Raw genomic sequence first — 67977 nt, 5'->3', positions numbered from 1 at the left:
CTCAGCACGGCCCCTTTAAGGCAGATCCGCTCCCCCTGCACAGCCCTGGGCAGCACATGGAACCAATTAGCCCGGGCTGGGCTCACATGGGTCCGTGAAGGGGCTCAGGTTTCAGCATCAGCCGCTCAGGCCCAGCGCTGCCGCGCAGAGAGGCAGCTACCTCTGGGGTGGGGCGCAGGGTGGTTATACAGGGACCCCGCCCCCAGCGCGGAGATGCAGCTACCTCTGATGTGGGGTGCAGGGGCTGGTTATACAGGGATCCTTCCTCTGGGGTGGGACGCAGGGTGGTTATCCAGGGACCCTACCCCCAGAGAAGAGATGCATCTACCTCTGATGTGGGGCATGGGGGGCTAGTTATACAGGGATCCTTCCTCTGGCGCTGAGATGCAGCCACCTCTGGGGTGGGGCACAGGTGCTGGTTATACAGGGACCCTGCCCCCAGCGCTGAGATGCAGCCACCTCTGGGGTGGGGCGTGGGGGCTGGTTATACAGGGACCCTGCCCCTAGCGCAGAGATGCAGCTACCTCTGGGGTGGGGCACAGGGGTTGGTTATACAGGGACCCTGCCCCTAGCGTGGAGATGCAGCTACCTCTGGGGAGGAGCATGGGGTTGGTTATATAGGGACCCCTTGCCTGGTGCTGAGATGCAGCCACCTCTGGGGTGGGGCACAGGGTGGTTATACAGGGATCCCAGCTGGCAGACTCAGCTACACAGCTGGGCAGGATGGTGCTGGCACCGGGGTGGGCTGGTGCCAGGAGTGGAGCGGGTCAGCTGGGCCCAGCCTCGGAGGGGGGGGGGGGGCAGTGAATCAGAAACCTGTGATTGCTCCTGGCTGAGGCACTGGAGTGGGTTTTCTCAGATGCCTGCATCCAGCTCTGTTCTAAGCCACGGGGGTCCCCAGTGACCACGTGACCTACCCGGCTCTGACTCCCGCTGGCCCCCCACAGCAAGTGCCCCAAAAGAGGGGGGGGCCATGGCCAGGGGGCACCCGCCTACCAGGAGCTCCAGGCGCGGCAACCCCTGGCAAGGCCGGTCCTGTCCCACCGTCGGCGCGCTGGGCCCTGGGCTGCTGCTGAGAGCAGTGACCCCTCCGGGGTGCCCATCCCCAGGGCATCCAGGCCTCGGATGCCACCCTCAGAGCCGGCCCTGTGGCAAAGACATGGACGGGCTGCCCTGAAACCCAGCCTGTGGGCAGAGGCCAGGTCACCCCAGCCAGCCCCCAGCCTGGGGAAAGGCCCTGTGTCCCACAGTGGAGATGGGGTCAGAGGCCGGGTGAGGGGTTGGAATGGGTGGGGCAGGACCTCCAGATGGGCAACGCTGCAGCCCCACAGATTTTGGATCTCCTGCCCCATCTTTGCCCCAGGGAGGAGCTGCAGGAGCAAAGGAACTGAACCAAGCCCCCACCCCCATCCCAGCCGGAATCCCCCCACCCCCAAGCTCCCCAGCCCCATGCTCTGAGCTCCGCCCCCAGCCACAGGCCCCGCCCGGGCCCCCTTAGGGACTTTTCCTACTTCCGCCTGGGCCTGGCATGAAAGCAACGATTGTCCAACCTTCCCCTGCTCCCTGCGCCTCACTCGCACAACGGAGCCATTCAGCCTCAGGAGTCCCCCAGCCCCCTCCCCCCCAAACGGGGTCCAGCTAGTGCACAGGGACCGGGGGGCCGTGGGAAGAGCTGCACCTTAGGAGACGGGCCCCCCAAAATGAGGGCGTCTGTGTGAATCCTCCCATTACGGCTCCACAGACCTGGGGGTGGGAGACAGGGGCAGCAGGGAGTTAAATGGACTTGCAGGTTGTGGGGCAGATTCTTAAATAGGGGGAAGGTTGGGGGACCCTTTCCACTCTCTCCACATGGCCTAGAGCCCCCTCAGAAGGCAGGACCTAAGCCAACCCTCCCGATGCTGTTCCTGGCCCTAGCGCCGAGACTGGGGGGAGCAGAGAGGCTGCAAAGGGGAAAAAAACAGCCGCATGCTTCAGGGCTTCAGCAGCTGTAGGGGTCAGGAAGGACCCACTGTTCATGCAGGGGCAGGGTCCTCTGTGGTGTGAAGTGCTGGGTCCAGGGATCCAAACTGGGGTGGCAAGGAACAGGGGGAGCTGGGCCCATGGGGCTGGGCTGGGTGGTGGGGGCAGAGTGGATACTGGGGGGCTGGTCCAACAGGGGGATACTGGGGGAGCTGGTCTGGGGGGATGGGGTGTGCCAGGAGGGATCCCACTATTCCCATGGCCCCTGGAACAGGCTCATCCCTCTGCCCAGAGCAGCCCCATCCCAGACCCTCCCCCCAAACTCAGCCAGCCCCAGCTGTGGCAGCCACCCCCCGTCCAGACAGAACTGGGCCAAGCAGCCCCCACAGCCCAGGGCAGTGACTGGGGTGGGAGGGGGGAATCACGCTGGGGGCTCCTCGAGCTCCAGTGAGGGGAGACAGAGATTGGCTAATGTGGGTCGGACCCCTCCCCCGATCCTCCCTGCAGGCCAGGAGCCCCCACCCTTCTGTCCCATCCCTCCTCCCCTGCCCACAGCCCTACGATCCCCCACTTGCAAGCCAAACCCCCCTTCCATGGTCCAGCCCCCCCCCCCGCAGGCTGAGTCCCCCCTCAACCAGCTCAAGTTCGTCTCCCAGCACGACGGGGCCCGGCTACCCGCAGCCCCTCCCTGCCCAGCGCTGAGGCCGGGGGTCGGGGTGGGGTGGGGTGGGGGTGAGGCCTGCCCGCTGGGCACAGAAATTCCTTCCGCTTTTGCTGGTTTTGAGCCACAGTCAAGCATGTCCGGGGGGCGGGGGGCGTCTCCTGCCCCATTGACCTGTCCGACACTGCACCCTGCTTGGCCCCCCCCAGCTCCTTGGCTACCCCACAAGGGGCCCTATGCAGAAGCTGAAAGCAGCAGCTGTTGGGCCCAGGTGGCCGCCCCCGAGGTGCTTCAGCTCTGGCTTGGGAGCCCGGGACACCTGGGTTCCATGCCTGCCTCTGATCCCCTGGCTGAGTCCCTTCCCCCTCTCTGTGCCTCAGTTTCCCCCATGTCTAGTTAGACTGTGAGGTCTCCAGGTCCGGCTCTGCCTTGCAGGACGTGTCCCAGCACCCAGCACAATGTGGGGACTCGGGGCCCTGATCTCAGCTGCGGTCTGGGCAGTGCCCGGCACGATGGGGGCCCTGAATTTGGGGGGACACACAGTGGGGGGGTCCCCGATCGCAGCCACGTCTGCCCGAGGGCTTTCCCCAAGCAGCTCCTAGCGTCCCCCAGGACGTGGCCACGGAAGAGTTAAACGCTAATCGCCCCTAATCGGCTAGTCCCGGTTCTGATCCTTCCCTTCTGACATCACACTTCTCAGCTGCAACTTGGCAGTGTCCCCACAGCCGCCGCGCCCAGCCTGCCTGCCGGGCCGGGGCCCTCGCCGGTCACCGGGGCCCGGCCACCCCCGAAACGCCTCCCGAGACAGACCTTCGCCTCCTGAATTTAGCACTGGCTCCGCCCTCTAAATTCCAGCCCCATAACGGGCCCCGGAGCTGGGATTCTCCCTCACTTCCTGTTCCAAACGGCTGCCGCGGTGCGCACCAGAGGCAGCTGCATTCTTGCATGTGAGGATGCAGGAAACAGGCTCTTGTGATTTATGGGCCCGATTCTGCAACTGCTTTTGCTCATGCAGAACTGGGATTTTAGCCCGGGACCTCTAGGCTCTGCCCCTCTGAGTCTCCAGCACCCGGCCTGCCTGGGCCCCAAACTCAGCCGCGGGGCGCTACTCCAACATACGCCGTAAACCTCCCGTGTTAGAACCTCCCGTGGGTGTGGGAGCAAATATCCCACTGCTTAACCAGGGGCATTTCCACCCGAGTGGGGCATCCAGGCGAGATCTGGCCTCCAGCGACTGCAGGAGAAATGAGGTAACATTGCCAGATATTTAGTACCCAGAGACCCGGGCAAGGTTGTGACCCCCCGTCGGGCCGGGCACTGTCCAGACCCCGGGCGAGATCGGGGTCCCGTGGCGCCGGGCGCTGCCCAGACCCCGAGCGAGATCAGCTCCCTTGTGCTGGGTGCTGCCCAGACTCACAATCAGACCCAGTCCCTGCCTCTGCGATCTCCCAATCAAGGAGTCACGCCCCCCACGTTACCCCCGGAGAGGCAAAGTGAGCAGCCCAGGGCCACTCAGCAAGTTGCTGGCAGAGCTGGGGGGTTTGACACGAATCTCCCAGCCTGGCCCATGTGCCAGAAGCACGACCCCACCTGCCCTCTCTCCCCTGGCCCCACGGGCCGCCCCCTGCCCCCTCGCCCGGCACCCTCACCTCGTGCCCAGATGTGCATGAAGAAGCCAAGATGCCCATCCCAGGGCAGCTGGCCAAAGCCTCTATTGTGGGGGGCCAGGCCGGGCCGAGGGACTTGACTCTGGCAGGGGCCATCTAAGAACCAGACGGGGGTGGGGGCCCCGGAACCCCGACTGGGAATCGAACTGCAGGCCGGGGGAAGTCCCCATCCCCATCCCCATCCCCCTCCGATCTCAGTCCCCAGAACTGGGCCGCTCCCGTGTTCCCCGTCCCCAGGGCCCGGGAAGCCGCTCAGTGAGCCCCCGTCCGGCCCAGCCGCTAGCCACCCTCCGCCCGCGAGTGGAAAGCGAGGGGTAAAGCCGCTGGAGTCTGATGACAAACATCTGGAGCTGGGAGAATGACCAGAGCTCCCCTCCCCCCCGGCTCAGCCCGGCAGCAGAACTGGGCCCTTTACAAATATATCCGCTGGCTTCCGCCCGGAGCCCTCCCCGCCCCGCGGCTCCCCCTGGCCGGGCTGCTGCAACGGGACTCCAGCAAAATCCGCTTCCAGCCTTTTCCAGAGCCGCTCGGCCGGGAGTCGGGGCTCCTGAGGCCGCCTTCGGCCCCTCGGATGGACCCCGGCCAGCCCCATCGCCGCCCTGGGTGCAGTTAGATTTCCCGACCGTCCGGGCCCCGAGGGGCCGGGAATTGGGCTGGAAAGTCGCCCCGCGAAGCAGGGCGGGGGCTCGTCGCTCACTTACCGTGGGAGAAACCCCGTCCCCGTCCTCCTCCCCGCGGGGGACTCGCCGCCCCGGCCGGACCTGGCGAAGGGAGGAGAAAGGCGTCGGCTTAACGAGACCCAGCGGGTCGGGGGCGTCGGGTAGGGAGACCAGACAGCAAATGTGACAAATCCGGACCGGGGTGAGGGGAATCGGAGCCTGTACAAGACAAAGCCCCACAAAACGGGACTGTCCCTGTGAAATCGGGGGAGGGCGTCGGGACGGCGGCACCCGCGGGTCCCAGTCTGGGCTGGGCGGGTCCCAGGGGCAGAGGAAGAAGCGGGTGAAGTGACCTGAGCGAAAGTCCCTGGAGACGGGACGGACGGACCCTGCTCTCCGCAGGCCCCAAAGGAGACGCGGTTCCCCGCCTTGACCCTCGACGCCGCGCTGGCGAACAGCCCCCCAGGGTGGCACCGAACCAGCCGAGCTGCTTGGGGGGAACGGGCGGGTTGCCCGGGTCTCAGGCCTGCCCAGGGCCCAGCTGTGCCCCCCGGGGGCCCGGCGGCAGGGGGCTCGGGGGGGATTTCGCAGGGGCTGGTACCTTTCCCTCCGCTGTCAGTTTCCAGGGCTCCCCGGCACAGACTCCAGAGCTCTGGAGTGACCAGCCAGCCCAGCTCCGGGGGCTGCCTTGGTCCCGCCTCCCCCCGCCCGGGACACACCCCTCCCAGCTAAAAGGGGCAGCGCCCGAGTGAGCAGGGCCCGATCCGGCCTTCGAGGAGCAGAACCAGCTCCCGGCTGCAGCCCGCCGGGGAGCCACAGAACCAGGAGCCCAGAGCGGCTGGGGATGGGCCTCGGGTCCGGCTGCCCCCGCGCTCCAGGCAACGGGGATTTGGGCAAAGGGGGTGCGCTGGGCTGGGCCCATCAGGGTAATGGGCACGTCTTGATGGGGGTGGGGGAGCTAGGCAGCGCCCAGGACGACAGGGCCCTGATCTCGGCGGGGTTTGGGCAAAGTCCTAGCCCGACGGGGCCCCGATCTCGGCTGGGATCTGGGCAGCGCCCGGCCCGACGGGGCCCTGATCTCAGCGGCGCCCCGTCCCCACGCCAGGCGCTGCACAGACCCAGAACACAACGGCAGCCCCTGCCCCTTGCGCTGCCCCACTCCTGGGCTCCCCCGGGCCAGCGGGCAGCTGGGATCGAGCCTGGCAGGAGTTAATTGGCAGCGGCTGGTGACCGGCTCCAGGGGCCTGGTTCTAATTTAGCTGCTTTTCTAGCTGTTGGTGCATTTTTGCTTGGAGCTGAAAAGTTGCACGAGGAGTTTGTGGCTAGTGATAATAATGTGGGTTAGAGCTACATGGGTGGAGCCCGGCTGAGATCAGGGCCCCGTCAGGCCGGGTGCTGCCCAGACCCCGACCCAGATCAGGGCCCCGCCGGGCCGGGTGCTGCCCAGACCCCGACCCAGATCAGGGCCCCGCCGGGCCCGGTGCTGCCCAGACCCCAAATCAGAGACGTTCCATTCCACACGCAGCTCTCAGTCTGCCCGAAGGAGGCTCGCTGCTCAGCCAGTCGGGGTGCGGGCAAGACCTGGTCGGGGCCCCCCGTGAACCAGTGGCAGAAGTGGGGGCAGGACCCAGGCGTCCTGATCCATCGGCACAGCACCCCTCCCCCCCGAGCTGCTCTGCCTCCTGCAGGCTGGGGTTCGGCTGCACCAAACCGCTGGGCGCTGCTGCCAAACACAGGCCCCGATCCCGCAGCCTGGACTCCACCAGGTAGCCCAGGGCAGCGGCAGATCCTGGACGGGTCGGGCCCTCGGGCTGCACTGGGGCTCCCGAGCAGGGTGCAGGGAGAGTTGGGTTCTGCACCTGCCTCGGCCCCGACTCACGGGGGGCAAATTACAGAGTCCGGCCAGGCCGCCTGGAGCTGGGTAGGGGTCTGGGCAGCGCCTGGCACGATGGGGCCCCGATCTCGGCTGGGGTCTGGGCAGCGCCCGGCTCGATGGGGCCCCGATCTCGGCTGGGGTCTGGGCAGCGCCCGGCCCGAGGGGGCCCCGATCTCGGCTGGGGTCTGGGCAGCGCCCGGCCCGAGGGGGCCCCGATCTCGGCCGGTGTGGGCAGCGCCTGGCACGATGCCCGGAGCTGGGTAGGGGTCTGGGCAGCGCCTGGCACAGTGGGGGCCTCGATCTAGGTTGTAGTTCCAGCTGCTCCCGTCCACCCCCCCCAGGGTAGCCAGCAAACCCAGCTGTGCCGATTCCTCACCCCACTCGGCAGGATTTTGGCCGAGGCCCGGGGTAGGCAGCGTCGTGCCCTGTGAACAGCAGCCCAGCTGGCCGCAGCTTTGCCCAGCCCCCGGGAGAAGGCGCCCAGCCCTGCCGAGGGGGCTCGGCCCAGCGGGGGCAGAGAGGGGCTGGCAAGGGACATCTATGCCCGGGCCTCGCGAGCCCCATGGAGCCTGGGCTGCAGCCAGATGCATTTGGCACCGTCCCGTGCTGGCTTCGTTTCACTCGGCTGCGCCCGGCCGCTCCTGCCGGGGGCCCATCGCACCCCTGGGCTGGGCCGGCCCGGCCCCAGCAGCTCTAGGGCTGGACAATCCCCCCCTGCCCCCCGGGGAACAGGCCCAGCCAGACCCAGTGACTTGCCTAGGGGCCTGGGGCTGAGCTGGGAATTGATCCCGAAGTTCCAGCCTCCATATCAGGGCCCCTCGTCCCCATCCCCACACCTGGCAGGGGCCGGGCCCCAGGCCTGCTGGGGCGACTCGCCGATACCTGCACGTTGCGCCCTCCCCGCTGCCTTGCCGAACCGCAGCCACACAGCCCAGGACACCTGGGTTCTTTTCCCAGCTCCAACCGTAGGGAAGTCCCACCCGCTGCCTCAGTTTCCCCTCCCACCCTGCATCGAGCTAGACTGGGAGCTCTTTGGGGTCTGGATGCCCTTGCACCCTGTGTCTGGGCAGCGCCCAGCGCGACAGGGCCTGGATCTTGGGCAGGGCCTGAGCAGCCCCTGGCACAAAGCGGGGGGCGGGGGGCAGCAGATCTCAGCGCTACCATAATACACCTGATAGTAACTAATTCACATCCAGCCCAGCCCCATACCCTGCTGAGGCCCTTCACTGCCCCCCACACCCATCAGCAACTCCTGCCCCGGTGCCCGTGCATGAGCCGGGCCCCCTCCCCTGCACCAGCCGTTGGGTCTATCAGGGCTGGGCGCTATCACCCAGCACATGCTGGCACGGGCCTGGCCAGATTAGATGCCACAAGCGGGCGGGGTCGGTGCTCCAGGGAAAGGGAGTGAGTGTGCGGTGAGGCCTGGCTCTGCCATAGGCTGGGGCCTCAGTTTCCCCTCCAAAGCCTTGGTGAGCGTCAGCTCTTCAGGCAGGGACTGTCTGCCCAGCGCTTGGCCCGAGGGGGGCCCCATGCTCCTGGGGGGCTGCACAGGGGCTGGCAGGTGGGGGGGTCTGCCCAGCCCCCTTCTGCCCCCCAGGGCCCTGCTGTCACTCGGCCCCACAAACCAGACTCGGCTCCCGGGAATTCAAACAATCCAAAGGTTTTTGGTTTTATTGTTAAATCACTTTATAAATAAACCCCTGGCCAGCGCCTCTCCCCAGCCGGCCAGACACGGGGGGACGGGCCTGGGCTGGGGAGGATGCTGAGGGGAGACCACGCACCCCTGTTCTGGCCCGGAACAAGGCAGGAGACAAATTCAATTGGGTGCATGGGGGGGGGTTCCAGTTTGGGGTTAACGCTGGTGGCTCAGACAGTGAAGAGGGTGGGGGTGGGGGTAACAGACGGGGGGCAGCTGTGATTGGAGGGGGACAGGGAAGGCCTGGGCTCCCCCCCCGGGCCGTGGCGCAGTTGAAGGAGGCAGCAGGGCCCCACGACGGCCACTCTTGGGCCCCCCAGGGTACATCTGGCTGCTGCTGGGGGGTGTGGGGGGCTGGCACTGACACTGCAGGCCTGGGGAATCCCCTGCCTGCCCCACATGTGGAGGCCTGGAGTGGGAGCTAGTGGAGGGGCCCATGGCTGGCACTCCCCCCCCAAATCTCTGTACCCCTTTGCTAGGGGCACTGCCCGCCCCGCTGCCAATACACCAGCCCCCCTCAACTCACTTCAAACAGCCTACCCATGTTCCCCCCACTTTAACCAGCTCAGCCCCCCAGCCCTGCTCCTTCCACCCCTGGGTTAATGAACGTCCCAGACCTCCCTTCCGCCAGGGCGGTCAAGGGAAGAGATTGCAGAGCCGGGGGAAGGGGGGCTCCTCCGGGTGAGAAAAGAAACATACAGAGCGGAGTGGTCTCCCCCCAGGGGCAGGGTTTGAGAGTGGGCCTGGACCCCGGGGGAGGCTGGTTGGACCGGCTCCACGTGGGGGGCTCAGCAAGGCACTCTGGAGGCTGGGAGGGACGTCTTGCCCCCCGGCCCGGGCTGGAAGAGCGGACGCAGCTGACCCCGGGTCCTCAGGGATCCCGCTGGCTCCTCCTAGCACCTTGAGCTTGTGGAAACTTGACCCGTTCAGAGAGTTTCAAGGGGGACGGGACCCTCCAATTAATCCAATGGGTGAAATTAACAAGTGGCAAATCCGCCCCCTACCCAGTGGGTGTGGGACCCCGGAAACTGCCGGCTGTGGAGAGACCCCAGGGAACAAGCCAGTCCTGGATTCCCAGCTCAGGAAAGGGAGTGGGGTGGAGTGGTGAGAGCCAGGACTCCTGGGTCCCATTCCTCATTCTGCCACAGGATTCCGTGTGTGACCCTGGGCAAGTCCCGGCTCTTCTCTGCCTCAGTTTCTCCTCTGGTCCTGTGTGTATTGTGGCTGGGAATGACCTGGCCTGGCGCTGGGGGGCTCACCGGTGGGTGGAGCGCGGGACGAGGGGGGCATAGAGCTGGGGGATCCGGCGGCTCAGCAGGGGGTGCAGCGACTCCCGGAGGCGCAGGTAGTTGCGTTCCAGCTCCCGGTGATACTCGCGCTGGTCCGGCCCGATCAGCGACTTGTTCTTACGCAGGGCGTCTTCGCACCTGGAACCGGGGGGCGGCTCATGACCACGGCCAACAGGGTTCCCAGAATGCACTGCTTCTCCCCCCTGCTGAGTGCAGGCTCAGTGCCAGGGAAGGACAATGGCAGGGGAGAGGGATCTGGGGGCGCTCAGAGCCCAAAGGAGGGACCCCAGTTGGGGGAGAGGGAATCCCTTCTCCCTTTAGGGAAGCCCCTGCCCCAAGCAGGGTTGGGGCAGGGAGGGGCCAGGACCCAGCCGCCACCTCCTGGGGGTGAGGCCGGCCCTGGAGAAGGGATGTGAGGGGCTGGGCAGGGGGGGGAGATGGTGGGTGCCGGGGGGGGCAGAGGGGGAGACAGGGGTGCCAAGGTGGGGAGGGGGAGCTGGTACCGTTTGGTGAAGTCCCTGAAGCAGAGACGCAGCTTGTTGTGGTGCCGGTAGAGCCGGGGGTCGTCTGGGATCTCGGCCAGGAACACCTGGGCCACCTCCAGCGGGCCCTGGGCAACGGGCAGTGGGTCAGCGCCCTGCCCCTTCCGCCACAGCTCTGCCAGTGCCCCTCCCTCCTGACCCCCAGCCCCTGCTACCCCAGCCCTCCCCCCAGGTCTGCTGGTGCCCCTCACTCCTGACCCGCAGCCCCCGCTACCCCTGCCCTCCCACCCAGCTCTGCCAGTGCCCCTCCCTCCCAACCCGCATGATTCAAGTCCTGGCACAAGGGTCAAAGCTGCCCTAAGGCAGGCCCAGCGGGGCAGGGAAGGATCTGTGCCCCCTCCCAGGCCGCGGCTGGTGCTTGACCCCCGAACTCCCCTGCCCTGCCTGGGGCGCCGCCCGACCTGGTTGACGGTGGTGCCCACGCAGCCCTGCAGCACCATCTGCAGCATCTTGGCGTCAGCTGGGTCCTGGTGGGTGGCGAAGGCCAATTCCTGCATCTTCTTCTGCATGTCCTCGATGGCCACCTCGATAGGGGTCAGGATGATCTAGGGGCACCGTGGAGGAGGTGTTAGCTCAGCCTCCCCAGATCCCTGCAGCATCCTGCCCCCTGCTGAGCCCCCACTTCACGCCCCCTAGCCTGGCACCCACTGCCAAGTGCCCCTCCTCCACCCCACAGCACCCCTGGCAAGCCCCCAGCTCACGCCTCATAGCCCGGCACCCACTGCCGAGCGTCCCTCCCCTACCCCACGATGCCCCTGGCAAGCCCCCACCTCACACCCCATAGCCCGGCACCCACTGCCGAGCGCCCCTCCCCTACCCCATGGTGCCCCTGGCAAGCCCCCACCTCACACCCCATAGCCTGGCACTTACTGCCGAGCGTCGCTCCCCTACCCCACGATGCCCTTGGCAAGCTCCCACCTCACGCCCCATAGCCCGGCAGCCACTGCCAAGCGTCCCTCCCGTACCCCACGGTGACCCTGGCAAGCCCCCACCTCACACCCCATAGCCTGGCACCTACTGCCAAGTGCCCCTCCCCTACCCCACGGTGCCCTTGGCAAGCTCCCACCTCACGCCCCATAGCCCGGCACCCACTGCCGAGTGCCCCTCCCCTACCCCACGGTGCCCTTGGCAAGCTCCCACCTCACGCCCCATAGTCCGGCACCCACTGCCAAGCGCCCCTCCCCTACTCTACGGTGCCCCCAGCGAGCCCTCCACCCCGCGACGCCCCCCAGCGGCCGGCCAGTGGCACCTCCTCCTTGTGAACGACGGGCAGGCGGGTTCTGATGTAGGGGAAGGCGTGCGAGGTAGTGAGCAGAGTCTTGCGCTTGTGCTGCTCGTGCAGCTCCCCGTGCGCCCGCCCGTCCCGCGTGAAGGGTGTGCAGAAGAGGAAGGTGCGCAGGCTGTAGTTCTTCTCAAAGTAGGTGACTCGCTCCTTCAGCTCGTAGGTGTCAAAGAACGGCTCCACATAGGTCAGCTGGATGTAGGCCTGGGACGGGGGGGAGGCCGTGTGGGGGGGCATGGCCGGGGATCTGCCCCCCAGCCCCAGGGAGCCCCATACCAGGAGCACCCAGCCCACACCGCCCTCCTCACGGCCCCAGAGCTGGGTGACACTGGGAGAGTCCTTGTCCTGCTCCGTGCCTCGGTTTCCCCTCCTGCCTCATGTCAGGGCCTGTCTTGCTGTGTCCAGGCAGCACCCAGCACGACAGGGACCCCCAATCTCAGCTGGAGTCCACGCAGCACCCAGGGACCCTGATCTTGGCAGCATCCGGTGCAGCGGGGGAGGGAGGGGGCCCGATCTCGGCCGGGGTCTCCAGGCACTGCTGTGTACCCGAATGGGCCCAGGCAATTTACCTTGTTGGGGTCCAGCTTGCCCTTGTCCACAGGGTTCGAGTCTTTGATGATCTCGACCAGGTCGTCCCCGAAGCGCTCGGCGTAGAACTCCTGTGTAGGGGGAGAGACCCCCCTTCTGTGGGGCCGGACCTGGAACCGGCCACTTTCCAGCCAAGGAGCCTCCGGCCGGTACCTCCAGAACAGCCCGGGGTGCCCCAGCCCACAGCCTCCCTGGCTGGCAGCAGAGGGACCACGGAGGCCCAGTGTGTGTCGAGGGCCCCCCAGGGCCCCATCCCATTGTCCTGGGGCAGAGCTGCCCAAGCTGCAGCCAGGATTCGCCTCGGGGCCCAGAGACCACAGTGATGGGCAGAGGGGGCAGGGGTGCCTGGGATCAGGGTTCCGTGAGGGGGGGCACTGAGAGAGCTGCCAAAATCCAGCAGGATTCCCATCCACGTACCCACCCCGATGTGGGGAGCCGGGGGGGTAGTGCGAGGGGCAGAACCAGCCCACGGGGCACCCTGCGCCCACCCCGACAGGGCTCCAGCCAAGAGGGAGAACAGGGGCCATTTCCAACCGAGTCACAGCCCCCAGGTCCCCCAGTCCTGGGCTCCCCGCTTCCTGCCAGGGCCCCTTGCTCCCAACCCGCAGCCCCCAGCTCCCCCTGCCCGCGCCTCACCTCCAGCCGGTGGGAGATCTCGGCCAGCTTGGTGATCGACGGTTCTTTATACACAAACTCCTGCTCATCCAGGTCCCCGAACTTGCTGCCGTAAAACCCGACCCGGAAATACGTCCCGAACATGCGCTGAGGCCTGGGGCAGAGCGGGGGCGGTGAGCCTGGGCGGGCAGAGGCCAAGAGCCGGGGGCCACAAGCACCTCATGGGCTCGGCTCTCCCTTAAGTGCAGCCACCTCTGGGGTGCAGCACGACAGCTGGATACAGCAACAGCTAGGGAGCAGGAGCGAGTGCCCCCTACTGAGCCCCCCACTCCTGCCCACAGCTTGGAGGACACGGCCCAGGGACCCCCCCCCAAATCAGTGGGATGCCCCAGGGGGGTGACTTACCGCAGCATCGAGGCGGGGGAGCAGCAGCGGGCAGGACCGGCGGCCGGGGAGAGAAGACGAGAGGCAGCAGGTTAGCAGGGGGCAGTGAGCGTCTCCTGGCGTGGCGCTGGGGGGGGGGCCAGGGCCTGGCGGGGGTGTCCCGGGACAGATCGCCACCCCCCTTGCAACCATGCAGCCCCCCCTGAGGCACTGCCTCCCTCAGCCACCTCCACTTTGACCCCCCGTTCAGAGGTGAAAGGTCACCAGGGTCACAGCTGGGGGTCGCTCTGGGCACACTGGGGCAGAGGGGCTGAGGGGGCTGCACCCCCACCCCCTTTGGGGATTTCCTGCCCTGGTTCAGGCTCTTCCCAGACAGGGCTACCCGGTCCCCCAGCACAGAAGTGGGTGCTAAGCCGGGACCAGCCGAACCTGGTAACTCATCACGCCCAGGATGACTGCACTAACCACTAGGCCCTGTCCCCCTCCCCGAGCCAGGGAGAGAACCCAGGAGTCCTGGTTCCCAGCCTCTGCCGCTCGAACCACTAGACCCCACTCCCCTCCCAGAGCTGGGGAGAGAACCCAGGACTCCTGGCTTCCAGCCCCCCGGTTCTAACCCACCAGCCCCCATTCCCCTCCTCGAGCCGGGGAGAGAACCCAGGAGTCCTGGCTCCCAGCCCCCTGCTCTAACGCACCAGCCCCCACTCCCCTCCCAGAGCCGGGGAGAGAACCCAGGAGTCCTGGCTCCCAGCCCCCTACCCCATGTTCTAACCACTAGACCCCACTTCCCAAGCTGGACAGGGTTAGAAACAGACCCTTTTGCCAGGCAGCCTGGACCATGCAGGGGGTGGGGGTCAGGAGCTGTGAGGGTGCTGCACACACTGGCTTAGGGCGGGCGGGGGCGCGCACACACACGTGTCCTACCTCCCAGCCAGCACTCTGACAGGACGGGCGCAGGGTGGGGGGAGAGAGCAGGAGAGAGAGCACATCAATTGCCATTGGGACCCCCCTGCCCCCTCGCCCCACAGCGCAAGATCCGGGCCGTACCCGCATCACACCCCGACCCCCCCTGGATGCTGCAGATGGGGCTCGGGGGTAAGGCCTGACCCCCTGGAAAACACTGACCCCCAACCCCCCCAGAGAACCAGGGCATCTCCGAGGCAGCTCCCCACTGCAGCCAGCTAGGCACCCCGCTTTCTGCCTTCAGTGGGAGGCTGGGGTCCACTCCCTGCAACGCACATCTCTGCCTGAAGGGGGCGCTGTCACCAAGGGACCATGCCCACACTCTGCCTTAGGGGAGCAGCCAAAGGGCCCCCCTCAGGCTAACAGAAATCGCTCCATGGTGCAGAGGGGGAAACTGAGCCATAGACAGGGAGGGATCTGCCCAGGGACGCAGGCAGACAGTGGCAGAGGCAGGGAGAGAACCCAGGAGTCCTGACTCCCCGCCCCCCTGCTCTAACCACTAGACCCCACTCCCTTCCCAGACCCAAGGAGAGAACCCAAGAGTCCTGGCTCCCAGCCTCCCTGCTCTACGCACACTCCCCCCCCTCCACGAGCCAGGGAAAGAACCCAGGAGTCCTGGCTCCCAGCCCCCCTGCTCTAAGCACCCCCCCCACGAGCCAGGGAGAGAACCCAGGAGTCCCGGCTCTGGGTCCTGCGCCCACCTGGCTGCTGATCTTGCTGAAGGCATCCTGCAGCTTGCCGTGCAGAGCCGCCAGCTTCTTGAACTCCCGGTTGGCCTCGTGGATGGGGATGAGGATCTTGTACACTTGGTTCACTGCCTCGTACAGCCCACCCTGGGAGGGGGTCAGACAGGGGTCGCAGCCCCCTAGGCACATGAGCAAAGGGGGCAGGGACCGTAGAGGCCAGGGTCTGCCCCTGCCCGGCTCCCCCAGGCCCAGACACCCCCTGCCAAGCCCCGCACAGCCCCCTCCCCATTCCAGGGCCCCGCCAGGCAGGCTCCCTCCCTCGGCCAGCGGCGGCAGTAGGGCCGTTCCCTGGGCACTCACCATGGTGAAGAAGGCAGCCGCCTGCTCCAGCAGGCCCACCAGCCCCAGCTCGGTGAAGAACTTCCCGGAGCAGATCCCCTCCTCGTCTGGGGACAGCACGTCATCCGAGACGGCCGACTCCTCCAGCACGTTGGACGAGATAACCTGCCGGAGATGGGCAGTGAGAGGGGCTGGGGGGCCGAGAACCCACCCGGGCGGGTGGGTCAGCACGCAGGCCTGTCTGGGGGTGGGGCAGGGAGGGGGCTCTAGTGGGAGGGCTGAGAGCCAGGACTCCTGGGTTCCCTCCCCAGCTCTGGGAGGTGAGTGGGGTCTGGTGGTGGGAGCTGGGAGCCAGGACTCCTGGATTCTCTCCCCAGCTCAGGTTGGGGAGCGGGGTCTGGTGGTCAGAGCAGGGGGCTGGGAGCCAGGACTCCTGGGTTCTCTCCCGCTCCCCCGGGCAGGGGTGGTGTTGCTGGCCAGTGCCCGGGGGCACTGGGGCTCACCTGGAAGGAGACACAGCCCACGGGCAGGTGGCGGGAGTCCTCCAGCATGCTCAGGTACTCAGCCACCAGCGCAGCCGCGTGCACCATGCACTGCGCCGCCTCGGCGTGATTCCCCTGCGACGAGTGCTTGGCTGCCATGTTCTGCAGCCACGTCAGCCGCAAGTCTGGGGAGTTCTGGTAGCCCTTGGCGATCCTGGGAGAGAGATGGACTGGGAGCCAGGATGCCTGGGTTCTCTCCCTGGTCTGGGGATGTGGGGGCTGGGAGCCAGGACGCCTGGGTTCTCCCCCTGGTCTGCGGATGAGTGGGGTTGGGAGCCAGGATGCCTGGGTTCTCTCCCTGGTCTGGGGATGTGGGGGCTGGGAGCCAGGACGCCTGGGTTCTCCCCCTGGTCTGCGGATGAGTGGGGTTGGGAGCCAGGATGCCTGGGTTCTCTCCCTGGTCTGGGGATGTGGGGGCTGGGAGCCAGGACGCCTGGGTTCTCCCCCTGGTCTGCGGATGAGTGGGGTTGGGAGCCAGGATGCCTGGGTTCTCTCTGTGGAGGGGGGTGGGCAGCAGGTGAGGGCAGGACCATGAACTTGGCTGGGGGGCGGAGAGAGCTTGTGGGAGGAGACTGGCGGAGGATGGGGGCGTGGCCAGGCAGGGGGCATGGCCGGGGCGCTCACCTGTACATCAGGTCTATCAGCATCTCCGGATCCTCCTGATGCTCCTTCATCTTGACGGTGTCGGTGAGGATCATGTGCAGGTTGAAGACGAGGTCCTGCACCTGGGGAGGCAGTGGGCTCAGACTCCCCCCTCCCCGCCCATCACCCCACACTCTGGGGGCGTGGCTGGGCCAGGGCCTCTGGCTGCCACGGGGGGCTGAGAGTCGGGGAGCCCTTGGCCGGGCCAGCCCCAGGCTGTAGAGTGGATCCTGTCGCCCCACAGCTACCTTGGGGACAGGCCCCACCCGGTACCCACTCAGTTACAGGAATGGGCCCTCGGAGGGGGAAGCCTGTCAATCAGGGCAGGTCCCCCCCACCTGCTCAGAGAAGCTGCTGTCCCGCAGCCCGGCGTCCTCCTCGGCGTAGGTCAGGATGGTTTTCAGCGAGCGCCGGAGATGCTCCTCGTTGAAGTTGGATGAAGTCCCGACGAGTGAGGACAGAGACATGGTCACCTGCATCTTCACACGGGCAAAGTTCTGTGGGAGGACGGGGTGGGGGAGGCTGAGCCGAGGAACCTGCAGCGCTCCCTGCTGCTTGGGCACAGTGCACCAGGCTCCTGGCACGGGGGTGAGGGCAGGGGATGCCCAGACAGCCCCTGGGATCCCGCTGGCTGGCTGTGCCCAAGTTCCCTGGCAGCCTGGCCCATGGAGCAGGGGGGATCCCCGGAGTCTCCAACAAACCGCCCCCCTCTTCCACCTGCAAAGGAGCCGGCGGCATGGCCCAGCCAGCCCACCTGACTGCTGATCTCCACCCCAAAGACAGCCGCACGGCTGCCGGGGGAGGGGGGGGGGCTGCACTCACGTGGCCAATCTCGAAGTTCTGGCGCATGAGCAGATAGAGGGAGGCGCTGGCATGGGCGCGGATGGCAGCCACCCGACTGCTGCAGTGCCCCAGGAGCCGCAGACACAGGTCGCCACAGAGCTCCGTGTCCTCCTCGAACAGCATCTCTGGGAACTGTGCCGCGAGGAGAGGGGTTAGAGCCCCCTGGACACCTAGGTTCTCGCCCAGCGCTGGCAGGAAGAAGGGTCCGGTGGCTGGAGCAAGGGGTGCTGGGAGCCAGGACGCCTGGGTTCTCGCCTGGCGCTGGCAGGGAGCAAGGTCCAGTGGCTGGAATGTGGGGGAGGGGCGCTGGGAACCAGGACGCCTGGGTTCTCACCCAGCGCTGGCCTGGAGTGGGGTCCAGTGGGCAGGGGGTTGGGTTTCCATCCTGGCTCCCCCATTCCCTCTGGATGGAGTGACACGAACCCGGGTGCGACTCTCCCAGAGCCAGCCCAGCCCAGCTGCCTGTGGGATGGGGCCAGGTGAACCCCTCCCCCCTCTGATCTCCCTTCTCCCCAGCAGCCCCGTCACCCGCCAACCACCCCCCAGCTCCCGGCAGGCCCCCTGGATCTATTCCGGGGAGCCACGGGGGGGCCCCACTCACCTTGCTCACCAGTGCCCTCTGGGAGGCGAAGCAGTGCTGCAGGAAGAGGGCGCTGGGCGTGCAGGCCATGCTATGCAGCAGCACCCGCAGCACCCCGTCCAGCATGCTCTCCTTGGCCTCCGCCAGCAGCACCGTCTGCGGGGACACCCGTCGTGAGGGCGGAGCTCGGGGGGGGCAGGGAGGGCAGAGCTCGCTGGGGGAGGGCTTGTGAGGGTGCAGCTCGACTGGAGGAGGGCAGAGCTTTCTGGGGGAGGGGCCATGGGGTGGAGCTCCCAGGGGGCGGGGCTTTCTGGGGGAGGGGCCATGAGGGTGGTGCTTCTGGGGGTGGAGCTTTTGATGCGTGGGGGTGGAGCTCGGCGGGGGGAGGGGAAGAAGTGGGAGGGCGGAGCTTTGGGGGATGGGAGGGCCTCCCCCTGGCTGGGAGGGGGGAGGGCCGAGCTTTCTGGGGAGGGGCTGTGAGGGTGGAGCTCGCCGCAGGGCAGAGCTTGGGGGGTATTGCCGGAGGGGCCGGGAGGGTGAAGTCTCCTGGGGAAACCAGTGCCTGATGTTCACAGGCAGGGCCGGCTTTAGCCATTTCGCCGCCCCAAGCACGGCAGCATGCTGCGGGGGGCGCTCTGCTGCTCGCCGGTCCCGTGGCTCCGGTGGACCTCCCGCAGCGCGGATGCTCCACCGGAGCCACAGGAACAGCGGGGAGGTCCACCGGAGCCACCTGCCACCCTCCCGACAACCGGCAGAGCGGCCCCCGCAGCATGCCGCCCAAGCACGCGCTTGACGCGCTGTGGCCTGGAGCCGGCCCTGTTCACGGGGGGCAGGGGCTGGGAGCCAGAACTCCTGGGTTCCATCCCCAGCTCTGGGTGGGGGCAGGACAGGTAAGTGGCAGCTGCTGGGGGGCGCTGGGAGGGAAGGGGGTAACTCCACATTGCCCCCACCTGGACAATGATCTCCAGCGTGTCCAGCACCACCAGGTTGGCCTCGGTCGCCAGGTTTCCCTCCACCAGCACCTCCTGCTCCACCTCCTCCCGGCTCCTGGGGGCAGAGCGGGGCATCAGCATCCACCCCTCCACCTCCCAGCCTGGCACTCCCCATGACTAGCCCCCCACAGTGCCCTGGGCTCCCTGGAGTCGCTTCAATCCTGGTCCCTGCTCGGTGCCCCCAGCACCCACCCACCCCATGGCCTCCCAGCATCCATCCCCCACCTCGACACCGCGCCAGCAGCCCCCAGCCTACAGCCACCCAGGGCCAGCACCCCACAGTGCCCCGGGCTCCCTGGCATCGCTTCCATCCTGGTCGCTGCCTGGCCCTCCCCAGCCCGGGGCCCCCCAGCACCCCCCACCGCCCAGCCACCAGCACGGCACCCCCCAGCATCCTCCCTCCCCTCCACCCCCCTCAGCGGCCAGCTGCCACCCCTGTGCCCCCAGAACCCACCCTCCCCTCCCAGCCCAGGGCCCCGGCGCCGCAGCACACGCACTTGTCCACCTTGTCGGAGTTCGGGCGCCAGTGGGTGAGGTTCTTCCTCCAGCGGACACTCTCCTGGCCCCCCAGGGGGCTGCGCTCTGCGGGAATGGGTGTGTCAGGAGCTGCATGGCAGGGGTGGGGTAGAGGCACGGTGGGGCGCAGGGGCAGGCTGGGGGAGTCTGGCAGGGGCAGGGCTGATGGGGGCAGGGGGGGCATGGCCATGGCTCACCCCTGCTGCGCCGCACCATCTCCTGGCGCGCGCCGACAGTGCCCAGAATCGCCTCCTCCAGCCGCGCCTTCATGTCCAGCGACCTCTTGAAGGCCAGGCTGCTGATGTGCTCGAAGGCCTTCCTGCCCTGCGGGGTGGGGTCAGGTTAAGCACTAGGAATCGGACCCCTGGGGAATCCCTCCAGCCCACTGGGTCCCCCCGGAGACCCCGCCCCCACCCACTGGATCCCTGCCTCCAGATCCCCCAAGCCCGCTGGGCAGGGCCGGCTTTAGGAAGTGCGGGGCCCAATTCGAATATTTTTGGTGGGGCCCCGGCAGGAATGATCAAAAAAAAAAAAAGTTAAAAAAAAGCCTTTCAATTCTTAGCAACCAGTTCCCTCTAAAAAGTTCTGATTTAAGGGCTGTGCCACAGTGTGTATTTCTTGTTCCAGTAGGGTTACCATACGTCCGTATTTTCCACCTGGATGGCGATTTAAGAACCAAATAGCCTGACATGCCCAGTAAAATATGGCTGTATGTTAACCCTACCTAAAAAGTTCTTTTTTTAAAAAGATGGGCCCGAACTAGAACTGAGCTCCGTTTCACATGTGTGGGTCCCCGCCACTCCCTGGGGGTGTGCACATGTGTGGGTCCCAGCTGCTCCCTGCCCCCCTCATTGAAGCAGGTGTGCAGGGTTAGTGCCCTGCAGGACACCAGTGGACGTGGGGTTGGCTGGAGGTAGGGGCTGGCTGCAGGCAGGGGGTGATGCAGTAGGGACTGTCTGTGTGGGGGAGGGGAGAGCAGGGGGTGGCTTTAGGTGAGGGACAGGATCTAAGCCTGTCACCTGAGCCAGGTGGGGGGTAGGGGGTCAGCACCTTTGCCTGGGAAGCTGGACAAAGGAAGGGGCTGGCTGGAGGGAGTTGGGTGAGTTCAGTTTCGGTTTTGGGCTGGGTGGTTGGAATTCAGGGAATCCCAAGCTGGGGACTAAGCTTCCTGAACCCCCAGCAGGACTTGACTGAGGGATCCTTGTTGTGCCTCCAAGCTCTGCTGTATCCTTCATTCCTGCTGTCCAATAAACCTTCTGTTTTACTGGCTGGCTGAGAGTCACTGTGAGTCCCAGGAAGAGGGGTGCAGGGCTGGACTCCCCCACACTCCGTGACACCGAGAAGGGGTGTGGGGCAGGCTGGAGACAGGGGTGTGTGGGGTGGGCTGGCTGGCTTCAGGCAGGGCCACAGGGGGATGCAGCAGGGGTTGGCAGGGCTGGAGACAAAGAAGGAGTGCAGGACTGGCTGGCTTCAGGCGGGGGTGCAGCAGGGGTTGGCTGGAGACAGGGCAGGGGGGACGAGGCTGGTGTGGGCAGGGCAGTGGGTGCAGCAGGGGCTGGCTGGAGACAGGGCAGGGGGTGCAGCAGGGGCTGGAGGCAGGGCAGGGGGTGCGGGGCTGGCTGGAGACAGGGGCTGGCTGCGGGCAGGGGCTGGTGTGGGCCGGGCAGGGTGTGCAGGGCTGGCTGGAGACGGGCTGATGCCCGCCGTCCGTGGTGGCAATTCGGTACGCTGCTTGGGGGCAAAACCACCCGCACTGCCGCCCCTTGCAGATTGGCGCCCCAAGCACCTGCTTGGAATGCTGGTGCCTGGAGCCAGCCCTGGCTGGTGCGGGGCTGGAGGCAGGGCAGGGGGTGCGGGGAGCCCCTGCTGGGAGCCCCAGATCCTTTAAATTGCCCTCTGGGGAAGCCGGGCCACCCTGGTACAGCACACCAGCTCTTGCTGGTACACCGTACTGGGGCTTGGATGCGGGGTCCGCTTAGGGGGGGGCCCAGTTCAGGGGAATTGGCTGAATTGGCCTAAAGCCGGCCCTGCCGCTGGGTCCCCCCCGAGATCTGCCCCCCTGCCTGCTGGATCCCTGCCCCCAGATCCCCTGCTGGCCCACTGGGTTCCCCCCCAAGATCCACCCCCTGCCTGCAGGATCCCTGCCCCCGGATCTCCCCAGCCCGCTGGGTCCCCCCAGATCTGCCCCCCACCTGCTGGATCCCTGCCCCCAGATCCCCCTGGCCGCTGGGTCCCCCCAGCCCCCCCACCTTGTACTCGAAGCAGGCCACGCAGAGGTAGAGCAGGTCGAGGAGGCGGCCGAGGTGCAGGGGGGGCAGCTCCGCACACCAGCTGTGCAGTGCCCCCGCGTCCCCGTTCTTCAGCACCCACAGCAGGCAGGCCAGCAGGGTGCGGCTCGCCTCCGCCGACAGAGTGCCGCTCGGGCGGGGGGGCTGTGGAGAGAGACGGGGGTCAGGGCCCATCCCCCGCCCGGGCATGGGGGGGGAGGGGCTGTGGGGAGAGACGGTGGTCAGCGCCCATCCCCCGCCTGGCTGGGAGGAGAGACAGGGTCGGCTGGGGGGAGAGATGGGGTCAGCGCCCATCCCCCACCCGGCTTGCGGGGAGCTCAGGACCGTACCCCATGGGGCGCCCTCCAGCAGCTGCCCTGGTTTCACTCACAGTCGGGGCTGGGACCTGCGGGGGGCCCAGGATCAATCCTGGGGGCAGGCCCCCCGCCCGGCTGCTCACTGGGGACAGGCCCTGCAAGGCCAAACGAGCCTGCAGATACCACCCACCTCCAGGGGGTGTAGTTCTTGAAGGGGCTCCCGGCTCTGGGTGGGGGCTGGGAGCCATTCTCTCCCTGGCTCTGGGAGGGAGAGGGGATCCCGGGAAGGGAGCTGTCCATCTCGAGATCGGGGTCCTCCTCCCCCTGCCCCCACCCCCCCACGGCTACTCACGGCTGCCGGCGGCGGGAAGGGGCTGGCCCGGTGGGCGTGGGGCAGGGGGGAGCCGGCGATGGCCATGGCCACCGACTGGCTGATGGTGCTGCTGTCGCTGTCTCCTTCGTCCCCCAGCACGGTGACCAGGCGCCCACGCGGACTGTGGTTCTCTGTGAGGGGAGAGCACAGAGCTGGGGGGCATCGGGCACCAGCCAGCCCGGGGGCTCCCAAGACAGAGGAAAGGGGACAGGCTCAGGAGCTCGGACGCCTGGGTCCTCTCCCTAGCCTTGGGAGCGGGGGGGCTGGGAGCCAGAACTCCTGGGTTCACTCCCCGGCTCTGGGAGGGGGGTGGGGTCCAGTGGTTAGAGCCGGGGGGAGCTGAGAGTCAGGACTCCTGGGTTCTCTCCCCGGCTCTGGGAGGGGGGTGGAGTCTAGTGGTTAGAGCTGGGGGTGGGGCTGGGAGTCAGGCCTCCTGGGTTCCCCGGCTCTGGGAGGGGGGTGGGGTCTAGTGGTTAGAGCCGGGAGGGTGGGCTGAGAGTCAGGACTCCTGGGTTGGGACGGGGGTGGAGTCTAGTGGTTAGAGCTGGGGGGGCTGGGAGTCAGGACTCCTGGGTTCTCTCCCTGGCTCTGGGAGGGGGTGGAGTCTAGTGGTTAGAGCCAAGGGGGGCTGAGAGTCAGGACTCCTGGGTTCTATCCCCGGCTCTGGGAGGGGGCTGGAGTCTAGTGGTTAGAGCTGGGGGGGCAGTGCTCACCGGTGAAGTCGTAGAGCTGTGGCAGGGCATCCAGGACGATGCTGAGCAGGGGCAGGTAGAGCTGGGCCACGTGGGCGCGGACGGGGGGGGTGGCGTAGCGGGTGTCGGCGTCGTGGCTGCACAGCAGGTTGTGCAGGGCGCTGATGACCTTCTTGTGCAGGAAGAAAACGCTGGCAGCGGGGAGAGGGGACCTGGGAATGAGACTTCCCCACTCTAACCACTGCACCCCACTCCCCTCCCAGATCCAGGATAGAACCCAGGAGTCCTGGCTCCCCCCTCCCTCTAACCACTGCATCCCACTCCCCTCCCAGATCCAGGATAGAACCCAGGAGTCCTGGCTCCCAGCCCCACCCTGCTCTAACCCACCAACCCCCACTCCTCTCCCAGAGTCGGGATAGAACCCAGGAGTCCGGGTTTCCAGCCCCCCCCTGCTCTAACCACTGCACCCCACTCCCCTCCCAGAGCCGGGATAGAACCCAGAAGTCCTGGCCCCATCCCCGGGAAGCTGTCGCTAGCTCTGGGCTGGACCCCGGGGCGACCCCGCTCACCCTTCGGCGTCCGGCTCCAGGATGAGCGCCAGCTCCGTGAGCACCAGCCCCACCAGGAAGTGCTGCCGGCGGTAGGGCACGGACAGCTCGAACATGCCGGCCACCCGCTGGTCCTGTGCTGGGCTGGAGAAGGCCGAGCCCTGGGGGAGCCGGCGGGAGTGAGCCGAGAGCATGGGGTGGGGGGGAGCCATGGGGGCACAGGAACAGGAACTGCCTGGCCAGCAGCTACAGCTGCCCCACGCCTGGGGTCCCACCCAGCAGTCCCGCCCACCGGCCAGGGGCTCTCCCTGCAGCTGTGATGGCAGGGTCAGGGCTGCCAGCGTTCAGTGTGGGACCTCCCCAGACTGGCACCTCCTGGGCGCCCCAGGGCCCAGCCCCACCCCGAGACAGAGCCCCCCGGGCCCAGGACACAAGACCGATTTTCCTCCGCTCCGGAGGGTGGCGGGACTGGTACCTGGGAGGTGGCGGAGGACACGGAGGGCGAGGGGGAGGCGGGCGGCGAGAGGCTGTGCCAGGGCAGGTTCAGGCTGACGTAGTGTTCATGGCTGCAGACGATACGCAGGAAATCCACGCGCAGCGCCACCAGGGCGGGGGGGTTCTGGGCGCTTGGCAGTCGGTTACCAATCTGGGGGCGCACAGCCTGTGATGGGGGGCTGGGATCCCAGGGACAGCCCAGCGGCTGACAGCTTCCCCGATTAAATCCCCAGCCCAGCTGTCCCCCTCCAATTGCCACTTCCGCCTTCGGCGCGTGTCCCCACCAGCGTCCCCCTCCGACCACCCCCGCCCACCTGCCCATTACCCCCTCCTGCTTCTCCCCCCCGTCCCAGCTGTCCTACCGACCACCCCTTTCACCACCTCCCTAAGCCCGCTGTCCTCATCTCGATTGCCCCTCCCCCGCACCACCCTGATCCCCTTTCCCCCCGCCCAGGTCTTATTCGGCATGACCGCTCCCCCTCCTCACCTGCCCCCCATCACCCCCTTTCCCACCTGTCCCCCGGTCCAGCTGTCCCTCCGACCACCCCCCTCCCACTTGTCCCCCATCACCCCCTTTCCTGCCTGGCTCCCCCCCGGTTCAGCTGTCCCTCCGACCACTCCCTTTCCCACCTGCCCCCAGTCCAGCTGTCCTCCCCGATTGCCCTCTCCCACGCCTGCCCCCCATCACAGCTTTTCCCGCCTGTCGCCCCCACCCAGCTGTCCCTCTGACCACCCCCTTTCCCACCTGCCCCCCACAACCACCCCCTTTCCTGCCCAGCCCCCCCACCCAGCTGTACACGCTGCGATGCCCCATGCCCACGCCCTCCCCAGCTCTGGGAGGTCACTGGCTGGCCTCCCGTAGCCCAGGGGCACATCCCCCCACCCCGGTTCCAAGGCTGCAGCTCCAAGTGGAGAATTGCCCACCCCAGGGGGCTCCCAGCCACAGGACGTCCCGCAGGAAGCTGCCCCCGCCAACCTGCTTGTAGTAGAGGCGGATGAGGCTGAAGACGAAGCCGCGGTCCATCAGGGAGAGCAGGTCGTTGAGGAAGAAGGCCAGGCTGCTGTTGAGGCGCTCCACCAGCTCCACATCCTGCCGGGACAAGGCCGGGGGGTGGGGGTTAATGTCCCCCAGGGACACGGGGCTCCAAGCAGCACAGGAGCAACGGGTGGGGTGAGAGAGCAGGCTGGGATGGGGCGAGCAAGGGCAGGTGGAGGGAGGGACAGCGAGGGGATGTGGATGGATAACAGGGGACTGGCTGGGGGGGGGGCGCGTAGGGGATGGATGGAAAACGGGGGATGGACAGGCTGGGGATGGAGGGAGGGACACACTGGGGGGTTACAGGGGGCTGGCTGGATACCTGGATGGACAGATGAGCAGGGGATAGATGAGGGCGGGTGGGGGGGAGGTAGCTAAGGGGGCAGGGCAGTGGGGCAGGGGCAGGTGAGGGGAGGGGACACCGACCTTCTGGTAGCGGCTGGCGATCTCGATGCTGACGGCGCCTACCAGGGCGGCGATGTCGTCCACGAAGCGGCTGGGGAAGCGCAGCCGGCGCGGCGCCTCCAGCTTCTCGGCCTGGTGCAGGTGCAGCGCCATGCTCTTCCCCTGCGGGCGAGAGCCGCCAGCGCTGGGCACGGGCTGCGGGGACCCCCAGGGGAGGGCAGCCAGGGACACTGACCCCTGGACTGCCCCAAGGGGCAGACGGAGCAGGGGGGCAGGACAGTGCTATGTGGGGGGGCTCGGGGATGCTGCGCCTGGGGGCGGCGCACACTGGGCCAGCGGTCCCCTCGCTTGGACCTTCTCCAAGAGGTGGTGCTGGGGGACTGCCAGGCCAAGGCCGATTGGGGGTGGGGTGGGGGCAGCTCCGATGCTAGGGGGGGCTGCCAGGCCAAGGCTGATGGGAGTAGGGGGTGGAGACTGGACACTAGGGGGCTGCCAGGCCAAGGCTGATACGGGGGCTGGGGGGGGAGCCCAGACACTAGGGGGCTGCCAGGCCAAGGCCGATGCAGGGGGGGAGCCTGGACACTAGTGGGGCTGCCAGGCCAAGGCTGAAGCAGGGGCCCTGTCCCCCCACCCCGGCACTCACCAGCAGCCGGAAGAAGAACCAGGCCTGGCGTATCACGGCCTCACGCACGGTGCTGGTGCTCACCACCCACTGCAGGGCCAGCTCCTCGTGCAGCAACTGGGAGGAGACAGTCAGGTGGTTACTGGGGGGCGGGGGGGGCACGGCCGGCAGCACCAAGGGGGTAACACCAGGGAGTAGGGGGAGCTCGTCTTCCCGCCCCCCGCACTGCTCCTAGGCCTGGCCCCAGCAGGAATTTACCCCTCTGCCTGCGGTGCTCAGCCGGCCCCCATCACCCTTCCTGCTCTGCAATCCACATGGCTCCCCCACCGCCCCGCGGCAGGCCAGGCTCTGACCCCTTGGCACAGGCGGGAAATCGAGGCCCAGGGAGATTGAGCTACGTCGGTCCAGCCCCGGTGCCACAAACTGGGCCTGGCTCCAGCAGTTCTCCCGGCCTGGGAACAGTTCCCCGCTACCCACTGACGCCTGCCCAGGCGGGTCAAGCACCGAAATGCTCTGGAGAGGCGCCCAGGGTGGAGGCGTTAGTGGCTTCGGCCAGGACAGACCCTGGGTTATAGCACGCAGCCAGCCTCCAGCGCCCCCCGGCCCCCCATAACACACTGGGCCCCTCTGTTACCTCATGGCTATCCCTGGGCGCCAGGCCTGCCCTTGGCTAGTGGGACCCCCCTGCCAGCCTGAGCCTGCGAACCCGGAGGAGAAAGTGGCCCAGCGGAGCACTCCCTGGGCACGCCAGTGAGGGAGGCGGCTCACACAGACACGGCGAAGGAGGGGTCGATGGTGACAGGGCACAAGGCAGAAGATGGATGGAGAGTAACAGGCAGGAGATTTTAGCTGGCGGGTGATAGATGGACCCTGTCCGAAAGGAACCTCCCCTCCCGACCTGGATTCTCTCTCTGTCCGGCCAGGGAGACCCAGGGCTCAGAGCGATTTTGGAGCTCAGGGATTCTGGATAATGCATCGGGCGCGAGCGGGATCAGAGCCCGGTACCAATTCAACGCTTTACAGACACTGGGATTCTCCAGGGCAGGGCTCCAAGCACGTGCTTGGCATTCATTAATGAGGCCTCATGTCACCCCAGTGAGGCTAAGGCAAGCGTTATCAGTGGGGAAACTGAGGCATGGAAAAGGGACATGATGTACCCAGACCAGGCAGGACATCAGTGGCAGGGCTGGGGGCAGGGGACCGGACTCTGGGCTCCCAGGGCTCCAGCTCTAGCTATTACATCACTTCCCACTCCTAGAGCCGGAGATGGAACCCAGGAGTCCGGGCTCACAACCCCCACTGCTCTGACCACTAGACCCCACTCCCCTGCCAGCACTGGGGACAGAACCCAGGAGTCCGGGACCCCAGCCCAGGAGTCCAGGCCCTCATGTCTGTTCCATGGATGGATGCAGGGATGTTGTGGGGGGAGGGGGGAGTGTCTATCCCAGGAGCCCGAGGATCAGCTGTAGCTGGGCAAGAATCATTTACCCACCCTCCGCCCTCCAGACTTTTGCTCAGCCGCCCCCCCGCCCCCTCTACCTTCTTGGCGGTCGGCCTGGTGGGGGCGGCGGGCGCGGAGGTGCGCTCCAGGAAGGAGGAGAGGCGGTTAGAGCTTCGCTCGCAGGCCTGTGGGACGCGGCGGGCGGTGATGATGGAGCAGAGGAGTGAATGGAATGAGAGGATGGAGCAGAGGAGAGATGTGATGGACGAACACCCCCCCACCAGTGCCCCATGGGGGTCTGTGCCGGCTCTACCCGCCCACCCTGGGTGGAGGTGCAGAGTGACCGTGGAGAGGCACCGCAGTCCTCGCTCCTCACCCCTAGGGGTCAGCGCTGCACGGGGAGACCCAGCTGGGCAGTTACCGGGGCAGGTGGGGCGGGCACAGCCGGCAAGCGAAGTGGAGAAGGGGAAGGGGCACCTGTTTGAGGTCGGCGCTGGAGCTGGGCGGGTTCCGGCGGAGCACGGCCTTGGGCCCACCGGGGGCGTAGGCCGAGTTCACCCAGGAGTGCGAGCGGTCGATCCCCTGCACCGCGGCCGCCGGGAGAGAAGAGAGCAGCGAGAACCGTCACCGGGGGAGGGTGGATTCAGAGCCAAGAGCAGGACACCCCCCCCCAGCCCCTCTCTGCCCAGCCAGCCCCCTGCCCATGGCGGGATTTCAGACGGGAACCGGCAGGAAACGCCCCACTCAGAGCAACCCACCACCAGAGCCCCCAGCCCAAAAGCACCAAGGTGGCAGAGGATGGGGGAGCTGTGCCCGATTGGCGGGGTGCAGGGAGCCCAGGAGGCTGATTCCACCCCCGGGGGTGCAGAGTGGCAGAGCAGGGAAGGAGGTGGGGGCACTGGGTGCCTTACTTTGCTGCCCAGGATCTTCTGGACCTCGTCGTCGGGGGAGCCGGGCACGGTGGCCAGGTCGGGGTTGCTGTTGCTGATGCTCTTGGAGCGCGACAGGTTGAGGCTGGCGGGGCGGCCGGTGGCGCGGGACAGGGTGGCACATTGGATGGCAGCCCCCTGGGGTGGCATCCCGGCCTCTGGAACAAACACCCGGGGGGAGTCAAGGGGGTGGGAAGGCATTTTAACCCCCTTGGAGAGCCCAGGAGTCCAGGCTCCCAGCCCCCTGCTCTAACCACCAGCTCCCACTCCCCTCCCAGGGCCGGGGATAGACCCAGGAGTCCTGCCTCCCAGCCTGGTTCCTCTCTCCAACTCTGCTCCCCTTCCCGAGGATCCCCCCGAGGAAACACTCCCAGAAGACCCCTCCTGGGATCAGACCCCACCATCCCCTCTGGGAGCGGCCCTCCTCCTCCCACCTGCCCCTCCCCAGACGCAGCCCCTACCTCCACCACACCCCTGGGAACTGGCCCCCAGCAGCCGCCCCCGCCCCCCCTAGGACACACAGCTCCATGGAAGTTAAGGGCCCCCCTGTCCCCACCCCCTGCGCACCGTTCCCCGCTGGTGGTGTCTCGGCAGGCAGGCGGAAGGCGAAGTGGACGCAGGCGGCCAGCAGCGGGTTGTGGCCGTGCTGGCCCTGGCTGGCCTCCAGGCCCCGGTGGATCTGGTTCACCATGATGGCCATGGCCTCAAAGGCGGCACGGCCCAGGTTGACTGAGGGAAGACGTGAAGGGGGCAGGGGTGAGCCAGGGTTGGGGGGAGGGCTGGGCCGGGCCGCAGGACTCCTGGGTTCCTCTCCCTGGGGCATGGGTGCAGGTCCCCATCAGTCCTGACCCAGTGGGGGGAGCCCAGCACTAGCACCTGGGACTTCTTGGCTCTGCCTCTGGCCTGCTGGCTGAGCACATGCAAGCCATCGCCTCTCCTGGTGCCTCAGTTTCCCCATTGGGACAGCAGGGCCAATGCTCCCCTGGGGCTTTGGCCGATTGCGGGGGCTCTGACACGCCGGCGTCATGCGTCCCGGTCACAAACGGGAAATAAACTGCAAAACTCCCCCTCTGATTGGCTGTCTTCCCCTCTGCCCTGCCCCTTGAGAAGAACAGCCAATCAGAGCAGCTGCAAAATTCTCTCCCCCCCTCGATCACAGGGCGAGGTCCTCACCAGGTAGGGGGGCACCAGGCACCCCCCCGATCACAGGGCGAGGTCCCTGTGGGGTGGAGGTGGGGCAATCACCCCCCCCCGATCACGAGGTGAGGGTGGGGGCAGTCACCCCCTAATCACAGGGCGAGGTCCCCGAGGGGTGGGGAGCGCCAGGCACCCCCTGATTACAGGGCGAGGTCCCTGTGGGGTGGGGAGGGTGCCTGGCGTCGATCACAAGGAGAGGTCCCCGCGCGGTGGGGGGGCGCCAGGCACACCCCCCTGCTCACAGGGCGAGGTAGGGGGGCCAGGCACCCCCCCTGCTCACAGGTCGAGGTACCCGCAAGGTGGAGGGCACCAGGTGCTGCTCACAGGGTGAGGTGGGGGCGCCGGGCACCCCCCCAATCACAGGGCAAGGTCCCCGCGAGGTGGAGGGCACCAGGCGCTGCTCACAGGATGAGGTGGGGGCGCTGGGCACTCACCGATCTGGCCGCCGATGACGGGCGGGCGGGCGATGAGCAGCAGCAGCTTGTCCAGGACCCGGTGGCAGTGGGCAAGCAGTGGCCCCAGCCCAGCCCCCCGTAGCCCGGCCACGCTGGCCCGCAGCTCCCCCTCCACGCTGCCCTCGGTCAGCACGGCGTCCCGCAGCCGCACCGGGAAGTGCCCCTCCTCCAGCACGTGGCCCAGCGTGAAGAACTTATCCAGGGCAGGGTCCTGCCGGGGGACAGGGGCAGGTGGCACTGGGGGGCTCCAGCCCCAGCTCCCGCCTCCTGGGACCGCCGGGCACTGGCTGGCGCCGCTCTGGCCTCTTGCACTAGTATCCGTCCCGCAGTGCAGAGGAGGCCAACGAAATGAACCCAGGAGTCCTGGCCCCCCAACACCAGGCTCTAGCTCCCCACGGGCGGGTGGGTAGTAGCGCGGGCACGGAGGGATCAGACCCGTCAGCCCCAGAGACGCTGGGTGCGTTGGCAGAGGGGAGCCGTGCCTGGCAGCCCAGGAGGGCCGCAAGCGGGCATGGCGTGATTGCCAAGGGCTGGGGTGCCAGGTCTGGAGCCAATCCCAGCCCCAGAGACAGGCTGTGCCTGAGTCCGGGGGGCAGGGCCCAGATCCTCGGCCAGGTCCATGGCCCCCCCGCAGCCTGGCAAAGCGCCCCCCATGCAGTAACTAGACACAGTGCCTCCCATCCATACAGAGCACCCCCAGCCTCCCTACCCCCCACCCCCTGACCTGCCCCCTGGGTTCCAGCACCCCCCATCTCCCCACCCAGCTCCAGCCCCCCAGGACATCGGCCCCAGCCCCGCCCTCACCTGCGTGTGCACTGAGGACACGGCCAGCAGCTCCACGTGAAACACCCCTTTGTGGTTATCAACCCACTTCATGCCGGGGAGCTGCACCTGCCGGCGGGGAGGGAGAGCCGTGGGCCCCAGCCCCTGACCACTCCCGACCCGGCCCCCACTCCTTCCCCCTACCCCCAGGTCCCAGCTACCACCCTATCTCCACGGGCAGAGGGCAGGGATGCCAGGCAGGGGTGCAGCGGCGCATCCTCTCTGCCCCTGAGCGCTCCTGGCCTGGCCCCCACTCCTTCCCCTTACCTCCAGGTCTCAGCTACCACCCCATCCCCACGGGCAGAGGGCATGGATGCCAGGCAGGAGTGCAGCGGCGCTCCCTCCCGGAATCTGACCACTCCTGTGACTCAGTTTCCCTGCCAGCTGCAGGGTGGGTGGTGCCCAAAGGCAGAACATTCCCCGCTCCCCCCCAATGTAGCTCCCATCTCAAGGGGGCTGGCTCCCCAGTCCCAGCCTCACAGGGGCAGGTCCAGACTGGGTCTGCCGGCCTGGATGCCCACCTCCCAGACCCCAGCCCGAGCCAGCCGGTGCCCCTAGGGCCAGAGGCTGGAGCACTGGGCCCAGGGCTGACCCAGACCTGCTGCACCTACTTACGTCGGGGGTGAGCACGGAGTAGCTGGGTGGGGGCTTCTCCACCGACACAGGCAGGCAGAGGGGCCCTGTCCGCAGGCGGCCGTGCTGCAACAGCGGGACCCACTGGCAGGAGAGAGCAGGGATGAGACCAGGGGACCCCAGGGCTGGAGAGGTTCCTGGGGGACAGGGACACGGGGTGGGGGAAGTGCCAGGAGGCCTGGGGGCCCCAGGGCTGGAGAGATGCCCGGGGGGCTGAGGAGGTTCCCGGGGGACAGGGACATGGGCTGGGGGCCCCAGGGCTGGGGAGGCTCCTGGGGGGCTGGGGAGGCTCCCGGGGGCAGGGATTGGGGCAGGGGGCCCCGGGCTGAGGAGGCGCCCGGGGGCAGGATCAGGGGCGGGGGGCAGCGAGGGGCCTCCCCAGGCGGGCTGACCGTGTAGCCGACGGGCGTCTCCAGCGGCGCGTTCTGCTTCGGCTGGCAGCTGATGTGGGAGAAGGTGAAGAGCAGGTGGTGATTGTCCGTCAGGGTGGGCGGGAGCTGCAGCTTGAACTCCTCGTAGAACTCGGGGCACCTGGGGGGGCCAGCAGGCAGTGAGCCCCCCGCGGCGTCCCCCGATCTCCACGCTCAGGCACTGAAATCCCCCCAGTCTCCAGGCTGGGGGGCTGCCCTGGGCCCCGACCCACGTCCTGGGGAGACCCACGGCAGAGACCAGCCCAGCCCAGTGCTCCCCTCCACCCAGACACCCCAAGACAGATTACCGTATTAACTGGAATAGCCCCCCCATCCAGCTTAGCATCCCACACCCAGACATCCCAAGGTGGGTTACCATATTAACTGGAATAGCCCCCCATCCTGCTTAGCACCCCCTTCACCTAGACACCCCCGGATGGGTTACCATATTACCTGAAATAGCCCCCCCACCAATGCCTCAAGAGCTCGGTGGGCAGTGCTCACCTGTTGTGATACACCACGGCCGTGTAAGCCTCTTTCGTAAACTCGCTGCAGCTCGACTTGCCGAATATCACCTGGTGAAAGAAACATTACATGGGGCAAGGGGGGGCAGACAGGCAGGTCAGCCACAGACTGACACAGCTGCAAGAGATGGGAGAGGGATAGTGCTGCCTCGGGGGTTCAGGCATCAGGCCTAACCTCCCTGGGATCCTGGAGAGTTTAACCTTGGGCCGGAAATTTCGGGTGCCCCTGTGTAGCATCGCTGAGCTGGCCCCCCCCCACCTGATCTTGGGGCTGATGGAAAGTGCCTCAAAGGGCCCTGAGGTTGCAGGCAACGCGTCCCCCCCAGCGTTTTTGGGGTCTTAGGTCGGGCAGCCCAGAGGGGGCAAAAGTCTCTAGCCAGACCCCTGAAATCCCGAGATCAGTTTGAAAATCCCCAAATGGGCTGGAGGCTGCAGCATAGTGAAGCCCCAAGAAGAGCCGGAGCCTGTTGGTGCCATGGACCCAGCACCCTCCTGCCTCGGGATGGTGCTTTGATATAGGGCCAGGGACCCGCGGACTCTTTCTCGGCCAGACTCTGCTTCCGGGCCACAAGCAGGGAGGGGCGGTGCCAGCTCTCAGCTCCATCTCCGCTTCACCCCATGATCCGTGGCCCTTTCTCGGCTCCATTTCCACTGCCTCCGAACTGGGCTGGGGGCACGTGTGTCAGGCTGAGGCCAGTCGCATCCCTCAGGGGCGGGTGGTTCCTCCAGCAGCGCAAGGAGCTGGGTGCCCTGCCGGCTGTCGTGCCGGGGAGCTCGGGGCTGGGGCTGGAACTCACTGGCAGGGCCTGGCTGGGGTCCTCGCCCGCCATGAACCGCACTTTCACGGCGATGTTGCGCACGGAGCCCTGGCGGCTGCTGAAGTTCAGGCTCTGGGGGTAGACGTAGAGCAGGTTCCTGGGGGGTGGGAGAGAGACACGCAGGGGGTCAACGGGGGCCTGGCAATGTCCATTCACACAGCTGCGGGCTGGGATGGGGTCCCGTCTCCCAGAGGCCTGTGGGGGAGAGCAGCAGCCCCATTGCAGGAAGGGAAACTGAGGCACCAAGAGGGGAAGAGCCTTGGTGCCAAGACAGAGGAGAGAACCAGGTATCCTAGCTCCTAGATGGTGCTGTCCCCCCACCCCCGGCTGTGCAGTGGTGCCTCCTGACCCCCATTCCCTGCCTGCCCCCCGCCCACACATGGCTGCCCGCTGGTGACCCTGATCGCATTAATCACGAGGCCGCTCTGGGGCGGGCATGCAGCTGGACAGGCAAAGAGCCAATGGACAGCAGGGGCCCAGGAGTGCGAGGGAGGGGGATGAAAAGGCAGAGGGGGGGATTTGCTTTGAGACCCCCCCCCAGCTCAGGTGCCCTTCTCTGGTACCCTGCACTGGACTGGACTGCCCCAGATCCTGTCTCAGCTGGAACCCCAGTCTGGGAGGGCAGTGGGGTCTAGCGGTTGGAGGGAGGGGGCTGGGAGTCAAGACTCCTGGGTTCTCTCCCCACCTCTGGGAGGGGAGCAGGGTGTAGTGGTTAGAGCAGGGGGGCTGGGGGCCAGGACTCCTGAGTTCTAGCCTAGCTTTGGGAGGGAAGCAGGGTCTAGTGGTTAGAGCGCGGGGGTCCTGGGAGCCAGGACTCCTGGGTTCTCGCCCCAGCTCTGGGAGGGGAGCAGGGTCTAGCAGTTAGAGCCGGGGGGGGCTGGGAGCCGAGTCTAGTGGTTAGATGGGCAGGGTTGGGAGCCGGGACTCCTGGGTTTTCTCCCTCGCTCTGGGAATGGAGCGGGGTCTAGCTGTGTGTGTCAGGAGCTCTATGGTTGCCTGCTGAGGATCTGCCCCCCGCCCCAGCTGGAGGAAGCTCTGAGGAGCACAAGCCAACTCCATTATTAACCCTTCGCTGCAGCCTCTCTGACGCAATCCCCTTTCGCAACTGCCCTGACCCAGCCAGGGGCTCCATGCCCCGGAGCAGCCGTCAGGACAGGGCGCTGGACCTGCGCCAGCTGCCAAAGTCTGCTGGCACCAGAGCCCCAGGGGCGGGGAGGAGAGTCTCACCAGACACCCAATGCCCTGCCCCACACCTCCCGCCGTCCCCAGGCCTGTATAAGGCCATCTCCCGCCCTCCGGTGCCGGAGCGATGCTGAGCCTGCTGCTGCTGCTTCTGCCCCTGTTGCCCCCTGGTGCGGCCCTGCCCACCGTGCCCCCCCCAGGGATGGCCCCGCAGGAGGAGGTGGACATCCTGGTCTATGGGGTGCTGCAGTTTAGCCAGGCGCTGCATGAGACCTACAGTGCCACAGGGCAGCGGCTGGAGCAGGCCGGGCACCGGCTCAGAAGCTGCCAGCACCTGCTATGGGCCCTGCACCGCCAGGCACAGCAAGCCCGGCAAGCCATGGACGAGATGCGGGAGGCAGTGGAGGGGCTCAAGGTACCTGCCTGGGGGAAGCGGGCGGTTGGGAGCCAGGATTCCTGGCTCTGGCACTTCTTCAGCTTGAAACCTCGAGGTTCACATCTCTGCCTCGGTTTCCCTAGCTGTATGGCAGGGGGTGATGGTTTAGAGTCTGCAAAGCCTGCAGGAGGCCAGGTGGGGAGGAGGATGAGCCCGCTGGATCCTGGTTCTGGGGCTAAGAGGATTTGGGGGTTTCTTCCCGACTGGGGCCAGGTGCCTACTAACCCCCAAGTCTCCAGGTCTCCCAGTTCATCTGACCAACTGAGGGTGCCCGGAGCCCCGAGGGCAGGATTACCAGCCCCAGATGGGAAAACTGAGGCACAGGGCAGGATGCTTTTGCTGCTCTCCCCTCCCTCCGCCAGACCAAGGAGACAGCACTGCAGCTGCAGACCCACAGCACGGCCCAGGCCTTCCAGACAATGCTAGCGGGGCGCCTCCTGCTGGCGGAGCGGTTGAAGGAGCTGGAGGAGACGCTGGCTGGCCTGGTGGGGAGGGGCCCCCAGCATGGGGCCACGGAGATGGCTGCTCTCAAGGTAACACGCGCACGCTGGGGTCCTTACAGACCTGGGCCCCGGGAATTCACAGCTCCAGATGCTGCCCTGACCCCACCTCGCTCTGGGCCTGGGTGTGAGACAACCCTAAACCCACCCCCAGCCCAGCCTGCACCGCTGCTGCCAGCAGGGGGAGCTCTGAACCATGGGCTCAACCCTCCCCTGGGGGGGATCACCATGTCCACGTCAAGGGGAGGGGAGTGACCCCAGCGACCTCCAGGGAGTGATGCTGAGCAACCCCAGCTGGGATCCAGGCACTATGATCTGTTGAGCCCCAGGCCAAAACAGAGGGGGGCGCACTGATCCCCCCGGACTGCTGGGCCCCCAACTCAGGGATGATGCGGGGAGGTGGCCCCCAGGAAGGGGGCATGGGGGAACACAAGGGAAATGGGGGAGAGAGTGACTGGTGGGGGAGGGGGAGCAAAGGGTCACCTGGCACTTGCCCCTGGGAGTGTCTGACCCCTGCCTCTCCCCAGTTGCACCTGGAGCAGCAGAACCTCACCCTCCAGTTCCTGGTGGACATGGCCCAGCAGCAGCAGCAGCAAGCAGCCAGGCAGGCGGAGCAGCTGGCCCGGCTCTGGGAGCAGGTAAGGCCCCCACGGTAGGGGTGTTTGGGGGGCTCGGTTTGGGGAAGCATGAGGGGGGCACAGCCGCTACCCACTGGGAAACGCAGCAGAGAGGCCATAGCAGAGCCGGGATTGGAACCAGGTGCCCCGTGGCCATGGCACTAGCCACTAGCCCATGCACCCCATGATCCCTGACTCAGGCACAACCCCATCCCCACCCCTACCCCCGGCCTCTGCAGCCAGGGGGCCTGAGCCAGGCTGGGAACCCTGGGTCTGTCAGAAGCCCGAGCAGGGTCGACTCCCTTGGGTGCTGCTCGTGGGGGCGGAGCCCAGGTGGTTTCCCGGAAAAGCCAGTGGGTCCCCCGCTCCGGCTGCCCCATGATGCCCATGCCCCCCCCACACACACCTGCTCTCAGCCTGCCCGCTCCCACCTGGCAGATGGAGGGTCATGCTGGCACCAGGACATGAACAGGCCCCACGGGACGGCCGAGGAAAGCCACACGGAGCCTCACCGCCGCGAGGGACCCCGGCTCCAGGGGCTGCTGTGACAAGGGGCCGGGCAGCGCCAGCTCGGCCGCTGGATCTGGGAGGACCCCCAGCTCCCGAGGGACGGACATGCCTCCCAAGGGCTCTGGTATCGAGCGCTGGAGGCTCCCTTCCCCCAGGAAATAAATGAACCCCAGGGCTGGGGGAGCCACCCTCCTCCTGGGGCTTATTGGAGAGAAAGTGACTCCGGCTTCTACAGGGGCGTTGGGGAAAAGCTCTCCTCCCCCAACCCAGCCCTGCCGGTGCCCCTCACTCCCAACCCACAGCCCCCGCTATCCCAGCTCCACCAGAGAACCTCAGTCCTGACCCACAATCCCCCTTCTCTCAGCCCTGCCCCCCAGCTCTGCCGGTGCCCCTCACTCCCGACCTGCAGCCCCTGCTATCCCAGCTCCACCAGAGAACCTAAATCCTGACCCACAATCCCCCTTCTCCCAGCCCTGCCCCCCAGCTCTGCCGGTGCCCCTCACTCCCGACCCGCAGCCCCTGCTATCCCAGCTCCAGCTCCCCACACCCCATCTTTGTTGTTGGCCCTTCGGCGCCAAAGGTCAGACTAACCCCCAGTCACATTTTCCCAGTGGCTTTTGTGGGTGCACTCGGGGCTCAGGGCTGGTAGCCAGCCCCCCTTGCCGTCCCAGGGGTCCCAGCAGATGCGCCCGGCCCTGTTGATCAGCAAAGCGCCCATCTGATGGCCGATGAAGCCATGCCCGGGCGCCACTGGGCTGCCAGTGACTTCCCAGGAGAAGGCAGCGGCACACACGCCCACGGGTGCCCACCTGTAGGTGGTGTGGGGGACATACACCTCCCGGGCCGGGAACTCCAGGATCTCCTTGGTGGGCCGCACCCGGGGGTCCGGGTAGGGCTTGACGTGCAGCAGCTCTGGGGAGAGGCAGTAGTGGGGGCTCTCGGGCGCCGGCGAGATGTCCACCTTGAGCTGAGCTGGGGAGAGGAGACAACGGGCCGTGAGGATCTCAGCACTATGGGGCCGGTGTGTGGGGCAGACCCCCACGGCTGATGGGAAGGGAGGGCCGTGGCTACGCTAGCCCACGGGACTGAGCCCAGGGACAGGTGGGAAGGGGCTTGAGGAAGACGTCAACAGGGGATGGCGCTGGGCAGGGAGAAGGTGGGACCTGGGAGGGGTGGGGCATGGGGGACATGAGAGGGGGCTTGGAGCTCCCCTCCTCCAGGGCTGCCAGAGGTTCCTTTGGCCTCGATGTAGATTAGAGCAGCCGTGAGGGCTGCCCTGGGTGCAGCAGCCCCCATGGGTGTGGCTCTGCGGCTGCCCCCGGGGGGCCTTCCTGCTGCATACGGGCCCCCTAACGCCCCCGCAGTACACAGAGCCTGGCGGTGCCCAGCCGTCCCCACTGCCCGGGCCATCCCCACCAGCAGCACCTGTGATGGGCCGCAGCCGGCGCAGCAGCGAGGTCGGACGCCTCATGTCCGCCAGGAACTTGTACAGGTCCTCAGCACTCAGCCGGTCGCCCTCCTGCCGGGGCCGGGCGGGCGTTAGAGCAGAGCAGGCTGCAGCGTCTGGCACCACCCCCCAGGCGCCCCCGAAGCAAACACCCCTGGCCCCGCCCCCAAAGCAAACAACCCCTTGGCCGCGCCCCCAAAGCAGATGCCCCCTGGCCCCAGGTGCCCCAAGCCCCGCCCATCTCACCCAGACAGCTCCACCCCCAAGCACCTCCATCAATCCCCCTCGCGGCCGGCAGGGGGCGCCGCCTGTTACCTGTTTGAAGAAGTTGGTGACGGTGAGGGTGGCGGGGCGGAAGCCGGCGAAGCTGCACAGCTCCTCCCCGGCGCTCATGCGCTCCAGCGTCCTCCTCTTGCGCTCGTTCCAGGTGCCCCGACGCTCTGCCGGGGGGGAGGGGAGGGGTCACACCGGGCAAGGGGGGCTCCCAGCGGGCGGGCCCAGCAAAGCCCCACGGGCCGCGCCAACCAGAGACTCCACTGGGCCTGCCGGCCACCCAGGGAGAAGCCCGGAAGCCCGGCAGAAACGAAGGAGTTTTTTTGCAGCCACCTCTGGGGTGGGATGCAACAGCTGCCTGAACAGCTACTGGGAAGAAACCTGCAGCGCAGTGGCCCATGGGAGGGGGGGATCACTGGGGGTGGGGAGCGGCCGGCACTCGGACACAGGGAACAGGAGCCATTCACCACCAGCAGCAGTCAGGACCTGGCTTTAGATCAAAACCTCCTGCCCCACAGCACCCCCTAGCGCACCCTGGGCCCAGCCCTACCTGCCACGGGAGAGCGCCCCCAGGGACCCCCGCTTCACTCCCTGCCCCACAGCACCCCCTAGCGCACCCTGGGCCCAGCCCTACCTGCCACGGGAGAGCGCCCCCGGGGACCCCCGCTTCACTCCCTGCCCCACAGCGCCCCCTAGCGCACCCTGGGCCCAGCCCTACCTGCCACGGGAGAGCGCCCCCAGGGACCCCCGCTTCACTCCCTGCCCCACAGCGCCCCCTAGCGCACCCTGGGCCCAGCCCTACCTGCCACGGGAGAGTGCCCCCAGGGACCCCCGCTTCACTCCCTGCCCCACAGCGCCCCCTAGTGCTGCCCTGGGGACCTCCCTGCCTGCCACGGGAGAGCGCCCCCGGGGACCTCTGCCCCACAGTGACCCCTAGTGCCACCCTGGGGACAGCCCTGCCTGCCCGGGGAGAGCGCCCCCTGAGGACCTCCACCCCACTCCCTGCCCCACAGCGCCCCCTAGCGCTGCCCTGAGGACCTCCCTGCCTGCCGGGGAGAGCACCCCACAGCACCCCCCGTGCCCCCTGGAGCCACCCCTGCCTGCTAGGGGAGAGTGCCCCCTGGGGACCTCCACCCCACTCCCTGCCCCACAGCGCTCCCAGCACCCCCTAGGGCCAACCCTGCCTGCCAGGGGAGAGTGCAATCTGGGAACCTCCGCCCCACCCCCTGCCCCACAGCGCCCCCTAGCGCTGCCCTGGGGCCAGCCCTGCCTGACAGGGGAGAGCGCCCCCTGGGGACCTCCGCCCCACTCCCTTCCCCACAGCGCCCCCAGCACCCCCTAGGGCCAGCCCTGCCTGCCAGGGGAGAGTGCAATCTGGGGACCTCCACACCACTCCCTGCCCCACAGCACCCCCTAGCGCCACCCTGGGGACCTCCCTGCCTGCCACGGGAGAGCGCCCCCTGGGGACCTCTGCCCCACTCCCTGCCCCACAGTGCCCCCTAGTGCCACCCTGGGGACCTCCCTGCCTGCCAGGGGAGAGCGCCCCCTGAGGACCTCTGCCCCACTCCCTGCCCCACAGCGCCCCCTGGGGTCAGCCCTGCCTGCCCGGGGAGAGCGCCCCCTGGGGACCTCTGCCCCACTCCCTGCCCCACAGCGCCCCCTAGCGCTGCCCTGGGGACCTCCCTGCCTGCCACAGGAGAGTATCCCCTGGGGACCTCCGCCCCACTCCCTGCCCCACAGAACCCCCAGCACACCCTAGGGCCAGCCCTGCCTGCCAGGGGAGAGTGCAATCTGGGGACCTCTGCACCACTCCCTGACCCATAGCACCCCCTAGCGCCACCCTGGGGACCTCCCTGCATGCCAGGGGAGAGCGTCCCCTGGGGACCTCCGCCCCACTCCCTGCCCCATAGCGCCCCCTAGCGCCGCCCTGGGGACCTCCCTGCCTGCCACGGGAGAGCGTCCCCTGGGGACCTCTGCCCCACTCCCTGCCCCACAGCGCCCCCTAGCGCCCCCTGGGGCCAGCCCTGCCTGAGAGGGGAGAGCGACCCCTGGGGACCTCTGCCCCACTCCCTGCCCCACAGCGTCCCCTAGCCCTGCCCTAGGGACCTCCACACCTCTCCCTGCAGCCCAGCACCCCCTAGCGCCACCATGGGGCCAGCCCTGCCTGCCAGGAAAGAGCGCCCCCTGCTGAGCCCCTGCCCCACAGCGCCCCCTAGTGCTATGCTGGGGCACTGGGGCCAGCACAGGTCCAGAGGGCAGAATGCCCCCACCCAGCCCCACAGCGCTGTGGGGAACGTCGCTCCGCGGAGCTCTCCGGACCGTGCCTACGCCCGGCGCAGGAGGCCGAGCCCCAGCTGCCGGAAGCCAGAGGCTGCACCCGCGATCCCAGCCGGGCTCACCGCTCTCGGCATCGGTGGGGTCGTGCTCCAGGGACCCAGCGGTGCTGATGATGTTCAGGAGGTGGATGGCCGTCCAGGCGAAGGGCATGCGGTATCGGCCCAGACGGCTGCAGAACTGCTCCGCCGCCCCGCGCAGCTTCTCCAGCTTCTCCTTGTTCTGGGGCAGGGACGGTCACGGAGTCACCGGGGCGGGGTAACCCCGGCTCACCCCGACTCCCAGACCGAGCCCCCTGGGGATGTGGGGAATTGCACTTCTGCTGTCAGAGCGGTACCCCTGGGGGGTGGGGGCTGGGAGCCAGGACTCCTGGGTTCTCTCCCTGCTCTGGGAGGGGAGTGGTGCTAAGTGGTTAGAGTAGGGAGGTGGGGGGCTGGGAGCCAGGACTCCTGGGTTCTCTCCCCAGCTCTGGGAGGGGAGTGGGGACTGGTGGGTTAAAGCGGCGGGGGGCTAGGAGCCAGGACTCCTGGGTTCTCTCCCCAGCTCTGGGAGGGCAGTGGGGTCTAGAGGTTAAAGCAGAGAGCAGGGGGCGGCAGGGACCCACACCGAGTTTCCCAGGTGAGCCGCCCTGCAGACGGGGCTGGGTCCGGGTCCGAGAGCAGCACTCACCTTGACTGCGTCTGTCTCCTTCATGACCATATAGGGCTCACAGCAGTCGCTGATGTCCCCCTGCTGCAGCACCTTCTCCAGCTGGGGGAGAAGAGAAATGAGTGACCACTGTGGAGGGGAGTCGGGGCCAGGGCGTAAAGCGGGGGCTGGGAGCCAGGACTCCTGGGTTCCACCCCAGCTCTTGGAAGGGAGTGAGGTCTAGTGGTTAGCGCCGCACGAGCGTTTGCAAGCGGCAGAGAGGCCAGGTCATGCCCCCCCTCACCTTGATGACCAGGAATATGTCAGGGGAGGGGTAGGTGATGGAGAAGATGGCGGAGCGCGCCAGCGTGGAGATGGCAGGGTGGCCGCCGGGCGCCCGCAGCAGTCCCTTCACCTGCTCCGAGTTGAGGTCAAAGTAGAAGTTCTCCGAGATCTAGGGACAGAGCAAAGGTGAAAGCAAGGGACAGCGCCACCCTGCGGGCTGGCCTAGGCCCTGCCCCTCAGCCCTGCCCCCTGGTCAGTACAGCCTGGGCCCCACCCCTCACCCCATATCCCAGCCCCCTGGCCAGTACGGCCCATGCCACACCGCTCAGCCCCACCCCCTGGCCAGTGCAGCCCAGGCCCCGTCCCTCACTCCGCATCCCCGCCCCCTGGTCAGTATGGCCCTGGCCAAGCCCCTTGCCCGCATCCCCACCCCCTGGCCAGTGCAGCCCAGGCCCTGCCCCTCACTCCGCATCCCCACCCCCTGGTCAGTATGGCCCTGGCCAAGCCCCTCGCCCGCATCCCCGCCCCCTGGTCAGTATGGCCTGGGACCTGCCCCTCACACTGCATCCCCGCCCCCTGGTCAGTTACGGCCCAGGCCACACCCCTCACCCTGCATCCCTGCCCCCTAGTCGGTACGGCCCGGGCCAAGCCCCTCGCCCTGCATCCCCGCCCCCTAGTCAGTACAGCCTGGGCCACACCCCTCTCCCTGCATCCCCACCCTCTGGTAAGTACGACCCAGGCCACGCCCCTCTCCCTGCATCCCCACCCCCCGGTCAGTACGACCCAGGCCACGCCCCTCTCCCTGCATCCCCGCCCCCTGGTCATACGGCCCAAGCCACGCCCCTCACCCTGCATCCCCGCCCCCTGGTCAGTACAGCCTGGGCCACGCCCCTCGCCCTGCATCCCCGCCCCCTGGTCAGTACAGCCTGGGCCACGCCCCTCGCCCTGCATCCCCACCCCCTGGTCAGTACAGCCTGGGCCACGCCCCTCACCCTGCATCCCCACCCCCTGGTCATACAGCCCAGGCCACGCCCCTCTCCCTGCATCCCCGCCCCTGGTCATATGGCCCAGGCCACGCCCCTTGCCCTGCATCCCCGCCCCCTGGTCAGTACAGCCTGGGCCACGCCCCTCGCCCTGCATCCCCGCCCCCTGGTCAGTACGGCCTGGGCCACGCCCCTCACCCTGCATCCCCGCCCAGTAGGTACAGACCCAGCCAGGGCATGCCCCTCACCCTGCATCCCCGCCCCCTGGCCTGGCACACGCCCCGATGGGGAGGGGCCATCGGGTACCTTTCTCTTTTCCTTGCTGTCATACAGGGCGAGTGTCCCGAAGATGGGCTCGATCTCGATCTCAAACCTGGTGCCGGAGAGATGGTGAGTGTGTCAGGGCCCTTCGGCGGGGAGCGACAGCCCCCCCGCCAGCCCCACACCCCTCGGCACTCAGGGGCCAGCTCAGAGGGAATGAGGTCTAGTGGTTGGGGGGGGGGGACTGGGAGCCAGGATTCCTGGGTTCTATTCCTGGATCTGCCACTGACTCACTGGGCCACCATGGCCAAGCCCTGCCCCCAGTGCCTCAGTTTCCCCTCTAACAGACATCATTGCCCCCACATGCCCTCCCCCGAGGTTCTAGGGATGAGTAGGGCTCAGCATGGACGTCCAAGGCTGAGCTGTTTGCCCTCACAGCCAGGCCCCCCTCCTCTCCCCATTCCCTGGGGGGAGACAGGGGACACCCCCCGCCCCCACTGGACTGGCCCAGCCCACAGGGAAGCTCACTTGGCTCTGGTAGGCACCTCCCCACAGTGGGGATGAAAATGCTGCCTCCCCCCGGCCCCAGGGAGCCCCCCCAACCCCATCACTGCAATGATGAGGGGCGACATACTTGAGAGACAGGCACTTCACCAGGATCCGCTGGCCGAAGTGCTCCCGGGGGACCTCGGGCAGGCTGCAGCGCTCCACCACCTCGTCCTGCCAGCCGGGGGAGCAGCGGTGAGAGCGGCCCCTCGAACCCAGTGCCCGCCCAGCACCCCCCAGCCTGCCCCATGGGGCCAAGCAGACCCTGCCTTTATACCCACTGCATGGGCAGGCCCTGCGCAGGCACCGTGGCCTCGTGGAGACACCGAGGCTCTATTCCCAGAACTGCCACTGACTGCAGCTCTGTGCCTCAGTTTCCCCTCCCCCCAGTATGTTTAGACTGGGAGCTCTTGGGGCTGTGACGTTATTGACATGAACTGTGACCATATAGATCATGGTTACAACCACTGTGATGTAGTTGCAACAAATCTTGTAGCAAGGAGGCCCCGTGAGGTGTCTATACAGAGGTGATGATTTGCTGGTTACGATGATGCTCTGTGTGTGTGTGTGTGGCGGGGTGGGGTTAGGAATATTGGCTCTGTACTTGCGTCTCAATGTGCTTTGATGCTAAGTAGCTCCACTGAAGTGTCTGGTCAGCTTCTCGAGAAGGGGCTGTTCTCAGGAAGTGCCCGGTCAAGAAACACTTAATGGACACTGGACTTTGGGAGACGCCAACCACATCTGAGCTTTCCTGGGAACGTTCAAACTAACATGGACACGATGGCGTTGGCCTGTAAACCGAGTCATGCACGGACATGACACCTGCCCATGTGATTCCAGACTCCATCTTGCTGCTGTGATTTTCCACAGTAAGAATGGAGGGGCCCTTCCACAGGCAGAGGATATAAAAGGCCCTGAAAACTCCTCCATCTGGTCTTCAATCCTGCGTCTTACGTCTGGAGAAACTTTGCTACAAACTGAAGCTCTGACCAAAGGCCTGAATGACCCATCCCAGCGGGGGATGTTCCAGAGACTTGATTTGAACCTGCTGTTTATTCCATCACGGCTACAAGCCTGAACCCAGAACTTTGCCATTACGGGATGTCACTGATTCCATGTAACCACTTCTAGCTCTCAGCTGAATCTTTCCTTTATGAACAAACCTTTAGATTTTAGATTCTAAAGAGTTGGCACCAGCGTGATTTGTGGGTCTGATTTGTATATTGAGCTGGGTCTGGGGCTTGGTCCTTTGGGATCGGAAGAACCTTTTCCCTTTTACTGTGGACTTGGTTTTCATAACCATTCGGCCCCATAGCGAGTGGCACTGGTGGGGATACTGGGAAACTGGAGTGTCTGAGGGAATTGCTTGTGTGACTTGTGGTTCGCCAGTGGGGTGAGACCAAAGTCCTCTCTGGCTGGCTGGTTTGGTCCCTTAGAAGTGGAGAACCCCCAGCCTGGGCTGTGACTGCCCAGCTCTCGGCAATTTGTCCTGAACTGACACTCTCAGAAGTGTCCCACCAAAGGCAGCATCGTTACATCTCAGCTCTGTGCCTCAGTTTCCCCTCCCCTGGGAGCTCTTGGGGCAGGGCCCAGCCCAATGGTGGGCCCCGATCTTGCGTGGGGCATTAGGGTGCCACATTCACTCTCCTAGGAAAGGAGACCCGGCCCGTTCCCTGGGGCTCACCTCGTCGGGGGCGGGGAAGAGCGCCAGGAGCTCCGGGTGCCGGTTCTCCTTGCGCAGCTCCTCGTTACAGTGGTCGAGCTCCTCCATGGCCGTGTGCTCCAGCAGGCCCGGCAGCAGTGGGTCGGCCACTGAGTTCTTCAGGTCGAAGACGCTGGAAGCCCAGCTGCCCCGGGGTGTGTCATCCAGGGAGGCCGAGCGGCGCTTCAGCTCCTCCTGGGTGGGGTGGAGGGGTGAGGGGGGTATCCTCCCACCTCCCCAGTCCAGCCCCCCCAACGCGCCCCTCTACCCCAATGTCCCTCCCGCCCAGCCCCCACTCCTGCAGAGCCAGATACTGGTGACACAGCCACAGATCCCCCCCCAACCGGGGCCACGCTCTGCCTGCAGGCATCCTCCCTTGCCCCCCCGCCTCACCGGCTCCTCCACGGCCTCGTCCTGCTCGAAGACCTGCCGGGGCAGCCCCCTCCGTCTCTGGCGCTGCCGCTCGGCCGTGTTGGGGCTGTACATGGTGCTGAGCTGCTGGTACCTGTGGGCGTGGGGAGCCTTGGTCACACCTCACTGGGAGGACGGGGATGGAGGACAGAACCAGCTGTGGGGCTCGTCTGTCCTGTATCGCCCTCTGACATGCCCGGATCGGCCCGGCCCAGCCAGAGATGGGCTGGGCCCCAGCTCAGAGCTCAGGAGTGGGTGCCAGGAACTAACCACCCCGCTCTGTGCCTTGGTTTCCCCATCTGTAAAACAGAGGGTGGCGCCCCCTCCTTCCAAGGATTCAGCTGTTGTGTAACTCTGCCAAAGTGGGAATGTTCTGGCTGTGTTCTGTGAATGCTGAGTGGGGAGCACTGACCTGGGAAGGGTGCAGTGGACTTCTGCTGGGACTGCCAGCATTGGGGAAGGGAGGAGACCTGAGCATGTAACCCGAGAACCCAGGAGCGGGGGCGTGGAAGCCAGGTGACACCTCTGCCGGGGACACTGAACGATGGGGACACAGGCTGGGTGAGGAGCCGGGGGGAGGCTGAGTGAGAGGCTGGAGGGAGTTTCAGTTTGAAGCTGGCAGAGAAATGGAGAGAGGTGCCCGACAGGGAATGGGCTTCCCAACGGGGCTGAGGCCTTCCTGGAGGCCCAGACGGACCTAACTAAAGGGGGTCCTGTTGCCTGTACCGGCAAGGCCTGTCTGGGGCTGTGTTCTTGTCGTCCAAATAAACCTCTGTGTTACTGGCTGGCTGAGAGTCACGTCTGACTGCTAAGTGGGGGTGCAGGACCCTGTGGCTTGCCCAGGACCCCGCCAGGGTGGACTTCCTGTGGGATGCACATGGAGGGGCACATGGTGAATGCTCCAAGGGAGAGGAGGCTCCCCTAAGTCCTGATTGGCTTTGGGGGGAGCAGCTGCAGAGCATCACCCGGGGACTCCGTGACAGTACCCTGGGCTGACGGATGGACAGATGGGGCAGAAGCCAAACAGCCCATTGTCCCCTGGCCAAGCGTCCGGTCACGCGGCAGAGCCGGGCTGGGCTGACAGAGCCCCGGGCACCAGGAGAAACAAGGTCCCTTTCTCCAAAGGACTGAGTGGATCCGGTTTGTAGGAGTTTGGAAGCCCACAGCGGGCGGCTGGCTCCAGGCAAACCAGCCAAGCGCCAGTGAGCTGGGCCCATCCCCCTGGCCTCCCGCCAAGCAAGGAGCAGGCCAGCGATTTCCGCCAGCAGGAGAGGGGACGGGAGACCCGCCCGGCTCCGAAGCGCAGCTCGAGGCTCGCCCTGCCCCCTGTGATGGAGTAGGAGCTGTCTGTGTGGGGGATGGGAGAGCAGGGGAGGACTTTAGGGGATGGACGATACCGGAGCCTGTAACCTGAGCTAGGTAAGGGAGGGGAGAGGTCAACACCTTTGTCCAGGAAGGAAGACAAAGGAAGGGGCTGGCAGGAGGGAAGCAGTTTTTCAGTTTGGGTTTGGGGCTGTGGGGCGGAATTCAGGGTATCCTAAGCTGGGATCCAAGCACCCTGAAAGCCCAGAAGGACTCGATGGAGGGGTCCTGACTGTGCCTGCAAGCTCTGCTGTAACCTGCGTTCCTGTTGTCCAATAAACCTTCTGTTTTACTGGCTGGCTGAGAGTCACTGTGAGTTCCAGGAAGAGGGGTGCAGGGCCGGACTCCCCCACACTCCGTGACACTTACTTCCTCCGCACCACGACCCAGTCCTCCGTGTAGAGCTGCACCGTGTCCCGCACCCGGGCATCCAGCTTCCTGGCGGGAGGGAAACACAGGGCTCGCCTCTGAATCAGCGGGTGGAGGGAAGAGGGCAGAGAACGTGCGGGCAGCGGGCACACAGCAACCCCAGGGGCCTCTTTTCCAGGACACCTGGGTTCCCTCTTCCTGGCTCTGCTGCTGGCCGGCTGGGTGACCTTGAGGAAGTCACTCTGCCGGAATTAAATTAACTAATGATAACGCTCTAATTAAGCCTCATCACAGCCCCCGGGAGCAGGCAAGGAACATTATTCCAGCCATGCGTCCAGGCTGGGGGAGAGGGACCTGCAATGCCAAATGCCCCATCTCAAAGCGCCTCCTTGTGCAGCAGAGGACGGGGCTGTGCCAGGCACAGGGTGTGCACGGCAAGAGGGTGAGACAGAGAGAGGACGGGGGGCGATCACGGGGCTGGGAGCCGAGAATTCACAAGCTCTGATGCCTCGAGTCCCTGCACCTGACTGGTCTGTATAGCCCAGGCCACGCCCCTTATCCTGAGTCCCTGCCCCCGTCCAGTCTGTATAGCCCAGGCCACACCCCTTATCCTGGGTCCCACACCCTGTGCAGTCTGTATAGCCCAGGCCACGCCCCTTATCCTGAATCCCAAGCCCTGTCCAGTCTGAATAGCCAGGCCACGTCCCTTTTCCTGAGTCACCGCCCCATCCAGTCTGTATAGCCCAGGTCACGCCCCTTATCCTGAGTCACTGCCCCATCCAGTCTGTATAGCCCAGGTCACACCCCTTATCCTGAATCACCGCCCCATCCAGTCTGTAAAACCCAGGCCACTCCCCTTATCCTGAGTTCCCACCTCCCCAGTCTGATCAGTCCTTCGGGTGCCTCAGTTTCCCCAAGGAAAGGACAAAATGCTCCGAGATGTAGGACCCTGTGCTAGATGCGCTGCCCCCTGCTGGTGGCTGGGCAGTACTGAGACACTAACCTGTATTGCCCCATCCGGGGCTGGGGGTCTCTTGCAGCACCACACAGGGCCAGGTGATTATTGGGGCCAGGTCCCACCCCTGTCCCACCATTCAGTAGCAAGCCCCAGCCCAGGCACCCACCCCTCGTCGGGCACCCCCGGTTCCAGCGTGCGGCATTCCCGTGGCTCCCGGACCACCTCCACGTCATCGGCAGGGAACTCGACCAGGTCATGGAGTGGGCCAGGCTCCAGCTCGGGGGGGTGGGCAGCCAGGTACTCCTCAAAGTCTACTGGCTCCACCACCTCCGTCAACGGCACCTGCGGGGACAGACCAGTCAGCACAGGACTGCTCTCCGCAAACCCCACCCCGCCACTGCCCCCTGCTGGTCGTTGGAGCAGGGACAACCCCTGTGTGGCCCCCCAAGTGCTCCCCACAGTGGTGGGATAAGCTAAGGGTTAGAGCAGGAGGCTGGGAGTCAAGACTCCTGGGTTCTCCCTGGCTCTGGGAGGGGAGTGGGGGCTGATGGGTTGGAGTGAGGGGGGTTGGGAGCCAGGACTCGTGGGTTCTATTCCTGGCTCTGGGAGGGGAGTGGGGTCCCGTGATTGGAGCAGGAGACTCAGGACTCCTGGGTTCCTTTGCCAACTCGGGGTGCAATCTAGGGTACCATATCAGTGCCTGTCTTTCTAATGAACCTTGACTGAGCGGGGAGAGCGCCCCCTGCAGAGCTCCTGGCACCCCGGCGCGGCTGAGAGACAGTCAGGATCTACTGGGAAGAGAGCGCCCCCTAGAGGCCTCCCAGCATTGCTCCTGCAGCCCCCCAGCACCCCCCCACCGGTATCCTCCCAGCCTGGTCCACCGAGAGGTGGCAGGAAACCAGGCAGCTGCCGGTACGTGGCTGGCCAAGGGGGCTCTCTCAAGGCTCCCGGGCTGGGCGGGGACCACGCTGGCTGACGGGAGGGGCACGGGTAGTACAAGCCATCTGTGCCAGAGGAAATCTCAGCGCCAACCTGCCCACAAGCGCCTGCCGGGCCGGCACTAACCGGGCAGGAAGTGAGGGCAAGACACCGAAACCACACGGGAAAGGGAAGGGGAAACCAACGCAGTTAGATCTAATGCGCGCCGGAGCCCTCCCCCTTGGCGCCTGGTCCCAGCCACCGGGGCTGGCCTCCCACCTGGGGCTCACGGGAGGCCAATGCCAATGCTTTGGCCCCAAGCGTGCCAGCACGTGGGACCGGGAGATGGATGGAAACGCCCCGTTCTCCACAGCATCCCCCCTGCAGCGCAGCCCCCCTGCTCTAACCGCTAACCTCCCACTCCCCTCCCAGAGCTGGGGAGAGAACCCAGGAGTCCTGGCTCCCAGCCCCCCTGCTCTGACCCACCAGCCCCCACTCCCCTCCCAGAGCTGGGGAGAGAACCCAGGAGTCCTGGCTCCCAGCCCCCCTGCTTTAACCCACCAGCCTCCACTTCCCTCCCAGAGCTGAGTAGAGAACCCAGGAGTCCTGGCTCCCGCCCCTCTGCTCTAACCACTAACCCCCACTCCCCTCCCAGGGCTGGAGAGAGAATCCAGGAGTCCAGGTTCTCAGCCCCGCCCCCTGCTCTAACCACTGGCCCCCATTCCTCTCCACAGGTTCACTGCTCAGAAAGGCACCAGCTGTGGGACAAGAGGCAGCATGGGAGAGGGGCCAGGAAACAGCTGTAGAGGAGGAGCCAGTGCTGTCCGGCTCCCTGCCACAGGCCCCTCGCTGAGCCCCCGCGGGACCCCAGCTCCTGGAGCCAAACGGAGAAGAGACAATGGGGAAGAGGGGCGGCTGTGGGGAATCGCGTGGCTGGCTCCCTGCCCGGGTGGTGGGGGCCCAGCAGCCCCCTCGGGCCTCGCCACGGCCCCATGTCCAGCGGGGGCTACGAGCCGGCTCCAGCCGCGACTCCCAGCCCTCGGTGGTGCCAGCTCGGGCAGGCGGGCGCTGCCTTTACACGCCGAGGTGGCAGGTTCGATGCCTGGGCCCGGGGGGAGGGGGGGCAGCAGAGTGGTGGGCGGGGCCTCCAGGCAGGCAGGCGAGACAGGCACGGGGAGGGCGGGGCCAGGGGGCGGAGTCCCGGGACGTTCCCATGATGCTTAGGGAAGAGCCAATGGCAGGAGCTGGCGCTAACGTTCCCCAAGGTGGCTCTGTCCCCCTCTAGTGGCCGGACCGTGTTGAGAGCCGGGCGGTGCCGGGGCGGAGCGGGGGCAGGGCGCTGGGGTACTCACCAACTGCTGGGACCCGCTGCGCTTCTTGGAGAGCTGGGGGGACCCGCCGTGCTCCCGGGACACCTGCTTCCGCACCTCGGCAGCCACCGTCCTGCAAGAGACACGGGTCAGGGCGCCCTGGGCTCGGCCGAGATCCCACGGGGCAGAGAGCCGGCCGAGGGGGGCTGGGAGTGCGCACACGGGGCCACTCGCTAGCCTAGGGCATGGCGGCACCCATGACACCTCGCCACATGCAGCTGCTCGGACCAGAACCCAGGAGTCCTTCCTGTGCCCCAGGCCTCTGGTCTAACCACTAGGTCACACTCCTGCTCAGACCAGAACCCAGGAGTCCAGGCTCCCAGCCCCTGCTCCTGTGAACTCCCCTCTCTGTGCCTGGCTGCAGATTAGAGGAATGCACTCCCACCCCCATGCCAGCAGCTTCTGCCCCCACCTTCCCCACCCAGGGCTGCGCTGCCCCCAGACCCTCCCACCCAGCCCCCCATCACAGCCTCAGCTGGGCACCCAGCAGGCTCTGAGCTCCCCTCCACGGATCACCCCAAGGCCTGGGGGTGGCACCGGCGAGCCCGCGGGAGCCTCCTTGCTTCACCGCAGCATTTGGTTTTTAATTCCCCTTCTCTCAGCGATGCGCTCTGAGGACACCAGGGCTCTGCCACTGATTCCTTGTGCGACCTTGGGTAAGTCACTGTGCTGCCCTGTGCCTCAGTTTCCCCACCCGTAACATGCAGATAATGATCCTTCCATTTTTCTCTCACTAGGTTAGGAACTGTCCCTTGCTCGGTCTGTGCAGCGCCCAGCACGATGGGGCCCTGATCTCAGTCGGGGGCTGGGCAGTTCCCGGCATGACAGCGGCCCCCGATCTCGGTGAGGGTTCCTACGCGCTACCATAATACACCTTCTACTACTAAGGAGTTGGCAGAAACAGCGGGCCTGGGTTTAGTAGATCTGCAAGCAATCTCCAAAGGTGGTCACCATCACTCCCATTTCAGAGATGGAGAAACCGAGTCACAGAGCGGGGAAGGGGCTTGCTCCAGGGCACCCAGCAGGCCAGTGGCAGAGGCAGGACTAGAACCCAGGAGTCCTGCGTCCCTGGCACAAGTGTTCTGGAAGCAGGGACCCTCTCCCCCCCTGGCAGTGGATACCCTGCTGCCTTTAGCCCCCCATCCCGGGAGGGGGGCCCCAACTTCCTTCCAGCTCAGCTGCAACTGCAGGGCTGTTCCTCCTAGAAGCCGACATGTGCCCCGGAGTCAGCCCAGCCCTGGCTCCCACTCAAGTTCCTGGGGGGTGGGCAAGTCCTTGCAGACAGGCACTGCTTGGCGTGTGTGAAAGGAGACGGGCAAGCCCTGCCCCGGCTCCCCACGCTGCCAGGTGGCCCCGCACCCGGAGATCTCCCCACACGACACAGAGACAGCTGCAAGTGGCACCTGCCTGCACGGAGACACGGGTGTTCGGAGAGCAGGTGCCAGCTGGCCCAAGCAATCCCGGGGGGCAGCTGCAGGGGGGGGGCTGCTGTCGTCTCCCAGGTCCCCCCTCAAACATCACGTCACCCCTGCCAGGCCTGTACCAGAGCCAGGGGAAAAGCGGGGAGCTAGTGCTTCAAGGGGGGAGTCAGAACTCCTAGGTTCTCTCCAGGCTCTGGCAGGGAAGCAGGGTCTAGGGGTTAGAGCAGGAGGCTGGGGGTCAGGACTCCTGGGTTCTCTCCAGGCTCTGGCAGGGAAGCAGGGTCTAGGGGTTAGAGCAGGGGGCTGGAGGTCAGGACTCCTTGGTTCTCTCCCAGCTCTGTGAGGGGAGCAGGGTCTAGGGATTAGAGGAGGGACTGGGGGTCAGGACTCCTGGGTTCTCTCTCAGCTCTGCGGGGGGAGCGGGGTCTAGGGGTTAGATTTCAACTTTTCAGTGGGAAAAGAAAATATCAAATCAGTCAAACCAGCAACTTTCAGCCCCAACCTTCCCCTTCTGAAATGGGGCCATGGCCCGTTGAGGTGGAGCTAAGAATCGAACCCAGGTGTCCGGGGCCCTGCCCAGCAGCTTCCCCACAAACGGGGCCTGAGTCAGCTCTGAAGTGCTCGAGGCTCTGCACTTCTGGCCCTGCTCCGGCGGACGGAGCCACCCGCAGAGGCGAGTGCAGAGCTCGCTGAGCAAGCGACGGGCTCCGGGGGGAGCTCCCTGCCGCCTGAAGAGCTGAGCGTCTCCAGGCCAGCAGCTCAGAGTGGGTCCAAGTGAGTCTGAAGCCAGTGGCTCCCTGGGGGCCCAGTTCTCCCAGCGAACGGAACAGCACAGCACAGCTGGCGCTAGCCGGCCAGGTTCCTCTCGTGCCCTCTACTCTCGCTCCGGCCTGGGACTCAGCACAGGGCCCAGCTGGGCACCCATCTGGCTGAGGCTGGCAGTGCCAGGCGGTACCACCCACGTGACTGCACGCTACCACCGGTTGGCAACTGGGCCATGGCGCAGCAGCTGCCAGCCCAGCCTCCCCAGCTCAGCCCGGCTTCCTGGGGAGCCAGATGTTTTTCCAGCCGGCTCCTCGGCCAGGATCCCATGCTCCAGCAGCGGGGCGGGGGGAGAGGAAGAGGAGTCATCGGGGTGGCCGGCTAGTCCAGTGCCCCAGGCTAGCCCAGCAGGGACCCCAGCTTCCTGGCACTGCAGGGCACACAGCCACATGAGGGGCTTGCGGCTCAGAGCCTGGTGCAGACAAGGTCTGAGGGTCACAGCCCCCCACTCATCTCCGGGGAAAGCCAACCGGACCCCAGGACAATAGAACCAGCGACAACCCACCCCAAGGTTTTAACTGCGGGACTCCTGCAGGCAGTGCAAACAGGGAAAGATGCGCCGGGAACAGAGCCCCCATACCACACACAGGGGCCGTTAACGCCCGTGCCCAGCAGGGGGCTCGGCCCCCTAAGGGAAGTGGTGCCCCCCAGCTGCAGGGGAGAGACTGCAATGACCAGAGCCGGGATTTCATCAAGACTCCAGGGTCCCTCCCCATCGCTCCCACGTGCCAGGGATTACAGCACATGCAAAGGGTGGTACCCACAGCAGCACGGGGCCCCCTAGCACCAAGCTGGGGCATTGGGCCCCAAAGGGGGAGAGAGCACCCCCTACAGCACAGGCCAGAAGCATCAGCCTGGGGAACAAATCTTTCCCGCTGGGCTGGAGTCCAGCAGCCAAAGATCCTTCGGGCCCTGGAATCCACGAGGCCAGGCGAGCGGTCCAGCCAGGCCAGCCTTCCTGCCCCCTCCCCTCCTCCGGGCCAGGCCCAGCTGCCCCTATCAGGGGCAAAGGGCAGGGGAAGCGGGGCAGGGCCATGTCTGGGGGAGGATGCGGAGGCCGGAAATAAGCTGCAATCGGCCCAGCCCTGTGGGGAGAGAGGGGAGGCGTATCCGTCCGGCTCCAAGGTGCTGGAATCTGGCCAGCAAGCCTGGCGGCAACTGGCTCCAACTTGCCGGTAGCGCAGGAAGATGCTTTGTTGGAGAATCTGTGCGCTGGCTATGGGGGAGGGGGAACCCGCCCGCCTGCAGCCCCACAACAACACCAGCCCCCCTTTAGCTGAAGGCATCAGGCCCCCAAGTAACTCAGCGGGAGCTACGCACCTAAATCCCTGCCTTGGCTCTTATCCAGCAGAGGCCAGGGGAGATCATTCACTCCCTCTTACAAACGGGGAAACTGAGGCAAAGAGGGATGCCTTGCCTGATGTCACCAGCAAGGCCAGGATTATGAGCTCCTGCATTGCCCGGACCTTTGAGTCACAGCTAGGGACTCCATCTTCCCCACAGCCTGGGAGCAAGGGGTGAATGGGAGGGGTTGGGGGACAACCGCCCTGCGTTCCTGGGTGTAGCTCAGAGACAGGCTCCAGCCGCAGGCTGAACAATGTATTATTCAAGGACACTGTGACAGCACCTTGAGCCCTGAGATCGGAGTGGGGTGCTGTCCTGGACTGGGGGGGCTCCCCTGCTGTGCCAGGTGCTGCACAGAGTCCGTCAGAAGGGGCTCACAGTCCGACTAGACAAAGGGGTGGGGGGAGGAATTTTATGCCCATTTTTGCAGCTGGGGGAACCGAGGTCGAGAGAGTTGAAGGGAAGGATGGTGCAGTGGTTAGAGCACTGGCCTGGAACCTGTGAGGCGCCCAGATGCTACAGGGATGGGGGTCAGACAAGGACCTGAGACAGGTAAATGAAGAGACTTCCCCAAGGGAGTCTGCATCCCGGGCAGGTCCCAGACCTGTCTCTTGCCCCCTCAAGCTAACCCCACGGGACGTCATTCTGCTCGCTGCCTTCCCCTCGGAAACCTGGGGCAAACACAGCTGCATGCCCTGCTGCCCGGCCCAGCCTGTCACACACACATCCAGCACCGGGGCCTGGCGAAGGAAAGAGGAAGCCGAAAGCAGCCACAGAGGTGGAGGAGGGCGAGCCCAGGGCACTGCTGAATTATTCACACACCTGCTCCCTGCTTGCTGCCAGCTCCCGAGCTGACCGGAAGGCCCCAACAGTGTCCATTTCATGCCCCCCCCACCATTACTCCTTTGGTTATTGCCAGGCGAGTGCCAGGCGCTGAGTTGTGTTGGGGAGGAAAAGACGCGACACAAATCCAGGACTCCGGCTGCAGAATGAAACTGACACAGTCCAATGTCCATGAACTGCTACTTAAATCTGAATGAGTGCACGGGCGGCCCCAGCTCCTTGCCTTCCACCTACGAGATCCTGGCGCTTTGCCAGAGCACCAGCCCCACACTTTGCAAACTACACATACACACACACCCGCCCCCCAAGCAGGCAACGCAACAAAGCCCAGCAATTAAAAACTGCCAGGCCAGCTCTGATCCCCACGGGGGGAGCCAGGAAACGGGCCAGAATTTCCTTCCGCAGAATGAAACAATGCACGCCAGAGCGGGGTTGGCCGAGGGCCGGGAAGGGGAGGTGGCCCCAGTGACCGTGGCGAGGGCAGGTCTTGCCTGGACCCAGAGAGCGGTGGCGCGTTAGGCACACCTGGGTTAAGATCCTGGCGTAGATGGGGCCCTTGTCATGGCACCGCATTACCTGGCCCAAGGAAACTCTCGCATGGAACCAAGGGCCAGTCCACACTTCCCAGCGATCAGCTTAGTCTGTCCACACTAGGCTCCTCGGAGGGAGCAGCCAGCGCCTGCTACGGGCACCCTCTCAAAGCAATGCCTGCACAAGGCTGCAGCTGTGCCAAGGTTTTGTGGCGGAGATGAGCACCCATGAACGCTGGGCTGGTAAAACCCACCTCGCCCAGGGCACCCTCCTGAAATACACCGTGTTTCCCGCCCCACAGGCAGCCTGGCGTCTTGAGTGCCAACCCGGCCCCGTGCAGCCCTAGCATTTCACGATGGGACACGCCTGGCACAAGCACATGCAAGAAGTCACCGGTGCTCCTTACAAGGGGAGAGTGGGGATTCCTGGCTGCCCCCTCCCCCCCAGTCTTCTGAGGCTGGGGCTCATTTCACATTGGGCGGAGGGGGTTGGGGAGACTAGTTTTCAGCCCCATCAGCGCCCAATCCCACATCTTTGGAAAGAGGCGAGTGATGCCCCCATCTGGCAAAGGTAGGAGGGGTGGTCAGCTCATACTTCCATGGGGGGCGGGGAGGAGATGTCAGCTGGGACCCCACAGTGCACAGGGTCCCTCCCCCATGGACCCACCCCGCCAAGGTCCTGCTAGGAAGCTGTTCAGGATTCTATCCCTCTCCCCCAGTGCACATCCTGGGGACCCCCCTGCCTGTTCAGCCTACATCTGGAAGCTGGAAGCAGGTTTTGGGGAACACCAGGCTATTGGCTGTCAGAGGGGAGCTGCAGGACTCAGGGGTGCCCCACAAGGGAGGGATGCCTGAGGATGGTTAGAAAATGGGGGGTGCCCCATGGGGGAGGGATTGAGGGATCAGGGCTGAGGGTGTCCATGGGTGGATGGAAAATGGGGGGTGTCCCATAGGGCCTTGTGGGGTCAGGACTGGGGGTGGCTGCCCATTCGCTTGCCATGGGGAGGACTGGGGCTGGGAGTGGGGGCACCATGGGGTTAGAGGGGCCCATGGGAGGCAGAGGTGCACAGATTGGGGGGCCCATGGAGTAGGTGCAGGGTACCATGGGGGCACTAGGGGGGTTCTGCTGGGGCTGGGTGGGGGGTGCCCTGAGGCAGTGGGTGCCGGATGCTGGGTGGGTGCCCTGGGTTGTGAATGCTGGGTGCTGGGTGCCCCAGGGTGGCTAGGTGGGGCATGGGCACTGGGTGCCCTGGCTGCTGGCTAGGGGAGGCTGGGTGCTGGGTGCCCTCGGGGGGGGGGCTGGCTGGCTGGTGGGGTACTCAGTGCCCAGGGTGATGGGTGCCTGGGGGAGTATGCAGCACTGGGTGCCCTGACTGGTGGGTGCTGGGTGCCCAGGGGCCAGCTGGGGGGTGAGGGAGGGGGCATGCTTGGGGTGGAAGGATGGGTGCCCAGGGGGGAGGGGGCAGTGGGTGCCCGGGGGGGCAGGATGGGTGACCCAAGGGGTGCCCAGGGGAACTGGGGGGGCAGTATGAGTGCCCCAGGGGAGGAGATGCTGAGTGCCCAAGGAGGCAGAGCTGGGGGGGCAGGACGGGTGCCGGGGGGAGGGGGCTCTGATGTGCCCAGGAGGGGCGCTGGGGCGACGCTGGGTGCCCAGGGGGAAGACTCCGGTGCCCTGGGGGGCAGAGCTGGAGGGGGCCTGGGGGACGCTGGCGTGCCTAGGGAAGAGAGCTCTGGGTGCCACGGGGGCAGAGCAGAGGGGGCGCTGGGGGGCCCCCAGGTGCCGGGCAGAGCTGGGGCGCTGGGCCCCCGGGGGAGGGGGCGCTGGGGGCCCAGGTGCCGGGGGCAGAATGGGGCCCGGGGAGGGGCGCTGGGTGCCCCGGGGACAGAGCTGGGGCGCTGGGGAGGGGCGCATGGGGGGCCCGGGGGCAGACTGGGCTGCTGGGGGCGCCGGGGGGGGCCGTGGTCTCCACCGGTTTGATGCGCTGGGCGTAAGGCCCGGTCGCTCCGGGGCCGCCATGTGGCTCAGTCCCTGCCGTCCGGCTTCCGCTCCGCCTGGCGCCCGGGCCGGGCACCGGGCTGGAAGCAGGCGAGGGCCGAACCGGGGGGGCGGCACCTTCCGGGGCCGGGCGCCGGGACTGCGCCGCCCCCTGCCGGCCGGAGCCCTATAGGGGCAGCGTCCCCTATGGAGACCCTATAGAGCGCCCCGAGACAGCCCTGCCCGGGCGGACACTCCCCACCTGGGAGACCCTTGTAGGCCCCCTATGGACAGAAAGCCGCTACAGAGACCCGTCCCCTACACATGTGAGGGAGAGCCCTGAATAGACACAGCTATAGGCAGAATCCCCTATAGAAATGCACCCATAAAGACAGAGACACCCCATAACGAACTCTGCAGAGAGACCACTTCCCTCATAGAGAGCCCTCAGAGACAGAGACCCTTATAGGGCATCTATAGTGAGACCCCCTATATAAACAGTGCCTTTACAAAAGACACCTATTAACTGCATGATCCCCTATAGAAATACAGCTGTAAAGGCAAAGAGACCATTTCCTCTAGAGAAATCGCATAAAGGCACCCTTTCCCCTGTAGAAATAGCTCTGACCCTATAGGGAGTCGCCCACCCCCATACTTTAGGGCGATTCGATCCCTCGCCCTCCTGTGCAAGGAGTGGGGCTGGGTATCGTTCATTCTGTGGGGCTGGTGGGTCGACCTGTTGTTAGCTGCACTGTATTATAGGGCAAGGCGCTGCCCAGACCCCAACCAAGATCATGGCCCCATTGCGCAGTGTGCTGCACAAACAGACTTTGAGAGACAGACCCTGCCCCAATTAGATCACAGTCTAGAGAGACAAAGGGCAGGAGGGGAAACTGAGGCACATAGACAGCAGGATATTTGACCAAGGTCACCCAGCATCCTAAATACTGCCTGCAGCTCTGGTCGCCCCAGCTCAAACAAAATATATTAGAACCAGGAAAAGTACCATGAAGGCCAACACAAATGATTCGGGGATGGAACAGCTGCCGTACGAGGAGAGGGGAATACAACTGAGACTGTTCAGCTTGGAACAGAGATGCCTAAGGGGGGATCTGAGAGAGGTCCATAAAATCACAACTGGGGTGGAGAAAGTGACTAAGGAAATGTTATTTACGTCATCACGTAACACAGGAACCAGGGGTCACCCAGTGAAATTAATAATCAGCAGGTTTAAAACAAACAAAAGGGAGTATTTATTCACACAATGCACAGTCAACCTGTGGAACTCCTCGCCAGGGGACGTTGTGAAGGCCAAGAGTATAACTGGGTTCAGAAAGTAACCAGATACGTTCGCGGAGGGTAGGTCTATCAGTGGCTGTTAGTCAGGCTGGGCAGGGACACAGACACATGCTCTGGGTGTCCCTAAACCTCTGACTGCCAGAAGCTGGGACTGGATGACAGGGGATGGATCAGTCGATAATTGCCCTGGTTCATTCTCTCTGAAGCATCTAGCACCAGCCGCTCGCAGAGGCAGGATCCTGGGCTCGGTGGACTATTGGTCTAACCCAGTACGGCAGTTCTGATGTCCAAACCTGTTGCCTCCCAAAGCCTAGTCCAGCCCTACCCACCAGGCCTCGCTGCCCCTTTCCTGATCTGTAATGTGCTGCCAGGCTCATGTCTCTGGACACCAGGCTGGGGCAGCCTGGTGTGCAGAGATGCTGTGAAACCATCGGAGATGGGTTGGCCGGGCTGTGAATGCCAAGGTGGAAAGGACAGGTAGGTGAAGACGGCCTGGTCTAGAAACACAGGAATGGCCAGAGTTACACATCAGATTCAGAGAGTGAATTGGAATTTTCCTGCTCTATAGAGGGAATAAGATTCAATTAGAAACAAAAGCGGGCAGATCTATAGATCAGATGGGATCAAATTAACTTGGCTTGGATTCGATTACAATAGGAATGAACGTTTGCACAGAGCAGATTGAATTAGCTACAAACAGGGTTAGTTACAATGGCTCGGACCTGGGTGGGGGTCCATCTAGCGCGGTATCCCGTCTCCGACAGTGCCAGCTGCTTGAGACACAGGGTCGCAAAGCCTTGCAGAGACGTTCCTTCGCGATCCGGGGCAGCTCCAGGTGGGCGGATTCTCCAGCCAAACCAAAAACTCTTTTCAAAGTTTTTTTGTTTTCCAATCTATAAACACGGTGACAGATCCTGAGCTGGTGTCAATCCCCACGGACTGATACTGACTGAGGATCTGGCCCAATAAATATGACCCACAGCGCTGAACGGGGGACCCTCATTCTCTTGATGCTAGGATTGAAGCCAGACACAATCCAACTGGAAATAAGACACAAATCTTTCCGGGGGGGGACGGGGGCGGTGAGTAAGCACTGGGGGCAGGGGGAACTCCCCAGAGAAATGGTGGATTCTGTGGCACCTCGTGGCTTCCCTTCCAGCCTCGCTGTGCACCTGGAAGATGCTTTAGCTGAGCACAAACAGCTGGGCTCAGCACAGGGGCACCTGGGTGAAACGGGACAGCCTGGGCTGCCCAGGAGCTCTGGCTAGACACAGCTGGGCCAGGCAGCCAGTGGGCCCCGGCCTGGGCTGGCCCCTGGCACTGGAGATGGCTGCTGGGTTGCCAGGCACGGATGGAGCCTGTAACCGAGCCACGACAAGGGGCAAACGGGGCTGTGATGGAGCCCAGATAACACTCAGCGGTGCCCTGGGGTACAGCGAGGCACCCGCTGACCTCCCTCCGCAGGACACTGGCTTGCCAGGCCCGACAGGAAGCTGGAGAAACATCACCCTCTAGTGATGCTCTGCAGAACAGCCACATGAACCGCAGGGGTGTGCTGGCCAAGCTTGGCGAGAGATTTTCCCTTGCTCCAGCGAGCAGCGGCCCCACGTCCGTCCTGCTGGAGCCGGGCAGTAGCTGACAGCTGTGGAGGCATCTGCCCTGATTCAGGTCAATGTTTACAGGCTTCCCGGAGCTGTGTCAGCTGCACAATCAGAGCAGAGGCCCGTCTCCGAGAGGGGCCAGTACCAACTGCTTCGAGACACCCTGCTGCAGAAGGCAGAGGTGGGACATCCAGCCAGCGAGGACAGCTCCTTCCTGACCACTGCCCGCCAAAGGTCTGCTCAGCCCCTGAAGCATGAGGCTTTATAACCCATCCTAACTCACTCTGGCTTTGAATGTTCTCACTAACCCAAGAGCCCAGTGGATGGAAGAAAACTCAGGACAGGGCGGCAGCAACCTTACGGCCGGGTCTGGCTGTGTTCTGGGGGCCTGATCCCCTACTGGGGTAAATCAGCCTTAAGCCAATTCAGTCAGTAGAGCTGCTTTCAGTCACAGCGGGCCAGGATTCGGCCCCAGACACTACAGTGATGCTTGATAGATAGATAGATAGAGGGGGTGGATGGGGATAGATAGATAGATAGATAGATAGAGGGGGTGGATGGGGATAGACAGACAGACCGAGGGGGTTTTTGGGGATAGATAAACAGACAGACAGACAGACCGAGGGGTGAATGAGGATAGATAGACAGACAGACCAAGGGGGTGTCTGGGGACAGACAGACAGACCGACCGAGGGCTGTTTGGGGACAGACAGGCAGACAGACAGACTGAGGAGTGTCTGGAAACAGACAGACAGACAGACCGAGGGCTGTTTGGGGACAGACAGACAGACCGAGGGGGTGTATGGGGATGGACAGACAGACCGATGGGTGTTTGGGGACTGACAGACAGACAGATAGACAGACCGAGGGCTGTCTGGGGACAGACAGACAGGCCGAGGGCTGTTTGAGGACAGATAGACAGATCGAGGGGATGTATGGGGACAGACAGACAGACCACCGAGGGATGTTTGGGGACAGATAGACTGACAGACTGACCGAAGGGTGTTTGGGGACAGACAGACAGACAGACCAAGGGCTGTTTGGGGACAGACAGACAGACCGAGGGGGTGTATGGGGACAGACAGACAGAAAGACAGACCGAGGGGTGTTTGGGGACAGACAGACAGACAGAGGGGTATTTGGGACAGGCAGACAGACCGACCGACTGAGGGGGTGCATGGGGATAGACAGACCGACTGACCGACTGACTGAGGGGTGTCTGGGGACAGACAGACAGACCGACCGAGGGCTGTCTGGGGACAGGGGGATCTATGTGAAGAGCTCTGGGAAGCTCGTCTCTTTCACCACCAGCAGTTGGTCCAATACAAGGCCCTCACCCCTTGTCTTTCTGGACGGGTCGGTCAATTCCTTTCCTGCACTGAAATGAAATCCAGCCCTTTGACCGCTCTCTGGATGAGCAATCCCACAGTCATGAGTCACCTTTGACAACCCTTGCCATGCCCTCTCTGGGCCTCAGCTTCCCCAGCTGTAAAGTGGGAATAATAATCCTTTCTCCCACCTTTTGTCTGTTCAGACTGTGAGCTTTTCTGAGCAGGGGCTGACTCTCTCTCTGTGGCTGCACAGCACCTGTGGTATGGGGCCCCGGTCTCGGTTGGGGTCTGGGTGGCACCCGACATGACGGGGCCCTGATATCGGTCGGGGTCTGGGCAGCACCTGGCACGACGGGGCCCCAATCTTGGTCAGGGTCTGGGCAGCGCCCAGCATGACAGGGCCCCGATCTCAGTTGGGGTCTGGGCAGCGCCCGGCGCAACAGGGCCCCGATCTTGGCTGGGGTCTCAGCCAGGTCCTGGCGGTGTTACCATAACACAGATAAAAATAGGTGGGGTTTTCCAAAGCTCCTCTACCCAAGTGCCATTGGCTCTGGGTAACCTCCCCTGAATGCCTGCGCTCCCCGCGGGCTCGAGGGAACTCCACTCCACGTTCCCCTGGGCCGATATCTGGCTGGGCCCAAAGCCCCACGGAAAGCCCTGCCCTAGCCTCGGGAAACAAAGCGTTAAAGCTGCGGCCTGGTGTACAAGCCAGTTGCATGTATTCCCCTCCCCCTGCCCGGCTGGGAGTTCAGGCGGGATCAGGTGGGGAGGGCGATGAAGTCCCAGAAGCAGGCGCAACCCCAGCACAGAGAGCAGAGCTTGAACCACAGAGCCGCAGCTCACCGTCGTGCGGCAGGTGGGGAGCCACACCCTGTGGAAAGGAGACACACACCCACACCCACACACACACACACACACACACACTCACCCGCACACAGAGCAAACTTCTCAGCCACCCCTCCAAGAGGTAAGAGCTTTATGAATGGCCAATACCTGCATTTCTCTTGCTTGTGTAGCCAGGTCCTTTGCTGTAGCTTGGGGAAATCAATGGAGTGGTGCCCGTCTCACGCCAGCCGAGGATTTGGCCCCAGGAGATCCAGGCCTGGGATGGTGCCGCTTGGCTCATCCCTTGTCTGGATTGTCCTGCCCAAGGGATAAGGATCTGGAGGGCCTGGGCTCCAAGGGGCTGGCAGGGCCGATGGCGCTTCGTGTCCCACCTGGGCGCTGGGCTGAAGAGCGTGTCAGGGTCCAAGCTGGCCCGATGGTGCTGCTGTCTGTTCTCCCCTCCAGTCGCCAGCCCGCAAGGGCAGCAGGGGATTCTGCCGTGGGGAGCGCCCGGATTCCGGCCTCCCGCGGCTCTGACTCTGGAGTCGCTCCCCCGAAGCCGGCGAATTCGGGAGAGGGGCGAAGCTGGCCGAGAGGGGGCATCCGGCCCCGCTGCTGCGACAGGCGAGGAGGGCAGAGGCCAGGCTGGCTGGCAGCGATGCCCAAGTCTGCACTCGTGGGTACGCCTGCGTGCTAAGGGCCTGCTCTAAGTGGTTTCTATCCCCCCCGCCCCCGTTCGTTCCAGTCCAGGCGGGCACCTTCCATTAGCGCTAATGGCAGGAAGGCACCGGCAGCCCCGGGAGCTCTGCAAACCCCCCATGGGAGAGAGGGAGGCTTTGCACCCAGATCTGCAGCTGATGTCGGAACAAGTGTCACTCCATTGACTGCAACGCAGCCAGCTTACCCCAGCTGGGGTCCCGGCAGGTCGTGGTTAGATCCAGTGCCCCTGACACATCAGACCCTTTCCAGCTTGGTTCTGCCCACCCTGTTTTTTACCCCCGAGGCGGGTTGGATGGAAGGAGGGTTCTTGTCGCTCCAGGAACACTTGCCTCGGCTGCTCCCTCCTCCCAGGGAGACGTGATCTGATGATCACGACCTAATCGGGCTTCCTAGTGCAAGTGGCTGGAGAATCACTGGGGCCAGGACCCTCTGGCAGGCTTCTGAATCGTACCAGAAGCCAAATGTGTGCATGCACATGCATGTGTGTGTGTGCATTTACACATGTGTGCATGTGTGCGAATGTGTGTATGTGTGTGTGCAGGCATGTGTGCATGTGTGTGTGTGCAGGCGCGCATGTGTGCATGTGTATGTGTGTGCAGGGATGTGTGTGCAGGTGTGTGTGTGTGCAGGTGTGTGTGTGCGTGCATGTGTGTGTGTGCAGGCATGTGCGTGTGCAGACACGTGTGTGCATGTGTGCACGCGCAGGTGTGTGCGCGCGCAGGTGTGCATGTGTGTGCAGGCATGTGTGTGTGCATGTGTATGTAGGTGCGTGTGAGCGCGTGTGTGTGCAGGGGTGTGTGTGTGTGTACACAGTGTGCTGTGGTCCCTCACCAAAGGCTCTCAAGCAAAGTGAGCTGTTATGGGATAAGAGGGAAGCTGCTTTCATGGATGGGAAACTGGTTACAAGACAGGAGACAAAAGGCAGGAATAGCTGGTCAGTTTTCACAATGGAGAGAGGTAAATGGTGGTGTCCCCCAGGGTCTGTACTGGGCCCAGTCCTAGTCAACATATTCATAAATGATCTGGAAAAAGAGGTAAACAGTGAGATGTCAAATTTTGCTGATGATACAAAACTACTCAAGATAGTTAAGTCCCAGGCAGACTGTGAAGAGCTACAAAGGGATCTCACAAATCTGGGTGGCGAGGCAACAAAATGGCAGATGAAATTCAGTGTTGATAAATGCAAAGTAATGCACCTTGGAAAACATCATCCCAACTATACATGTAAAATGATGGGATCTAAATTAGCTGTTACCACTCAAGAGAGATCTTGGAGTCATTGTGGAGAGTTCTCTGAAAACATCCACTCAATGTGCAGCAGAGTCAAAAAAGCGAACAGAATGTTGGGAATCATTAAGAAAGGGAGAGATAATAAGACAGAAAATATCCTATTGCCTCTATATAAATCCATGGTATGTCTACATCTTGAATACTGCGTGCAGATGTGGTCGCCCCATCTCAAAAAAGATATATTGGAACTGGAAAAGGTTCAGAAAAGGGGAACAGAAATGATTCGGGGGATGGAACGGCTGCTGTATGAGGAGAGATTAATAAGACTGGGACTTTTCAGCTTGGAAAAGAGACAAAGGGGGGATATGATTGAGGTCTATGAAATCATGGCTGGGGTGGAGAAAGTAAACAGGGAAGTGTTATTTACTCCTCATAACACAAGAACTAGGGGTCACCAATGAAATTAACAGGCAGCAGGTTTAAAGCAAACACAAGGAAGTGTTTCTTCACACAATGCACAGTCAACCTGTGGAACTCTTTGCCACAGGATGTTGTGAAGCCCAAGAGTATAACAGGGTTAAAAAAATAATTAGAGAAGCTCACGGAGGATAGGTCCATCAATGGGTATTAAGCAGGCTGGGCAGGGATGGTGTCCCCACCTCTGTTTGCCAGAAGCTGGTAATGAGCCACAGGGGATGGATCTCTTGATGATTCCCTGTTCTGTTCACTCCCTCTGGGGCACCTGGCATTGGCCACTGTTGGAAGACAGGGTACTGGGCTAGATGGACCTTTGGTCTGACCCAGTCTGGCTGTTTTTATGTTATCAACAGAGGGGCCAGTGCTTTCTGGCGGGGTGTGTGGGGCAGGAGAGCAAAGGGTGAAACTGCAACATCGGCAGGAGATTTCCTGCAAACCTGAAATCTGACCCAGTTTGCAAAAATGCTGGGTCTCTATAGATGTGTAGTTCCCAACATGCAGCTCTGCCAGTTCCTCGCAATCCTGACCCGCAGACCCCTAGTATCCCAGCCCTGGGCTCCCCCTCGCAGCTCTGCCAGTGCCCCTCACTCCTTACCCGCACTCCCTGCTATCCCAGCCCTGGGCTCCCCCCCGCAACAGCTCTGCCCATGCCCCTCACTCCCGACCTGCAGCCCCCTGCTATTCCAGCCCTGGCCTCCCTGCGTAGCTTTACCTGTGGCCTCACTCCTGACACTCTAGCACTGTGGACAATAGATTTATCCTTGCCCCCCGCCAGTGAGGGTTACCCCTATTTCACAGATGGGGAAACTGAGGCATGGGGCAGGCGTGACTTGCCTGCGTTTCTGTGCCTGCTTTGAATGCAAGTCTCACCAGCGGAGTGCTGGGCTCCTGCTGCAGATGGAGCTTCAGGGCCAGCCATCAGCACCCACATGTCTCTGCCGATGCCCCTCAACTCCAGCCCTCAGCCCCCTGCAGTCCCAGCGCTGCAGACCACACACAAGAGAGGGAAGGTGCTTCCTGGCTGAACAGGGAGTCGGGCTGACCCTGCTGGACAGGTTTCAGTGCCCCACCCTGGGGCCCCTGAGCTCTCCTACCTGGAGGCTGCCGTTAGCGGAACCCCCAAGATACAGGGGTGTGGGCGGTTCCCAGCCGATTGGCTGCTGCTAGGCAACAGCCTCAGCTGCAGGGAAACAAGGGGCTAGGAGAAGATGCTGCAGAGGTGGCCTTAGGGAGCAGCAGTGCAGGGAGGAGCCTGTAGCTGCAGGGCAGGTTGTCCCATTGCTGCTGGGAGACGGGTGAGGCCTTGCTCCAGTTTGATCTGGCCAATCCTTCGTGGGAGCCGTGAGCTGGGTGGATGTTGGATGTGATGAGTCTGGAAGGCTCAGCAGCCCCTGTTCCCAGGCTCACTCTGACTCAGTATCCACAGCATGGGCTGGGGTGGCACGGCCACCAACGGCTTGTGCACAGTCTTGTGGGCTGGAAAGGAGGGAAGCCTGAGAACCGCTGAACTGGCAGCGGAGTCACTGAGACGTGTCACCCTGAGACCTCCCCACCCCTTCTTCCCGGCTCAGTGACTTGCTTCTCCAGGCCCAGCCCCCTCTTTTATAGCTTCCACATTTCGGGGGGGGGCACCGCTTGGGAACCAGCCTGGCTCCTGAAGCAGTGAGAAGCTACCGAGCAAAGGTCCTTGCTGGCCCCAGCCCGGGGCACCCTGTGACGTGAGCCCAGTGCCAAGGAGCCATGGCGGGAGGAGGGGCCCAACTGTCTCATTGCGGCCGAACGAGACCCCACGGCCGGAGCCAAAGCTGGACAATTCAGACTGGAAAGAAAAGGCAGATTTTGAACCGGGGGTGGGGGGGAATTAGCCATTGGAGCAGCTGCCCCACAGGGCCAGGGCAGATTCTCCATCATGTGCCCGCTGTCAGTCAAAACAGGACGTCCTTCCAAATCTAGCACAGCCAGACGTGAGGGGCTTGATGCAGGCATTGCGGGGTGAGTTTCTAGGCTTGCACGCCAGAGGGGGTCAGTGGGGGCATGGGCCAGTGCCCAGAGCAGGAGACTCGCGTGCTGCAGACTGGGGTTCTAGAACCCACGCAGCAACTGGCCTGGCACTGCTCTGCCTCAGTTTCCCCAGCTAGTTAATGAGATTGGCCTCATTTTGAGGAGCGCTTCGCAACCTACAACAGAGGAAGCTACATAAGAGTGAGATATTGTTCTCAATTGTCCCATCTGGCTTTAAAGCCTAGCAGCCGCCTTGATGGTGCTTTACTCCCGCTCTAGGGGGAAAGCGAGTCCCTCGCTGCTTTTTACTGCGGTTGCGCATTCGGTGGTGGGTTAACACATGACGTACCAACGTTCTGAGCCTATTACAGACATGAGCAGCTCGTGTGATCCGTGTTCACAGCTTCCTAGATCCCCAGGCCAGAAAGGACCATTGCGATCTTCTGGTCTGACCTCCTGGAGAACACAGACCTTGGGGATTCCCTCCATCCGTTCAGACCTGAAACAAACACCCACCCTGATCTAAAAACTGCCAGTGCTTTCAGTCCACTGGGACTCGGGGGAAGCTGGTCCAGTGGGTAATTACTCTCCCCAGGACAAATTTGCGCCTTATTGCCAGTCAGAACTGGTCTAGCTTCAACTTCCAGCCATTGGCTTTTGTTAGATTGAAGAATTCCCTGTAGCCAAATTTTGTCCCCCTGTGACCGAGTCACCCATAAACGGCTGGAGCTCCTGGAGGCTCTTGCCGTCAGCTGGTAAGATCCTCGAGGGATGATGTTCTAGACAGTTATAAGCCCTGGTTATAAGCGATGTCAGTGGGTTGACAATTGATGGACTATTTATGAAAACGTCTAACTGCCAGGTACTCATCTTTTATAGATTCCTTGTAAATTGGAAGCTGCATACAAGGTGTGATTACACTGCAACCTGACCAGGGGGGAAAAGTTATTTCATATCAGCGTCTGGAACGTGGCTGAGCCGCATTGTTCAGAAATTGTCACTGTGACCTTTCAAAAATCATGAGCTGTTGTTTTTTGTTTAAGTAGTTCTCTGGGGATCTGTTTCTTTGCCTTCCGTTTGTTGAGTCTTCGAGGGTCACATCTGCAAACTTCTCTCTGCAGCTGGGAGAGCTAGAAAGCTGTTTTCTCTTTTTTAAATGAAAACT

At 64.7% G+C, this 67977-nt stretch overlaps 2 protein-coding genes across 3 annotated transcripts in view; one reads left to right on the top strand and one right to left on the bottom strand.

Annotated features, from left to right (window-relative positions):
• Nucleotides 1-8469: 8469 nt before the first annotated feature.
• DOCK6 (dedicator of cytokinesis 6) lies at nt 8470-54093 on the bottom strand. The gene is made up of 50 exons (XM_075061230.1): nt 54019-54093; nt 52792-53048; nt 50376-50466; nt 48272-48447; nt 47148-47216; nt 45399-45510; nt 44988-45200; nt 43392-43477; nt 42803-42869; nt 41533-41682; nt 41271-41351; nt 40667-40823; nt 38310-38434; nt 37973-38066; nt 37357-37519; nt 33282-33399; nt 32465-32535; nt 31943-32081; nt 31533-31634; nt 30900-30986; nt 30075-30306; nt 29000-29172; nt 28845-28850; nt 28426-28581; nt 27992-28096; nt 27403-27699; nt 26095-26304; nt 25473-25613; nt 24987-25100; nt 23991-24161; nt 23537-23676; nt 22989-23158; nt 22255-22406; nt 21568-21750; nt 19492-19642; nt 19300-19408; nt 18761-18857; nt 17832-17966; nt 17210-17362; nt 16726-16884; nt 16370-16470; nt 15707-15899; nt 15225-15368; nt 14880-15011; nt 12856-12981; nt 12201-12290; nt 11599-11835; nt 10751-10894; nt 10311-10417; nt 8470-9945 (listed from the first exon to the last, which is right to left on the bottom strand). Exons 1-50 carry the CDS (start codon nt 54091-54093, stop codon nt 9774-9776), a joined length of 6933 nt encoding a protein of 2310 aa, XP_074917331.1. The 3' UTR covers nt 8470-9773.
• Nucleotides 54094-64440: 10347 nt separating this feature from the next.
• Nucleotides 64441-67977, top strand: part of LOC116824820 (tetraspanin-1-like) — a 12109-nt gene continuing 8572 nt past the window's right edge. Inside the window, exons 1-2 of one of the 2 annotated variants that reach the window (XM_032780384.2) lie at nt 64441-67386; nt 67692-67721. The gene's annotated coding sequence lies outside the window, so the exon portion shown is untranslated. The remainder of the gene's footprint in view (nt 67387-67691; nt 67722-67977) is intronic. The other variant, XM_032780385.2, reaches the window with a different exon arrangement.

Source organism: Chelonoidis abingdonii, chromosome 26 (assembly GCF_003597395.2).
Source record: "Chelonoidis abingdonii isolate Lonesome George chromosome 26, CheloAbing_2.0, whole genome shotgun sequence".
NCBI lineage: Eukaryota > Metazoa > Chordata > Testudines > Testudinidae > Chelonoidis > Chelonoidis abingdonii.
The sequence above is the reverse complement of the archived record's forward strand: the minus strand, read 5'-3'. Positions and strand labels throughout refer to the sequence as shown.

What these genes read in the sequence shown, in the direction of transcription:
- DOCK6 (XM_075061230.1), bottom strand. Translation starts at nt 54,093, where the DNA reads ATGCAGGAGCTCATAATCCTGGCCTTGCTGGTGACATCAGGCAAGGCA. An exon ending in TTGCCTCAGTTTCCCCGTTT is followed by an intron (nt 53,049 to 54,018) that starts GTAAGAGGGAGT and finishes TGTCTGCACCAG; the next exon opens with GCTCTGAGCCGCAAGCCCCT. An exon ending in TCGCCAGCCGCTACCAGAAG is followed by an intron (nt 25,101 to 25,472) that starts GTCGGTGTCCCC and finishes TTGTCCCGGCAG; the next exon opens with GATGTGGAGCTGGTGGAGCG.